Below are 72,089 nucleotides of genomic sequence, written 5' to 3'. Positions count from 1 at the left end.
ATTGTTACAAACGGGCTGAGCATCCGGTCGATCTGCCCCCCGGGGTGACCTTTTCTGTTCCTGTTTTGCCCCCTCGGTGGGTAGATATTGAGACTGCTGTGTTTTTTGTAGGTGCTGATTTATTAAAGATGTCCAGAGAGGATTTTGTCCAGGTGTGCGGCCCCGCGGACGGCATCCGGCTCTTTAATGCAGTGAAGGGAAGGTCCGTATAGCCCGTTGTCTGGTGGTCCTTCGCTCGCGACGTTGCCCCCCCCATCCGTTTCGTATACATTGTGCCGACCCCGATGGTTTTGTAAGCTCTGTGTTGATTTTGCCCCCGCAGGAACGTCAGACCCCGGCTCACCGTGTACGTGTGTCAGGAACCGGATCAGAACAGATCTCACCTCCAGCACAAACGGGACGTTGGCGATAACGCCATGTGCGGTAGGTGCTTTTGCCGCAGAGCCCCCTCCGAGCGCTCCGGCCGCGTGCCGTCTTCTGCCGGGAAGTGTCAGGCCGGTTCGTCTTAATGTTTCACCTGAGAGACTCTGCGCATGTCCTTTTTAGGATCCGTCTTTCCTGCCAAACAGGTTTTTGCTGAGTGGCGTTCGCTGGGGGTACGGAGCGGAGAGCCGGCAGCTGTTCTGTTATCTGCTCTCTGTTGGGAGCTGAAAGCGTTTTCAGTGCTGGCCCTTCCTGTACCGTTCGGTGGCTAGTAGAAAGAACCTTCGGCACGCTTCCTTATATGCCCTGCAACTCCCATCATGCTCAACCAATAATAGCAGGAAGAGCAACATAAAGTGCCCTGTGCGCTTATAATATTACACTGATGCGGTACAAGTGCCAGCGCCCTCCTTACCCTCCATGAACGCACGCAGCACATTTACAAGATAATGGCTAAAATTGGTCAATTTGGAAAGAAATATTTATTTTCTAATTTTTGACATTAAAATGATCTTAAGCATGAAGTATTTTATGCTGAAATATTAAATTCCCCCCGATGCGGAGGATTCTAAGCCCAGAACAGCGTGGCACAGTATGGGGGGATTTATGGGACCCCGCTTTCTGTTGCAGTTTATCACGCCATATATCTGGAGGAGCTGACGGCTCTGGAGCTGATGGAGAAGATCGCGAACCTGTACTCCATCTCGCCCCAGCAGATCAATCAGGTTTATAGACAAGGACCGACTGGGATCCACGTGGTGGTGAGCACTGAGGTGCGTACCGCCACCATTAACCCATTGTGTGAAGAGTTGTGTTTTGGAATATATTAATCCCCCATCGTTTCCATGTTTAGTGGAAAAGGGGTAAATTTGATTTGCTCTTAGAGGCTGTTTCTGCCACTCGACAGGAAGTGAAAGGTGCGGCAAGAAATGACTTCCCCCTGCGCGGTGTCTGCGGTGCATGCCAAGGAAATCCCTTTTTATTTTACCCCTTTGTAATAAAAGCCCAGGAATGAAAATGATTAACAGGGAAAGTAATTCCTAAACGCTCTGCATTTTTTCCTAATTAGAATTTTTCAGATAAATACCTCTTTACGGGATTCTTATGGCCGGACTCCATCTGGGATTTATTCCTTCACCTTGAGCCGTTACTGAAGGTCACCTGGGAGCTGCTTTAAAAGCCCAGTTAGCCATTAAAATGAGTTTCGTTCGCGGTTTGGAAGCCGTAACATAGTAACAACTTCGATGATTATTCCTGTTATTTATGCAGAATTCCGGCCTGAATTCTAAAAAAAAAATTACAAAACTGTCTATATTCTTCTCGGGAGGTTTTTTTGTTTTTTTTTGAGGGTGGGGTGGATTTACTAAAATCTGACGTTTTGGCAAATTGCAGCTTTATAAATGTACTTTTTATTTGTAATAATCGTTTGTCCGCTGAGCTCTTCTGTTCTCTTTTCAGATGGTTCAGAATTTTCAGGATGAATCCTGTTTTATAATAAACACTCTTAAAGGTAAATATCACCCCCCCTTTAATAATTTCAGTCATTTTATCTCTCGTTAGCCCGTTTTAATATTTTAATAAAATGGATTTATTTATTTATTTGTTTTTGCCCCTCAGTTCTTCAAAGTTAGAAATTAAATGAATTGAATGTAACTTTTTTCCCCTGTATGTTTTGCAGCTGAAGGTAATGGCGGATACCACATCATCTTAAAATGAAGACCCCCCCCCCGGACTTTGTGCAGCGGCGGACCACCACCTGCCTCCCCGCGACTAAATTTAGTATTAAAGGGGCTGTGAACAAATTGTAAAAAACGTTTGAATATCGCAGTTCCTGCCGAGAATCGCGTTCCGTCTTCTGCTTATCCGAAGAGGGACGACGATGAGCCCCATTTTTTTTATTTTAACCCCTGCTGCTCTGTGTAAATACCCCATTTTTTGTGTATCTGCTTATTCCACTTGTTGCGTTTCGTAACTGATTGGAAACTGCATGAAATGATCACATCTTGAATAATTACACATTTTCTGCACTAAAATCAAAACGGCCCATTTTCGAGTAGATTTCTTTAGAATTTGTGTGTTTATATAGGCGATGCGCCCCGGTGTTGTTGGGATCGTTTCTGTTCCATTTAATGTACTATGGTTTCTCCCATGAATTTTATTTTTAGAGGTAGCTATGCAATGATCGGCCACCCAGCAGACTAGACTTTCTCCTATTGCCTTCTTTCAGGGAACCCAATAAGAATGTCAACATTTTGGCCGTGAATGAAAAAGTTACATTTTATTTTTGTGCCAATGCACTTCACTTAAGGTCCTTTCGATCTCTGTATGTTGATGTTTATTTTTAGGATGCGGAGGGCATTAGGAGGCAGATTTGGGGGCAGATATTCTGTGGAATATGCATGATATTGCTTAAGGTGGGGGCTTTGTGCTTTTTTTTTTTTTTTTTACCAAAGACATTTTTTTGGGGTAGAGAATGTCTCAAAAAGTTAAAATACGTTCCTTCAGTAACTGTGGCATAATCTGTACGCCCGCCACGGCCAAACTCCGCTGGTTCCAGTCTTTCCGGGGTTAACCATTGTACATCTCTGCGGAGTATGAAGGCGCTATACCAATAAATAATAAAACGTTTCCTGCTTTTTGGAAATGGGATCCGTTCTCCTTTCCCCAGCTGGGGATTCTGTTAAAGGGGCTCCCGCGCATAAATAAAAGCTATATATTAATGGATAGTTTTGGAAGCAGCGACATAGTGGTAACGAGCGGTAGTCCATTGTACAGCGCTACAGAATTTGATGGCGCTTTATAAAACAATAAATAATAATAGTCGCTGGTAAAAGCGTAAAACGTTCCAGCGACTCGCGCGCGTCTCGGTTTTCTCATTGCCTCCTAGCGCCTCTTGGCCCTTGAAGGGTTAAGCCGGGGTAGATTGAGCGGTTGGCACTGAAGCTGTTCTCAGGGCCGTCTGATTATAAATAATATATAATCCTCCACTTATTGTTGGTTATTTTTTTCCTATTTCTAAACTTTTTTCTCTCTTTTATTATTTGAAATAATAATCAGAAGGGATTAAGAATGAAAACATGCGCGGGACACGGGCCGGGAGCCATTCGCTGCCGGATAAGGTAGCTCGAGCTGCGGTTCCACTAAAGCCACTAATATCTTAACGAGCTTTCCGATGAATGCAGAAAACAATAAGGTATCCCGGTCTGTGACGCTTTACTCACAGTGGGATGTCTGCCCCCCCGCGTGAACAATGCGTGCCTTTCCCTGAGATCTGTCTGATCTAATAGTGACATCATAACAAGAATAAAAGGTTTAGGAGCCTTTTGGATATTTTTTTTTCTACATAAACATAAATGTTGTAAATTAAGGTTTGCTACGGGTTGGAGATCTTTAAGCCGACGCAGAATGTTGTCCCAGCCGAGGGATGTGACTGGGGGGTCTCCACATTAGAGATAGGGACGCAAATCTTTTATATTGTAGAGACAGATAAATATATATATAACGTGAGACTGCGATCCGTCACTTTATGAAACACGCGTGTAACGGTTTCCGTGCCTCACCCTGAGGTCAGTGCTTTTCTGCGGATTCGGGGAGATTATTTTAATTTCCGTTGCACTAGAAAAGGATGCCAGGATTTATTGAACGATCTGGAACGTTCCGCCGAGGTGCGGAGGCTTTTACACCCAGAAAATATATATAGAATAAACGCTTTAACTCTTTCGGTGCCATTCCCACTAAGGCTAAAGGGTTGATTGTCTTGGAAAGGATGATAGGAGTTGTACTCCGTGACTGTATGGATGCCAAGGGTTGCTTATCCTAGCCCCCACACGCTTGCCTCAGGGTCTGCCGGGTCGGCTGTTTAGAAACGGACCCCTGTGACTTGTACACGCAGCCAGCGGCACATGCTCCAGAGACAGGCGTGTAACGTGTACGAGTCATCGATCTCCTTTTTTTAATTGGCTGATCTGGGGGTCGTGCACTTGCCGTGGCGCACGCGTTCTGCTCGGTACCGCTCTATCCTCGGGCCGTGCCAGCTGGGTTTTGGGTTGCTTATTCATCTCACGAGACGCAGGCTGCGCCGTGATGTGAATCGTGCCTTTTTCCTGGAATGGATGTTCTTAGTATCGCTGCTCTTTTACTGTCTTATCGGTGATTGGTGTCGTTTGCTGAATACGCTGCGCTCAGCTGGTCTGAGAATTTATTCCTCCCCCACACTTCTTGCCTCTTCCACCCGTGCCTTTGGGAATCGAGGAAAAAAAAACTGCACCTTGGGTGGCAGCCGGCAGGGTTGTCGGGGTATCTGGGTGCAATCAGATTGGGGGCTTTTTATTGATTGAATATGTTTTTGTGCTTTAAATAAAACTCGCTTTTTCTGTGGACGATAATCACCTCTTTACCGTCTTTTCTAATTAAATTCATGTACTTTTTTTGTATTTTTTGTTTCTTTCGTTGAGTTTCGGGGTTCGCCGCCGGTCGTCTCGCTGCGGATTTCTTGCTGGGACGTTACAGCTCGTTGTTAGTCTTTCTGTGCAGAGATTTGGGGTGAATTTATGGTGAATGGAGAATCTCAATCGTTTAGTTATTACTGCCACTTTTTTCTTTCTTTTTTTTTTGTACATTTAATGGGAGGGAAAAACGCATATTTTGCACTGGCTGTTTTACTGATATACAGAAAAATACATTCTGGAACTGGAAGCTGTAATTAATGCGAATAAACATGTTTGTACAAAAACAGATTCTATTGTATTGTTTATTTCAACGCTCTGGAGTTTCATCTTTTTGTATCTGTCCTGAACTGAGCGCATGCGCCAATCGTCCCAGTTTTTTATCTGTGCAGTCCCTGTGTCCATCTCTCCTCCTCCCCTCTGATGCCCCTCTCTACCCCCCTGATGCCCCTCTCTCCTCCCCTGATGCCCCTCTCTCCTCCCCTGATGCCCCCTCTCTACCCCCCTGTTGCCCCTCTTTTCTAGGAGGTCAGAATGTTTGCTGGGTATGAGGGGATCGCAGGGTTCTACAGCCCTAAAAGCCCCGATAATGTGTATAGAAACAGCAGGAAACGGCTTTATAAATTTAACGGGGTAAATAAACCCCATTATTCTTCTAATAAATGCCCCTCCCAGTTACACGAATACCCAGCAATGGGGGACAAATTCACATAAACAGTCCAGATCCAGACTAGCAAATCTCTGTCCAAGGTCATTGTGAAGGTCAGTATTGACTAAGCTGCTAAATTGGTTGGAACCCAGAAGCCGACAATTACTACCAACATCCACTGAACCCGGCGCATGCCCACGGACTGCCCCCACTACCAGCCAATCGCCCCCCCCCCCCGGGCCAGGTACCTCGGAGCCCACAATCCATGTCAGGATCCCATAAGAAGAGACCCTGCAATCTGTTTCGTTTCCAATCGTTCTGAATGTTTCTCGGAATCCTGCAGGTCGGATTTTGGTGAAAACGTTCCGAGGATTCCGGCTCCAGAAAAATCCTGACCGGGTAGAACTTGAACCCCACCCCCCACCCCCGCGCGGAGGGCAAATATAATTTTTCACAATGTTTTTCACCTTTTCTTAATGAAAACAAATGCGCTAAAATTCTTTATGAATTTACATTAAACGGCCCAGCAAGATTCCCAAAGATTCTTAAGATTCATTTTCCAAGAGAAAAGAGCAAAATGGAGAAAAATGACCTGACTTTCCTGCGCATGATGCAGGACTGAACCTTGAACCTGCCGGCATATCGGCCCCCGGCGGCCCCCGTCTCATCGCCCGTTTCTCTTGCTGTAAAGTTGCCGTATGTCTATCCCATGCATGTTTAATCCCCTCACTGTATTACCCTCTACCACTTCTGCTGGGAGGCTGTTCCACTTATCTACCCCTTGATGCACAGAATACATGTCTTGAAGCAGAGAGGTGATGTGTAATTAATTGGTCACTTAGAGTCCTAATCATTTCTAATAATAACGATGATCAGCGTGACAAGAGAACAAGTCAGAACATTTAATTATCCAGGTCCAGGTACAGGGTGTTCTCGTGGAGATTTCACTAATAGATCTCTCCATCAGCCTCCGAATCCGCCCTCTAAAGACCTGAAGGAAATATATAATTATCCCGGAGCGCGGCCGTCAGTCATGTTCCTCTTGGATGTCTTCCGAATTAAATTTGGGGAGCTCCTCCGTCAGGAATAGGGAAGGCAGATCCTCCGAGCGTGACCCCCCCCCCCCCCCCCGCCGTCTGTCACATTGAAACGTCAGAACGAGAGGGTCCGAGACTGTTATGGAAAGTAGGGAAGTTTCCCTTTACTGAGAGGGTGGTAGATAAGTGGAACAGCCTCCCAGTAGAAGCGGTAGAGGCTGATACAGTGAGGGGATTTATACGTGCATGGGATATTATTATTATTTGTATTATTTATTATTATTATTATTATTATTATTGTTTATAAGCCGGTAGCTAATTTTGTTGCTTATTTTGATCTGTAAACATTTGGGGTTTATTATAAAATGCAGCGTTTGGGGCAGCGAGGGGTTTAAATAAACGGCATTAATCGTTTTCCTCGGCTGTGAGGCGGAGACTGAGGAGATTTTGCTGACAGATATCTGCATTTTCTCTCTTTTTGTGCTGGAAATATGTTTTTCTTTCAACACCCCCCCCCCCCCCCCAGGCTTCTTAATGAAGACGTATCACAGAGAATCCGAGGCGTGCCGCGTGACAGCGTGTGATGGCGATACATACCTCTTCTCCACTACATGCCTCAGATTCATGGAACCCGCCAGCAGATCGGCCCCCGGCGGCCCCCGTCTAGTCGCCCGTGTCACTTCTAGTTTTGTCTGACCCTATGAATGATAGAAGCTCTGAGGGAATTGTCGTCGCTATATAAATAAAATATAAATAAATAATTTCATTTGGTAATAAATCCCAGAGAGACTTGCAAGACAGTTCCACAAAAATTCAGGACAGTTGGCTGCTATGCAATATTTTCCGCCGGTTGCAGCACTGAGCCCATGTCTGTATAAAGCCGCGCACGCTGAAGGATGGAGAAGAAAAGGCTATATGAACCATACGCTGGTTTTTATACGGGTTTAAAGAGCATCCCCCAATGGAAGTGTGACCCCCCCTGGGCGGCGGATCCGGTATTTTTACAAACTAAAGATGTGAAGCAGATAACGTGAGATTCTAATCCTGATGGGACTTCTGATGAGTTCTTCCCGAGAGGAATCCCGAGGGGTCTCCTTCTGTCTCTTTGCTAAACACGCGGGGGCCGGCAGGCCGGGTTCCTGTTCTGGAAGATCTAGAGATTCCCAGCAGGTTCCTGGATCCCGAAAACCTGGAAAAACTGGAAGGAGGAGCGCTTCAGGCCGAGGGGGGGTTTCTTCCGTAACGGACAGGATTTAAGGTTCCGATAAGAACCCAAAACAAAGCGTTATTAACCCCCAAAGTAAAGATACCGTCAGGGTGGATACTTTTTCAGTAGAGAGACATTTATTTTTTGTTCCGCTGAATACTTTGTTTCCTTTTGGCTTTTTTTACCCGGAACTTCTTGGGATCAGATAAAAAAAACCATAAAAAATTTCCCCGAATTTCACTTTACTCCTAAAAAAAAAAAGAGCTTCTGGGAAGATTGAACTCGAGCTCCTACTCCAGATCTTTGAAATAAACGTCATCTGTCGCTCGTCATTGTACAGCGCTACGGAATATGATGGCGCTATATAAAACAATAATAAAAATAAACATTAACCTAAAATATACATAAAGAAACAATATTAGCCCAACCTAAGGGAGCAATTTAATTGGTAGTCATGGCAACTTAACAACAAATACAGCGAGCTTTGCAAATGACGCCTTGCAAAATATGTCATTTTATTCCGAGCTCGACTGCATCCGACTCCAACTCTCATCATCCTCTGGCTTGCTGTAGACAGCAGGAAAACTCCTGGAAAGGGATGTAACAAATAATGAAAAAATATACAAAATTCTAGTTTTTGGTTTTTTTTTACGAGCAAAATGTAGTGAAAATTCTTCAAAATGTCCAAAGTTGGGCTCCTAAGCTACAGGCACAGAATTCTCAATTTCTATATCGATAGTGATGTTTTTTTACCGACGTTGGTTATATTGATACATTTTCTGGCATTTAAACAATTTAGCAAATTCCCCCTGAGGGCTTTTTCTACACCCCGTAGCTTCCTGAGGTTCCTCTATCTTATTGTTATTATTATAAATATTATTATTTATATTATTATTATAAATATTATTATTCATATTATTATCATAAATATTATAAATAGTATGTATATAATTGTTATAAATATTATTATTGTTATTATTCATATTATTGTTATAAATATTATTATTGTTATTTTTCATATTATTATTATAAATATTATTATTGTCATTATTCATGTTATTGTTATAAATATTATTTTTATAATTATTATTATTGTTATTTTTCATATTATTATTATAAATATTATTATTGTTATTATTCATATTATTTTTATAATTATTATTATTGTTATTTTTCATATTATTATTATAAATATTATTATTGTTATTATTCATATTATTTTTATAATTATTATTATTGTTATTTTTCATATTATTATTATAAATATTATTATTGTTAGTATTAATAGATCCCTCGCCTCCTCACAGATAAGCATTTTTAGATCACATTTAATGAAACAATTTTTCCTGTTAATATTTCCTGAGTCACTAGAATCGTTTATTATCATCTGTCAATCAAATTCATGACCCTGATAAAGGCTCAGAGTCGGGTCGTCGGGGGGGGGGGTCCTTTTTTGGTTATAATCCTTGGTTATGAATACGATAGAATATGATGCGCGATAATATTACGTATAATAACTTTTTATTTTTTGGGTCCCTGGTTTGCTCGGGGGGCACGCAGGGCTCGGTTGATGATGTTTGTGTACACGTGCGTGCCGGGGTGTGTGTGTGTATATATATATATATGAATGTATATGTATGTATATATGTATATAGTCCTCTCGGCTACGCGTGATGGGTGTCCCCGTCTCACCCTCGTCTCGCAGATACTCTGTATTTCTGTAAATGTAACGCCGAGCTTTCATTCCAAACCAGTTTCTGGTGGCTGATTCCAGCCGCTTCACTCATTTCAGGAATCCGAGGCAGTTTAAACAGAAGCCGGTTATTTCTGGTTCCCGGCGATCGCCACGTCTGTCGCACGCGGCTGCGCTCCGCTCATTCGCTGTTGCCCGTCATTGAAGTTAAAGGCGTCAGTAACTCCTTCAGCGCCGGAGAAGCCAAAGCTCTTAACTCAGAGCATCAGATCTCTGCAATACATAGAGGGGATTTAAACATGCATGGGATGGACATACGGCTCCTTAATATAGGGAGGGTGGTGGATAAGTGGAACAGCCTCCCAGCAGAGGTGGTAGAGGGTAATACAGTGCGGGGATTAAACATGCATGGGATAGACATACGGCTCCTGAATCTAAAACGACTGATTAAGGTTTGAGTCTCTCCAGCAGGAGAAACGGGCGACCAGACGGGGGGCCGCCGGGGGCCGATCTGCCGGCAGGTTCTATGTTTCTATAAATCTAAGATCACAAATAATAATAAGCACAGGATCTGGTGAGTGATCCCTCGCCCCGGAGTGCTCATACTTATCCGTATTTTTACACTCTTGTTGCAAACTGATGTATTTTATTTACATTTCTTGCAATTTGTAGAAAACAAAGAAAAAAAACACCCCCAAAATACCGTATTATACCAAAAAAAAGGGAACTCCAGGCAGCCAATAAACAATTAAAGCTGTAAATACAACTGGATTAAAGGGTCCGCAAACTGCATTTACATTAACCGGAAGATAAAGAGGAAGTCGGTGGTAATGAAGTCTGTCCCTCCATAGACTTTCATTAGTCAGAGAGTCCAGCTGGGTTATTAAGACTGAGCCATTCCATTGTTTCCCACAGGTAGTATGATAAGGAATCTGGGTATTTAGAAGATCAGATAACACAGCGAGAAATGGCTGAAAACATTATATTATGGGGCAAAAACTGCAACTGGGGTAAAAAAGTAAATAATCGGGTTATTTTTTTCGTTGGCTCCCAATAAACTAACTTTTTGTGGAACTTTATCCGAGGCTCCAATAAACTTATAAAGTTGTTGATCTCCTGCGGATCCAACAACCGGCAGATCAGTCCTTTTGATGGCCGATTTGGTGGAGTTTTATAGAGTTTTAACGTCAGAAACGTGCAAAAAACTCAACATCCCAACATTCTAAAAAGAGACCCATTCCTGCTGTTTCTATTCACATTATTGGGGCTTTTAGGGCCAAAAGTAATGTTTTATAAACAATAAATTGGGTAAAAATAAAGCACTTTAATATCAATGGGAGAGGATTTTGTGGAATTAGCTGCATTTTATTGCGAGGGCCGTGTCTGCCCGGAGACGCACGTGGCAACGCCGCCCTCAGCCTGGAACACGGAGTCCTGATCCCCGGGCCGCTCCCGGCAATTAACTCCACATGATAAAGGGAAAAGCCGCTAAATGGTGCGTCTCCTGCCAGCGGACGCTGAAACGAAGCGCCGAGCGGTCTGACAGCCGCAGCGTCCAACGACGGAATCCGGTATTTTCCTCTATTATCGGTGTCGTTTAAACAATGCGGGTTTTTGTTGGAGTTACTGGGAGTTCTTACTGGTGTTACTGGTTCACATCCCGAGTACCAGTGAGGAGCGTCTTATAGAGGACGCGGAAGGTCACAGAGATTACGCAAAATATGAGACCCCCATAAACTAAAAGAGACTCCAGTAAAGAATGATTAGAGTGATCTAATGATTTATCTATACATTATACAGGGGCCGGTCACTGATTTAACTATACATTATACGGGGGGGCCGGTCACTGATATAACTATACATAATATAGGGGGCTGGCTCGCTGATTTATCTATACATTATATGGGGCCCTGGCTCAGCCCTTCCTCCCCAGAGTCGGCCCGACTCTCCTCATTCTCTGACATGTAATAAACCGCTTGTTATCTTATAATTTGGGTCAAATTAAAACCAAACTCATTCGCAGCGTTTAAAGTGCTAAAAAAGCCATAAAGTGAGTTCTGCTGGGACCTTGAAGCTGCTGATCACAATTTTATTGCTTTTGTCTGTCGGTGGCCTTGGGGGGGTTTGCTTTATTTTTATTTGCCCTGCAGGAGCCTCTGCGAAAAAGGTGATGGAAACCCAGAACCTGCCGGCAAATCGGCCCCCGGCGGCCCCCGTCTAGTCGCCCGTTTCTCCTGCTGTAAAGACTCAAACCTTAACCAGCCACCAGTCCCGTCTGATCCAGAAATGGTTAAAAATCTTAAACTTAATGCACTTTAAACATTTTTTACATTCCCCGAACCCCCAACTCCTGATCCTTATCTTTTTTTCCTTAAAATAACTAAACGGTCTCTTTAATGACAGCCACGTTTCACGTGACAAAAAAATCTTCTTTTATAGGAAATCACGATGAAGGTCGGGTGCGCTGTATTCACTATTTATGGGTTAAAACTTTTCACGACTGCAGCTTAAAGATTTACTGAAGTCTTAAAAGTTTTGTAGCAACTTTCTGTCCCAGACGAAAAGATTCATAAACGGTTTCGGGGTTTCTGGTTTGTCTGTGGGGGGGGGGGGGTACATTTGGGGAGCCTCGGGGAAGCAGCGTGCACGTTACCGGCTCTTCTCACCGGCAGAGAACGATGTGGTCGCCGACCGCCGCTCACGGCTACTGTAGCAAGCGACGAGATTTCCACCAACATCAATAAAATGGATCTCAACTTTATTTGAAATCCTCTTTTTCCCTAAAAAGATACATTGTGCTAAAATAATAATGATATTGATACATATACACTGTTGTCATGGCAACCACGGATGATCCATTGATCATTAGTGAACCAAATGCAGATAAAGTTATCCAGCGTCCCGTAGCTGCGCCAGATTGCGGCGCCGCTGGTTAAATAGTAACTTTCTTATAAATTCTCTGCTTATTTAGAAGTATTTTTAGAAAAGCTACTTTGTAACACTTTATAGCGAGTCGTAAAGCTCAGATTTTTCGATTTATTTTCTGATTTTGCTTGCGTTACAGAACAACGAACCACAGCTTCTTTTTTTTTTCTTTTAATGGCCTTTATTTATGGAAAAGCTCTCAGGTGTTTTATTTGCCCCGCGAGGTTTATTTGAATTTCTTCAAGGTGCGCGTAAGATTTTTAAAGCTTTGTCAGTTGAGTTCAAAGTAATAAAATCAATCTGGTTTTGGATTTGTTGGGGACGAGGTTGGGCTCCATCGCGTGAACTTTGCCTCACCAGCCGCTTCTCCCAAAACTCGTTCCGCAACTTTCTCTTTTCTTTGTTTTTTTGCAAACAGATCTCTTCATTTAGAACGTAGAAGAGTAGAATTTGGTGGCGGGTCCGTTCCCTGTCACCCGCCCGACCCCGCGCAGGTATGAGCTCACCTTGGCTTAGGCTTAGGGTATAAAGCGGATCGGTCACCTTTTCCCCAAATCCTAAATATTACAAATCTATACATCACATAAACCTAGATGATGGCCGTTATGTCATTTCTCGCCGATGATCTCAGCTAATAAAGTCTGGAAAATAATTAAATATATATATATATGAATGTTGTAATTAATGAAATATTCAGATCTGTTTGTATTGGATGTAAAAATGTGTTCGCCGGGTCAATGAAAACATAGAGACTGCATTCACATCCCGGGAATCCGTATTACTGGGTGACTTTATTATTATTATCTTTTATTTATTATTATTATTATTATCTTTATTATTATTATTATTATTATCTTTTATTTATTATTATTATCTTTATTATTATTATCTTTTATTTATTTTGCGTATTTTAATACAATCCATATATTCAAGGGGTCCGACAAGACGAGAATTGACAGACTGAGACAAACCGATACGTTAGGTGGAAAGACTCGGCTTGCAAGCTTACAATCTAGAGGGAATGGGGTGACAAACATAAGGCACAGAGACAGGGTGAGAGGTAGTGGGGGGGTATCAGTGATGGGTGAGAGGTAGTGGGGGGGGTATCAGTGACGGGTGAGAGGTAGTGTGGGGGGTATCAGTGACGGGTGAGAGGTAGTGTGGGGGGTATCAGTGATGGGTGAGAGGTAGTGTGGGGGGTATCAGTGATGGGTGAGAGGTAGTGTGGGGGGTATCAGTGATGGGTGAGAGGTAGCGTGGGGGTATCAGTGATGGGTGAGAGGTAGTGTGGGGGGTATCAGTGATGGAGTGAGAGGTAGTGTGGGGATATCAGTGACGGGTGAGAGGTAGTGTGGGGGGTATCAGTGATGGGTGAGAGGTAGTGTAGGGGGTATCAGTGACGGGTGAGAGGTAGTGTGGGGGTATCAGAGATGGGGTGAGAGGTAGTGTGGAGGGTATCAGTGATGGGTGAGAGGTAGTGTGGGGGTATCAGTGACGGGTGAGAGGTAGTGTGGGGGTATCAGTGACGGGTGAGAGGTAGTGTGGGGGGTATCAGTGACGGGTGAGAGGTAGTGTGGGGGGGTATCAGTGACGGGTGAGAGGTAGTGTGGGGGGGTATCAGTGACGGGTGAGAGGTAGTGTGGGGGGGTATCAGTGACGGGTGAGAGGTAGTGTGGGGGGTATCAGTGATGGGTGAGAGGTAGTGTGGGGGTACCAGTGACGGGTGAGAGGTAGCGTGGGGGGTATCAGTGATGGGTGAGAGGTAGTGTGGGGGTATCAGTGACGGGTGAGAGGTAGTGTGGGGGGTATCAGTGATGGGTGAGAGGTAATGTGGGGGGTATCAGTGACGGGTGAGAGGTAGTGTGGGGGTATCAGTGATAGTTGAGAGGTAGTGCGGGGGGGGTATCAGTGATGGGTGAGAGGTAGTGTGGGGGGGTATCAGTGACGGGTGAGAGGTAGTGTGGGGGGTATCAGTGATGGGTGAGAGGTAGTGTGGGGGGTATCAGTGACGGGTGAGAGGTAGTGTGGGGGGTATCAGTGACGGGTGAGAGGTAGTGTGGGGGGGTATCAGTGACGGGTGAGAGGTAGTGTGGGGGGGTATCAGTGACGGGTGAGAGGTAGTGTGGGGGGGTATCAGTGACGGGTGAGAGGTAATGTGGGGGGTATCAGTGACGGGTGAGAGGTAGTGTGGGGGTATCAGTGATAGTTGAGAGGTAGTGCGGGGGGGGTATCAGTGATGGGTGAGAGGTAGTGTGGGGGGGTATCAGTGACGGGTGAGAGGTAGTGTGGGGGGTATCAGTGATGGGTGAGAGGTAGTGTGGGGGGTATCAGTGACGGGTGAGAGGTAGTGTGGGGGGTATCAGTGACGGGTGAGAGGTAGTGTGGGGGGTATCAGTGATGGGTGAGAGGTAGTGTGGGGGGTATCAGTGACGGGTGAGAGGTAGTGTGGGGGGTATCAGTGACGGGTGAGAGGTAGTGTGGGGGGTATCAGTGACGGGTGAGAGGTAGTGTGGGGGGTATCTCTGAAGAAGTGAGTTTTCAGAGGTTTCTTGAATGTTCTAAATTATTTTTTTCCCATTCCTCGCCGTTTGGTGCCGTTTAGCGCACGCGCCGAGAACCAGGAAAGCAGCCTAAAATAGTGAGTTTTTGCCCTTTCAGCATGAAACGTCGATTCCCACAACTAGAATTAACCAGATAAGTAAAGTTTTATCTGAAATTAGGTTGCTTTGGGCAGAATGACACCGAGATGAGCCGAGTCTTGACAGATATCATTGTCTCTTTATTTACCAGTGACACGCGTGATATTAACATGTCAAAGGGTTCTGCTACAGGTAATCATTAACCGCCGATCAGTGATTATTCGAAGGCTTCTTCAACTTATCTGATTCGCACGACAATGTGTGCATTAATATCAATATTTAACTTCAATATATGAAGGGTGCGCATGAGCGGCGCGTCTGTCAGGAAGCTACGGCGCGGAGTTACCTGCTCGGGCATAAAAAAATGGATCAAAGCGCAGAGAAAAATGCCATTAAAAAAAATGACATGAAATTCAACAGAGATAAATCCGAGGTTATGCAGTTAGCGGTCTCAGATTTATTTATTATGATTTGTTTGTTTTAAAATTGGCGACAAATATTATCTAGAAACGTCCTTAACGGCGATGAGAAATAACTCTCCGCTTGCGCTGCGAAGGACCGAGCAGGGGTTCCCAGAGCATCCTTGAGGCTTTTGGGAGGAAGGTTTCGGGGGTCTTGGTGCGACGCTTGATGCTGGACGCTAATAAATGAATTTAAAGGACCCCCGAGCGGGACGGTCGCAGCCGGTACTGATTTACCGGCTCTGTACTGTAGGAGGCTAACATGAGACAGCAAAACGGAAAGAATTTGGAGCGGCTCCAGCTGCGAACGTCTCAGAAATACCAAACGTGTCGTTTCCCTGAGTCAGGAGGTTCCAGGCTTTGATTTAAATTGCAGAATCGCTTCGGATTACTCAGCAGAGATCCACCAGCTGGGAGACAGATCCTCCGCCTGCGGGGGGCGCAACACCCCAGGGGGCTGTATTAGCATTTACCACTTCTGCTGGGAGGCTGTTCCACCAAACACTTTCTCACTAAAGTAAAACTTCCTTACACCACATTTGAACTTTCTAGACCATGGCCACCTATCCCGGGATTTATCCTTCTTTGACCCTGTTAGGAGCAGAGTGCGATCGTGGACCTTGTGAATGAAAGTAGACTCTTCCAAAGAGGCACCAGAGGCAGGAAACAGTTAAACTTGATCTCCGTCCCAGTTCTATGACGTAGCAGTGACTGCGGGTATGATGTCATACGTCAGACCCTTCAGCTTCTGATAGACTGGGGATCCTCTGCCTCTACTTGCAGGACCCTGGGGCAGGACTGATGAGTATGCTTCAGTGTGGCAGTTATGGGGTTAATGGATCCCTGATACATTTAACTCTCACGATCTTTTACTTCACAGGACAGGATCCGGACAGAGCGTCCGTCCGCGTTCCTCCTCATTCCTGCTGAATTCTCTTAAATAAAAGCAGCAGGGTTTCATTTATTCCGCATGTCGGGGGCGAGGAGGCTGCCAACAAGCTGACGGGGGGGGCCGCAGAAATCCCCGGAATACACAGGGATTAAAGAACATTCCAGAGAACCCATTACAGGAACGGCACAGGAGACATCGGTGACATCAGCTGTACAGCCAATCGAGCCTTCAAACCTACCTGCCCCAAGATACAAATATTAACCATTTAATATCCTATCGCACAGATCCTATCTCACCGACTCACTAATGGCTCAAATAACGGTCGTTCCGAAACCGTGACTTGTCAGGAGGTGAAGATATTCTGAATGGAGTCACCTGTGTTCAAGCAGGGATTCCAGCTTTGATATAGCAGGGAGAAAAGCACCAATCGGGATGCTCGGATATCATTAAAGCAGAGGAGAATATGAAGGAGTCAACTCCGGACTGGGTGACCCTGAGACTGGGGTAATAACCCTGAAAAACTGCCCAGAACCTTGAGATTGGGGTGAAAACCCTGAGACTCTGACAACGCCCGGTATGATAACAAGCGATGGTGGCGGATTTAGAGAGGCCGCGAGACAGCGTTTAGTTTGCTGACTTTATGCGGATAGACAGGGAAGGGTAAGAGCGAATGCGAGACGTTTTACAGTCGGGGATCGTCGGGTATTTTAGTTAAAAAGGTGGCCCGAAAACCATATCGGGGGGGGGGGGGGGGAACGCGGAGAGAGGTGAGAATGTAACAAAAACCAGACGTTCAACAAGTTTGAAAGCCAAGGGCGAGAGCGGTTAAGGGGTAACTGCGAGAATGCGGGAGGGGTTTGGTGCGAGAGCGGCGTGCTTGGAAAAGGAGGGGAGAAGGAACGCGGCTCACGTGGGCAGCTGCAGCCGGGTGGGCATGAAGAGTGACGATCGGGGGGGTGTTTGAGACAGAATGAGCATTAATGGAGTAGAGGGCAAAATATGATGGAGGTTCCAGAGCAAAGAGAGAGGTCGGGGCAGGTGACCTCCAGCCTGATGAGGACTTTCAGGCAGCAAAGCAGGGTCCCAACCGGCCCCCCGCAGTACAGTGGCCCCTTTTCATACAGAGGGTCCTCCCAGCCTAGTAGAACCTGCTGATTGCCGGGGAGAAATACAATGTATTCAGAAAACACTCAAAGAGCAAATACATCCGACCCCCCGCTTATAACACAGAAAAAAAGCCAAAACCCCAGTAATTGCGAAAAACAGTCTACCCATCAACGGTCACTGGAATGGAGCCGCCGTGACTCAATACCCAGGGAGAGACTATTGAGGCACCGGTGAAACGCGGGGGTTCAGGGAGGGGGTTTGGGGTCATTGGGGGTAGATAGGAAGAATATAAAGAAATTGAGTAGGCTGAGTTGTTACTCGAGTGCTGGAAACAATTGCGGTTGTTGGTCGACGTACAGCTTGTCATCCCGGAAGATGGGGTTAATTTGGGATATTCATAAAGTGGGATTTTGGAGAATTACACTTTCAGTGCGTTTTATCACTTCAGGTGTCCATGTTGGGGCCAGGGCATCGTCACCCACCTTGCCAGAAGAGCCACATTGTGGGTCAAAAGTGGGACAGCGGGGCAGCTATCCAGGACAGCAGGACAGTTCCTGCATATCAGGACTAGTCCATTAAAACCAGGACACTTGGGAGGTATGCATTATGACCCCAGGGTCTCCAGAGATGCCTCGCTTATGTTTTGTTGGCAAACGTGACGTTTTTTTTTTCCGGGAGCAAAAAAATGAATCCCGTGGATGAGGGTATGAAGGGATCCTCTGCCAGGGGAAGGTTCCATGCAGTGTTTTATAGAGCATATTTTGACAGATAAATATATTTTTTTTCATGCAAAATGTAAATTAATTAACAAATTAAAAAAATCAATAAAAATGGATTCAATGAGAATAAGAGTAGGGGAGATGCTGCCACCTGGTGGTTATCGTTCATATTGCAGCATTATATGCGGATGGGGGGGCAGGGGGGTCTCTGCAGGTAACTCAGAAAGTAAGACCCCCCTTTCCTACTAAGTAAGTACCAATCTGACACTGCGCCCCCCCCCCCGCGTACACTTCCCACCCGTCCCGAATATAGTGGCAAAGTCCCTGCTTTAGTTGGTCTGCATCTCGATACCCTGTAACACCCCCACACCCTGTAATACCCCATACCCTGTAATACCCCATACCTTCTAATACCCCATACCCTGTAATACCCCATACCCTCGAATACCCCATATCCTGTAATACCCCATATCCTGTAATACCCGATACCCTCTAATACCCCATAATACCCCATTACCCTGTAATATCCCTAATCCTGTAATACCCCATACCCTGTAATACCCCATTACCCTGTAATACCCCATATCCTGCAATACCCGATATACCCTCTAATACCCCATATCCTGTAATACCTGATAACCTCTAATACCCCATATCCTGTAATACCTAATACCCTCTAATACCCCATACCCTGTAATGCCTGATACCCTGTAATACCCCATACCCTGTAATGCCTGATACCCTGTAATACCCCATATCCTGTAATGCCCGATACCCTGTAATACACATACAGCCCCGTGTCAGACAAGTCAGTCAAGAGCAGCTGATCACAGAGCATCCTCTTAAAAAAACGTGAAGCAGCCAGGCAAGAGCAGCCAATCACAGAGCAGCTGGAAAAGTGCAGTGGGAAGGAGCCAGGCTTCCCCAGCAGCTTCACACATGTGCTGTGTGTAGTGCATGTATGTGTTTGTAATGCATGCATGTGTTTGTAGTGCATGTATATGTGTAGTGTATGTATATTTGTACGCACACACACACTATTCTCAAACACACACAACACATTCAGCTACTCAGATACAAACACCACTGTCAGCCATGCATATTATGTTTCATTTTTTCATTGTAGTCCAATACAGTTATTTATAAGATAATATAATACAAATACAGGCATTTATATATAAACCGGATCTCAGATCTCGTCCATACCCTCCACAGCATCTGGAAAAAGCATATTATGGAGGCTGCTCCGGCTACATATAGTCCTCCATAGCGTTAATGGCCAGGCTGGGAATGTCAGTGATCAACATTCATATAAATATATTTTTGAAAATATGAATTTTAAAAACAGCCTTAAAATACAAATTTTCATTGCTGATTCACAGTAGAAAACTCTGGATGTGGAAAAGAAGCAGAGATACACGTTCTGCATGGACAGAACTCCCTGTGATATCATTCTGCTGCCCATGTAATAGGTTATAGTATGACATCATACATCTAGTGGGGGGTATTGTGTGACCTCACATGCCTTGCCCTTGAGGTGCTGAAACCTTGTAATAAATTTATAGCCACAATAATCCCAGAACTAAAAGGTTCATGCTAAACAAACCAAGAACTTATTTATTATAAGGAAAGTGGCTATTTCGGTGAAGGGCAGTGGTGATAAATAAATGCCGAGGATATTACGAATCAAAGCCACATTTCCTGAGCCGAAGAGGAAGACGGTTATTATTTCTGAGAGCAAACAGCAGCCCTGGCCAGTTATTCCCTGAGTAGACAAATTAGCAGAGAGCGGTGGCCACTAATTACTGGACTGGCTGTGTAAATATTATCAGTAGCATTACATCAAGAGGCCACTAGATGGCAGCATCGACACAGGGGACTCCATTTACAAACCCATTCAATTTCTGTGAATTTCGGAGACTGATAGAAGTAAAATTCAGGGGATTTCAGGCAAAACCTGTAGCGTACGAGAACTATGCATTCTGTACATCTAAACTATATGCAGAAAAAGGGGTTTTTCTATCTTAATTGCCTTCCCTAGTATTATTATTATTGTTTTATATAGCGCCATCATATTCTGCAGTGTTGTACAATGAGGTTATGAGAATATTCTATAAATATACAGATGTAATTCAACAACATTCTATTTATTATATCTATACATATACATATATATTATTCCAATTGCCCCACAAATAAAAATGTGGCATTTATTTTTCTGCTTAGTAAGGGTTCTGAAAATATTTCTAGTAAAAAAATATTTTTATCTGGTGTGCCCTGCGACTATATACCCGGTCACCTTAATCCCAGGAACAGCGGAGCTTCTAGATAAACATATAAAAAAAGTTAAATAAAACAAAAGTATTTAATATGATCAGATCATTAAATATTATCAATTACTAATTTTGAAAGCGCTACAGAATCTGCTGGCGCTCTGTAGATATAATGTCATTTTTTTTACGGCTGAGTTTAAATGAGATAAGATGATTTGATTAAAAGATATTTTATGAGGTTTATGTGTAAAGATCATTTTCTGGTGACAGTTGTGGAATCGATGGGTAAGGTTCCGTTGGTTGCTATGGTGACTGCACCAAGTTCTCAACTTAGCATCAGAGCTGCTTAATACATATAAACATCATGCCTTGCAATAACTCCTAGCTGTAAGGTGAGTGCTCGAGGGCTATGACATCATACGTCAGCCCCGCTCCAGTAGACAGGTGGTTTATTTATGTATTTTTTGGGGCAAGGAGGGGTGAGCCAGGAGTATCCCAAACTCACAAAGGCTTCATGGCTGTGAGGATTCTGTAAAAACAAACCTCTCGCCTGCTTTTAAAGCCTAATCAGACATTATTCTCAAAAACATGAAAGGGCAGCTTTTATTCCACGCGCAGGCCTTTTACCGCGGTGAGCTGAACGCGTGACGCGCATCATTTCTCTTGCTTTGAAGTTACCACCGGTCCCCTTCCAATGTCCCGTGAAGAAATTCCGCAATGGTTGGCTTCCTTGTCTTACGTTTTCTTACCATGTGATTAATGAGGCTTCACGCCAGCCCAAGTCTGCAGGATCCTCAGCCCCAGGCGCTTAACCTTACAAGAGGCGCGAGGTCTTACCTGTCGCCAAAAACAAACTTTACACTAATCAATAGAACCGGGAATCCCGGCCGGCTGCGTGAAACCGGAGTCCGACTCTGAAGTCACTGATACTTTGTTTCCAATTATTCCCCAAAACATCGAAGCCTTCATATGATGCAGATTAATGGCGCTCGGGTTCGAGGAATTTATGGCAATTTCACCCGAAATGTAATTACTTCTCTTGCTTCGTAACTTTCTACTGTTTGACATAATAATTCTCAACAAAGTTTATTCTTATTATGAACAAATGTGGCGGCGCAGGAGTCAGAAATGTCTTCATAACCGGGGCGGGTGCGGGAAGTTAAGGTGATAAATGTCACCGATAATTCCATTTAAAAGAAAAGAATAATAGTGATTAATACACAATAGTTTATATATTTCAGAACTGAAAAACTGGGCGCAAGACATTAAAACTGGATTTCATTCCCCCCCCCAACCGGGGTCATCGCGCAGGTATTACAGGGAGGGGCGCACGACTCCGGCCCTCGAGGGTCACAAACGGGCCACGTTTATTTGGATATCCGGGCGAGCGCACCGGCTTTGCAATTAAAAGTTTATTAAACTACTTTGTTTTTTCACTCCGGGAAACACAGAAGCCCCGGCCGCTCTTCAGCCCTCCATGACCGGAGCTTGAGTATTCGGGCGCTTTGCTGCCCTCGCTGTAAATGAGGTCGTGGCAGCAATATGGCAGCTCCCGCACCACAAAGAATAAGAATATTGTGTTAAATCTCCCGTCGCCCTGAGATATCTGTGATAATAGCGTTACGGAGCGACCTGCGCGGCTGGAAACAATCTCTAGCGCTAGAGGCTCATGCGCCGTCCGCTAAAACAACGCGGAGAGAACAGGAAGCAGCTTCCAACTTCCTGCTCGGGCTGACGAAGGGAAAGAAAAGGAAGTGGCTTCCAACTTCCTGTTTGGGCTGATGGGAGAGAACAGGAAGCGGCTTCCAACTTCCTGCTCGGGCTGACCAATGGGATTCCAATACAGTCTGCACTGCGGGATCATGGGAAACGGGGGGGGGGGGATTTGCATGAAATGTTGCGGCTGTGGTTTTGGAGGATGTCGGAGATCAGAAATCTGAAAAACATAAAAACAAGACATTAAATAAAAATAATAATAACAGACGTGGCAGCCGATCTTCTACAGGATTGAGTTTTATCTCAGATGTGACGGTTCCCCTTTAAGAACGGCACAAGCCGGCGTTCGCGGATCATTCTAGAACACTGGTGTAGACACCCGCGGACCCGACGGAGGTGATTCGGGGGGTTCCTGAGTGTCCCCCGGACCTCCCCATCCTGTAATATATTCCTGCCTTGTGTCCCATGCCGGGGCTTCCCTCGTGGGGTAAATATAGATGATAAAGAAGTCCGCAGCAGGATCCGGAGCCTCCTTTGAAGACATAAAGAGCGGGCGCCGAGCACCTTGAGCGACTGATTTCCATTTCAAAGAGCCGGCGTTCTTGTTTTATGAGATAATGAGACGAGCCGCCCGCTATCCGCCGTTTATAATCCATCTTTTATAAATCCGGCCGTCTCTGCCGCAGAATCCTCTTCTCTCAAATTGGACCGGATATTAACGATAAGAATGACCGACTAACCAGTCAGTAAAAGAACGGCCGGACACGCGTGGCGCGGGTCCCCAAACACGGAGAGGTCACGGACCGAGGAGCTGAGAAGAACCCCTGGGGGGGGGGGGATGCTTTTTACCGAAATCTCCCCGTAGATCAAACCAGCAGATAATAATTCTGTGAGAATTTATGTCTCGGTAACGTGCAATTTTTCTTTATGGGATTAAAAGTAATTCTGGTGTTTGTTTATTTTCAATTATTTCCTGCCTGGAATTTATGGATCCGGATAAATTAGTCTTTCTGTCTTTTTCTTCATGTTTTTTTTTTTTTTGTACAGTTGTTGAAAAGTTTCGGGAAACAAAAATGACATCTTGTGATCCGCGGAGTTTAAGAGTTTCTTGCAAAGAATATAAACTAATAAAATGCATCGCGTGATAAGGAGATATTACAGGTGATACATTTCTGAATGTGTTTGTTATTCTTGATAAAATCAATAATAACCCAGCCAACGGTATCAGTTTTGGATTACTGGGTGATGAATCTTCCTGCTTTTGGGATGTGGAGAGACGCAGGAGGTCAGGATTCACGTGAATGAAAAACAAAAGGAAAGAAGAGAGGGGATGGGAGAGAAGGGAGGGGAGAGAAGAGAGAGAGAGACGGGGAGAGAAGAGAGAGGGGATGGGAGAGAAGAGAGAGAGAGAGAGAGGGGATGGGAGAGAAGAGAGAAGGGAGGGGAGAGAAGAGAGAGAGAGAGGATGGGAGAGAAGAAAGTGAGAGAAGGGATGGGAGAGAAGAGAGAGAGAGAGAGGATGGGAGAGAAGAGAGAGAGGGGATGGGAGAGAGAGATTTAACTATATAACCCCCTCTAGTTTGAGATTCTGGCCTCCTGTTACATTTTAAATGTTATTATGAGGTTTGGAGACAAATCAGTCTTTATACCCCAGAAAGCATGACAATGCTGCGCTGCGCTGAGCAGAGTGGAGATTTGGGGGTAGATTTTTGGGGTGAAACGAGAGGACTTTGGAACATTACACGCTAGATGCCACTAACTGGGAGCTATAGTAATAAAGCAGTTTCTGGCTCCGATATTCCGCTGAGTAACGATAAATCAGCTTTTCTGTTTAGTAAGAAACCCCCCCCCCATTTCATTAAAAAGCGTAAAACCCCCTTCGCGTCGGTTCCCCGGCCCCCCAGCAGGCGGCGCTCCCTCTCCTGGCCGCATTCCCAGGCGCTGCCTCTGCTGAGGGAGGTCATTCATTCTCTGAGACATTAAAATAGCTTCCTGTTTATTTGCTTTTTCACATTTGAAAAAAAGTTACCATAAAAGCTATAATTTTGTGTCTTCATTTACCGGCTTTTTATACTTTATTTTGCTGAAAATACTGACGGCTTTCTGGCCACAACTACTGGTGTGAGTGTGTGTTATATATGTGTTATATATGTGTTATATATGTGTTATATATGTGTTATATATGTGTTATATATGTGTGTGTTATATATGTGTTATATATGTGTATGTATATGTGTTATATATGTGTTATATATGTGTTATATATGTGTGTGTGTGTATATGTATGTGTGTGTATGTATATATATATGTGTGTAGTGTGTGTATGTGTGTTATGTATGTGTTAGTGTGTATATATATATATATGTGTGTGTGTGTGTATATATATATATGTGTATGTGTGTGTGTGTATATATATATATGTGTGTGTGTGTGTGTGTGTATGTATATATATATATATGTGTGTGTGAGTGTGTGTGTATATATATATATATATGTGTGTGTGAGTGTGAGTGTGTGTGTATATATATATGTGTATGTGTGTGTGTGTGTATGTATATATATATATGTGTGTGTGAGTGTGAGTGTGTGTGTATGTATATATATATATGTGTGTGTGTGTGAGTGTGCATGGGTACCGACTCCAGTGCTTACAGGTGAACTAAAATCCCCATCATTCTGTGTCATGGAATCTTGAGGATTGTAGTTTATGGACAGCAAGTTTGGGTGGGAAACCAGCAACTTTCTGTCTTTTGATAAAATACCATCACTACGAGCCGTGAGGCCCCCGGCGCTTCCCAAATGATGATTGGGATTCCATTGGATGGACGACAACTCCCATTAACCTTCACCAGCTTCTTGGCAATGCCTCGGGAAGGACCATCACCGGAACTGGTGGATCACTGGTATAGAGATCCCTGATGTGATCCGCTGGGATCTGTTTGGCTGCTGTGCTGGGTAAATCTTCTCTCTGGCTGTAGCGGGCGCTCGGTGATTAGGAAGGCATCGGGAAGCCGGGTATGAACTCCGCGCATGGATTCCGCCATAATACAAAGTAACAGAAAACACAACGTTCCAAACGTAGTAAAAATTCTATTATATATACGATATATATAGTTACAGACGCCAGCTGCGGAGCCGGCCCCACGGCCAAGGGCCCCTACATCTCCGTGATCCGCAGAGGCTGCCGGCCCCTCGCTGCGCTCTCGCTTTTATATCGGACAAAAGCAGCTTTATATTAAATCACCGCCCGGCTTTAAAAGGGAGGCTGGAAATTCTGGAATTTCATCTTTTTTCATTAGCATTTAGTAATTTTGTAAGCGCACCTTCCGTACAGGGGAGGCGAGTCCCGCCGAGGAGGTGAAAAACGAGCTTTTTTTTAAACTTTATTGCGTGTTTTTACTGCCTCTCCATGCAGCGCTATAAATCCTCCGCTGATTGCAGGCGGTAATCGGAGAGTTAAAGGGGGTAACGCGCCGATTCTCTGGGTTTAAATGCCCCGTAATGACGGTTTAGGGCTTGTAGCCGTCTGTGAGCCGCGGCGCGCATATCATTTTCGGCAGGTTTGTGTAAATTCACAGCGACGGGCGATTTGCATATTTATATATTTAACTTGGAAAGTTGCCGTTGTGAGTTCCTCCGGAGAGCGATCTGTTTGTGCGAGAGTTTGACAAACCGACTTCATAAAAAGCGAGCGACATAAACGGCCCGAAGTCACCGAAGTCAACGGCGGCAAAAACTTCAAACCATCCGGCGTCCAGCGGGGTTGGCAAAGACGGGGGAGTTTATTCTACAAATAAATAAAAAAAAACCTTCGAATAAATAAATGTAATTGTGACATCATAGACGGATCTCGGCACCAATCAGATCTCCTCATCTCCCCTGGGAATTAATGAAGAGAAAATGAAACTTTTAATTTTTTTTAAGAATTTTATTAGTTTTACAAAATTCTGAAATAAGTTTCACCAACTGTGAGGTTTCTTGGCGTTTCTGCCGGAGTTACTTTGTTTCCGGTTTCTCGAATGATTTGTAACAACAGATAATTCTTTTTTTTGTAACGTTGGTTTTTATATCACGATGTCTGCGCATGTCCATCGATAAAAAACGAAGGACGCGCTGAATGTTTATTCAGATTCAGCCTTCTGGTTGCCAACAAACTAACGACCATCTGCTAACGACTCCTCCGGGTTCAAGGGCGATCTGCGCGGGGGGGGGGGGGGGGGCAGAGATGATTCCAGAAAAAAAAAACACTGCAAAGTTTGGAAATCAGAGACGGGAATAAAGGGCACCGAAAAGCAAATGTTATTCCTGCGACGAAATCCGGCACCTGAGATCAATCCTCCTAAACTTTACGAAATCAGTCATTTTCACAAACTTTACAAACCGAGACTTGTACTCAAATATTAACCCTTTATTATCCTATCACTGCAGAGACTTGCTAATGACCAACTAATAACGGTTGTTATGCAAACCATTACTTGCCAGGAGGTAAAGATATTGTGAATTAAGTCACCTGCATTCAAGCAGGGATTCCAGCTGTGATAAAGCAGGGAGAAAAGCACCAATCAGGAGGCTCAGATATCATTAAATCAGAGGAGCCCGTGTGACGCTAAAAATTTGCCCCTTCACCCCGAGACTGGGGTAAAAAAACCAGAGAATCTGTCCTGGGACCCTGTTGCCCCACGCAGCAGGGGCAGTTTTTTTTAACGTCTGTAATTTGTATATTTGGCAGGCGGAGGAGCGTCTGGTTTCGGAGGTTTTTTTACCCGTATAATAAGTGCTGAACGCCGTCATTTTATCTCCGGGAACATCTTGGTTTTGGGATTATTTTCATTGCAGCTGCTGGTTTCGTGGGGTAATTAATTCTAACGCGTGGGGTGCCCAGGGTGCCCGGGGCCCACAGAACGCAGCCAAATACCGAAGGCTGCAAGTCACAAATTCCATTATTTATATATCGCCTGCAGATTCCGTAGCGCTGTTACACTCAGCGGGATCATTTAGAATCACAAACAATAACAAAGGAGGAGAGGGCCCAGGAGCTTTCAATCTAATCGGCGGGGGAGGGGGAAGTGAGACACTAGGAGAGGACAGGGGATGCGTTGATGGGGTCCTGATGGTCTGTAGAGGTTGTTGGTCGTTCAGATGGCTGGATTAGGATGCTGGCTGAGAGTGATGGGAGGAAAGGTTTTACGCTTCCCAAAAAAGGTGGGTTTGAGGGAGCTTTTGAAAGCCGGGTACGAGGGAGATGTCCCCGAGTGTCCTTCTTTAGGCATGCGAGTCCCTCTTACGTGACAGTCACCTAAAAACAGCCACACCCATAACCACACCCCTATGCATCTAACCACACCCCTTAAACAAAAGTGCCCCTCTTTTTGCTGCGTGTCAGACAGCTGAGAGAACTGAGGCGATACTGAGGGCTGCTGCTGGGGGCCGGTGCCGGTACTGGGGGCCGATGCTGAGGGCTCCTCGCTCTCACAATCAGTCAGCATTGAAATTCAATCCCCGGCTCGCGGCAGCAGAACTGCGATCAGACATTAATGTCACCGACTGCTAATCTCATCACCTCATTGAGCTGATCTGTCCCTTTTATTACAATTATTGTCAGTTCGGGCGTTTGACTCCATCACGGAAAATAAACCCCATTTATCATCGTTTCGGCGATTAGCTCCTGACAGCCTGTGCCCCGCTTTGCATAAATGTGTATTAACGGCGCGCGCCGGCAGCCCGCCGTCTCGGGGATGATTAGACCGCGTCACGGCCGCTTTATGGAGCGTCTTATCACCGACAATAACAAAAGACAGAAAAAGGCAATTTATTGTGCGGCGCGTAACGGATGAGGATTAAATCCGATCACAGAATAAATCACTGAAATTACACGGGAATACCGGGGCCCGGGGACCCCGCAGAGGGCGGACCGCGTGTGTGAAGCAGGACCTGGGAGGGGGATGACTGCCGCAAATCACCGAGTATCACAAAGCTGGACTCTCTACCATAAACACCCTCAAAGAGACTCAAAAATATCTAAAAATAATATATATTTTCTATTATTATTATTATTATTATTTTTTTAGAAATTCCTCGGAAAGAAACATGGAAATCTGCTATCAGCCAATGAAATCACGCAGAGTACATAGATTCATGAAGATAGTTATTATCTATTCAGTGTTCCGGGTGATTTGGAATCCCAGAAGCGGCCGGCAGATCGGCCCCCAGCGGCCCCCGTCTAGTCGCCCGTTTCTCCCGCTGTAAAGACTGCAACCTAAATCAGTCGTTGGTCTCGTCTTAGATTCAGGAGCCGTGTGTCTATCCCATGCATGTTTAATCCCCTCACTGTATTACCCTCTACCACCTCTGCTGGAAGGCTGTGTTCGTGTGATCTGGCAATAAAAATATTAAAATTAAATATTGAATTCCCTACTTGTTAGCGATGAACCGCGCTTGCAGCTTCCAGAAGAATACATTTGAATTGCGTATCTATCGGCGTATGGTCATGCGCACCGAGGTCTATTATCCAGAGCAGATTTGGCCAAAATTCCCCCTGAAAAAATTGGTATTGACCTTCGTGCGACAGGCGACTCGGAGACCTCTGCGCAAGGACCTCGGGCGCGACGGAATCCAACACGTAGCGGCCGCGTATAGATATCGTTATTAAATGATGAATATGTCGTTCAAAGCGGTTTGTCAATCGTTGGCGCCTCCTGCGCAGAAACCCGAGTCCTTCCTAATTGTCATCGCCCCTAACGAGCCGTTATTGAGTTCGTTCCACTTAATGGGCTGATATCGCGCCGACGCCGTCAGAACAGATTGGAGATGCTTGAAAACAGATGTTATATTTTTATACGTTAACAGGATCATGAATATTGATTTCACTTATTACCTCGATTAACTCGAGGAATACGGGTCTGTGGACGGGGGGGGCGAGGGATTTGGGTGACATTACGGAAAATTAATTTCACGAGCAAAACGAAGCCAAATTCCGCAGATGGGACAGGGCAAGGGTTAATGGCGCCCTGAAGAACGGGTAATTAGGCGTTAGAATGGGGTTCTTCCCACGCAATGCGATACTAATAAAATAAACGTGACAAAACTACTGCAAAAATTCATTTAATATACAAAAAAAGTGTATTTACAGATCAGACCAAACACTTCGGCTCTCGTAACATAAAAAAGCTACAAAGGTTTTTATGATATAAACTTCATTGAGTCTTCCGTGCGGCAGAGAACGTCCATCGATGGAACGGATCCACAGCACTCCGTACTCACACCCCGAACCTGAAGAGTTTTACCCCCCTCTTATTGCGTGAAACCTTTTTGAAAGGGTTAATCTCCTAGCGATGGCGGGGAGGCATTAGGGAGCGATCGGTGGCGTTGCGCGTCTCTCTGCTTTTGGAATCCTTGTACACAGCGCCGCGGACGGATGCCGAGAATTCTAGTGCAATAAAGCAAGAAGTTGCACCTTTTATACAACGTATCGGATATTTTGTATTTTTTTTGTATTACTTTGTTAAATAGAGACATGCAGCGGCGGAGAGAATTGGCCCCGATTCGCTAAAACGCTTTTTGTATTCTCGGGTGCGTTTGCGATTCTGAACTCTTTAGGTTGTAAACAGGCTCCACGGCTCTAAACGTTCATCAAGTCGACGAGGCTTTAATGAGTTCCCGTTAAATAAATGGAGGTAGGGCGTTCATAGAGTGTCCTCTGTACCAAATCACAGCATGAACGATGGGCGCAAAGTAATACGACCGTGAAACGCGCTGGGGTTCATACTTAACTACTTTTCTGGAATCCGCGGAGCAGCACCAGGTATCTGCGCATGCACGGCCATTAGGAGGAAGGGTTCCTGAGCGCACGTCATGGCTGGTTTGCGAACGTTAAATTGTTTCCTAGGAATTCATCTACATGAAGGATCGCTTTTCTTCTGTAGATACTGAATATTGTTTAATCTCCTGAGCGTAAATCCCGCACGTGGCAGGAGGCGAGTTACTGTGCCCACCATATAGAATCTATAACACCGGACTGACCGCCGGCAGGGCGCCTGCGATCTCCCCCATGTACCGCGCGGAAAGATGAAATAAACCCCCTGATCGTCTCACACGATCCCTGGAAGGTTTAAAGATTGGGATTAATACTGTTTTTTGGACACATTGTATCCACCCCCCCCACAACAAGAAATATGGCTTTGGAAACGCGTTTCACTAACATGCCACACGGTCCACACCAACCATTCAATATATATATTAAACACGATGTAGACAACCCGAAGGCTTTGTGCGCAGGTTCCTTGTGAAATCAGTGTGTGGACGAGGGGGGGGGGGGTGCATTCTCCTAAATTACATGCAAGAGCACTAACACTGACAAAGGGTTAATGGGGAGCAAGAAACCCCAGGACCAGCACCCTTCGTGGTAAAGTCATGGCTTTCTTTTCTGAGCGCCGAGGCTTCGTTTCGGCTGTTAGGGGGGGGGGGTCCTGTAACAATAATTCCCTTTAATGTGACGACGGCTCCTCCAATCGGTGCTAAAAGTCAGTTCTTGCGCATTCGCGGACCCCACTACGATGCTCCCCATGGGAGTTAAGCCATCATGTTGAGGAACTTGTTTTCCTCGGCCAGCGTGGTCAGCATGGAGCTCATGTCCCCTATGGCCATATTGCTGATGCCGGCTGGGATGGATGGAAGGGTCAGCGAGTTCCTCGGCGTGGTCAGGCGGGACGAGTTCTGAGAGAAGCTGTGAAGGAGGCCGGGGCTCAGGGTTCCTGACATGAGGCTCGAATGGTCTCCGTCATCCATTATCGCATCAAAGTCTATGACTGGAGGCTGTTCCAGGCCGTGCGAGTCCACCGTGCTGGTCACCTGATTGACCCCCGGGGATGGCATCGCTTGCACCGGCCGTCCTGAAGCGTTCAAGTCGGCTCCGAAACCCGCGTTCTGCTCATACATCTGTATTTGTCCCGTGTAATACAGCAAGCTGTTCTCTTTGGCGTTCATGCACGGCGGCGGCGGCGGCGGCTCAGACTCTGCACTGCTTCGCTTTGGAGTCGCCTCCGCCGTTTGCTGACCGGGACTCATCTCATTCGCGGAGTGCGGACTCCGCATGTAAGCGTCCTGAGGTCCGGCGTGGATACTTCTTGGTCTGGCAGGGGGACGAGGGGCAGCTGGGGGCCTTGGCTGAAACAGTCCGTGATTTAACCCTTGCCCAGAAACTGCCCCGTTATTTTGTTGCGGGGCGAACGCGTTCTGCTGGTTCTGGGCAGTGAAGGCGTTTGCTGGGTGGAGAGCCTCGCGGTTCAGGCAGAAGTTATTGGACAGATAGTTCTGAGGATTTATTCTGTGCGCCGTCTCCCGGTTCCCGTTCAGCGCCGCCTGGTGATGACTTAATGCGTTATTTTGTAAATGGTTCATTTGCAGACCGGACTTCTCCGCCATGTTATTGCAAGAGGGCGCGATCTGGCACTGCCCCTCGTTAACCCCCCTGGGGTTCTGCATGTGCGGAGGTGGATTATACCGCTGGTGGGCATTGAAATCCATGTTGGAGTTCTGGTACTGATTTATCTGCTGCTGTCTTTGCTGCGTATAATTAAACCTCTGCGCGCTCGTACCGGTATTCCTCTGAACAAACCCTGGCTGGGTCACCGACAGATTGTTCTGAGCCGCTTGGACCGGTTGCTGGTCAAAGCTTGAATACTGGCCAAAGTTCTGCTTTTGTTGCGTCACAGTTAAATTGCTTTGATTAAACGTCTGCTTTGGCATCTCCGCTGCATCCACCGTCCCTGAGCTGACCTCGTTCCACTGCACCGGCATGTTATTTTTCTGCCCTAAACATTCTCCAAAGTTTGAGAAGTCCCTGCTTGGGTCAGCCGCGGGAAGCCTGTTCTGGACGTGCGCGTTTTGACTAAACGGCTTTACGTTGCCCTGGAAATTCGGAGCGAGGTTATTATAATCCGAAGAGGGATTCTGCTCCGGTGCTCCTCGGTTTTGAGATCTGAGGTACTGAAGAACATCATCTGGAAGAACAAGGTCGTCATCTCCAACTGGAACGTCCACATCAGCTGACACGGCTTCCATGATGACGTTCTCGCTAATGCTGGGTGGCCGGGGAGAATAGACTTGTCTGTGAAGGTTTCCATCAGAACGGTTGTACTGCTGAAGTCCACCGTTCCTCCGTTCCATAGCTGGTGGTGGATGTAGGGTATTCATGCTGTGGAAGCGCTGAGCCCTTGGGAGAAGCTGGTTATCAAGTCCACCGGCCCTCCTGACCGGGTCGCTAGCACGTCGGGAGCTGTTCCCTGGAATTTCGTGAGGATACATGGGTAGTAGATGATTCCCACCTCCATCGCTGCATCTCCTCGGGCCTCCGGTCTGCCTGAATGGCGGTGGCACAAAGTCGGGTCCATCCAGCAGGGACACCTTGTTCCTCAAGCTCATTCTTTCCATGTTGGGAAGAGGCGTTGGCGGGGGGCCCCCGGTTGCAGCTGCATACTTTGCCTTTAGCCGGTACTGCTGGGCGGGCGTGAGGTTGAGCAGGGCCGGGAGGCCGCTGTGCTGGCTGGCATCACTTGATCTTCTGGACGCATCGGTGGAGATAGGGTCGTAAGAATCGGCAGAGCTGGCGTTGTTCGGTCGCCCGCCAAACTGCGAGGCTTCACTCGAGCGACGGCTAGAAAAATACGGGGAGATCCCGGAGGACCTGCGGCTGGCGTAGGCAGAGCTGATCGTGCTGGTCGTGCTATCGCGGCGCTCGTTCAGCTGGTTCAGGACGGTAATGTCGTTCATCGAAAAATCCGTGATTCGGTGGGTGGGAATCAGACTGCTCGGGACACCGGTGTTCTCAATGAAAGGGCCTGAAAAAGGTGACAAATGACCCAATTATTGTCTAGAACATATAACACATCCCATAATATTCTGCAAGGAGTTAATCGTTACACGGAACGCACGGGTCAAGTAAAAAGTCACGAAGCTCAAGAAAGAGTCGAATTTCTGGGTAAAGAGGAATGTGTGGGACCTCTAGCCGTAAAAGTACAGATAGGTAAATATGTATTTATGGGGGGTCTGATAGATGATGGAGGTTCTGTGAAGGTTCTAATACAGAATGTGGGTTCTGTGAAGGTTCTAAAGCAGAATGCATACTTTGTGTAGGCTCTAATGCAGAATGTGGGTTCTGTGAAGGTTCTAATATGGAATGTGGGTTCTGTGAAGGTTCTAATATGGAATGTGGGTTCTGTGAAGGTTCTAATATGGAATGTGGGTTCTGTGAAGGTTCTAATACAGAATGTACATCTGTTTGGGCTGCTCCCAATACATCATCCCAGCTCATCAACCAGCTACAGATTTTTGCATCTAAAACAGCATTCAATGGTTGAGGACACCTTGTCTAGAATGTCAGCTCTGTGGGATAGTGATAGGGACTGAATCTGCGATTGGCACCCCCCGGGTAGCCCGGCACATACCGTTTCCTGAGATAGCCGGCAGCTTGGTGTTCCTGGCAGGCGGGTTCATGAACGAGCAAGATTCCTTCACGGTCTTGAGTTTCTCTTTCTTGAGCTGCTCCAGCCTCTGCACCACGGTGCCGCCATGTTTCCTGAGCTGAAGGCCGACCCCGGCATTTCCACAGGAGACGGTGGAATCCACCACGGGGCTGGTGTCCTCCAGACCAAAGATGTCTTCCAAGCCTCCCTCTCCATGCAGTTCTATTCCGCTGTCAGGATTGTGGGAGCTGCCAAGCGGAGACGGCTCACTGCTGCAGGACGATTGGCCTCCAGGGCTGGACTGGTGGAGCTGGGAAGCAGAAAATATACGGTTAACTCCGAGCCAATTGACCGCACCGGCACATGCGCGGTAATCTGACGGCATGAGGGCCACAACAATAATGGAAACATCTGCCGAGCCTCTACATGGTGCGAAAATGTATGGGTGAAGAGCATCTCGGACGGACGGACGGACGGACGGTGCGCATGGAACCAAGCAATGACACGATGTGTGCCGAGAGACAAGGACCAGCAAAACAGGAGCAAATCTGAAGCAAGGGCTAACTGTGGAGTAATTCGCATTAACATTCCATCAGTATCCATGGCAACTGCTACCCAATGTAGCACCTCGATTCAGAATTGTTGTTCTGTTGCTTTGATCGATATGGACCTCAGACTGTGTTCGGCTCTGAATATTCGTCACAGGGAGAGATGTATAAAATGTTGCTGTTTTAGTATAAATTAACGTATTTAGCGTTTGTATTCCCCCCCCCCATTTTTTTTTATCAGTTGCTCCCAAATAGTGATCGGCAAGCAGTAAAATACCTGAGATCGCCTTGTTGCCCCATAATACCCCGAGGCCCTGTTGTTGGATATTAGAACCCACAGATGGTTTTATTTGGGTATAAAGGTATCAATATTTGCATTATTTGTACATCTCCCCGCTGTATGCATGCGATGTCCGTCTCACCTGGGAAAGCTCTGTCCTTAGGAGATTTCGTTACGGGGACAGAGAAAGCGATAGAAGAGGTTAGTGAAAGAAAGACTTTTGGACGTATCGTATATACCGTATCTATCTATATATATCCTTTTTGGATTTCGGCTGCGGGAATTTGACTCGTTTGGTTTTGAGTATGAGTGCGGAGTGTAGAGGAGTGCGGAGTGCGGAGTGCATTTAAAGCAAAATTATGGATCCCAGGCGGGTCGTTGAAGCAAGTCCAAGATTCCGTGTATTTCATTTCAGCTGCACCCAGCATCACAACGGTTAATGTTTAGGATGCCAACAGCATCAGCCGCGGCTGCTCGTTAAATCTCATCTGCACGACCCATAAAATTTCACATCCTCTCCTTTCAGACCCGATGGTTGTAAACACGCATTTCATCCCCGTTTAACGGCCGCGCCGGGTGACAGCTTAAAAAGCAGCCGTTTACATTTGGCGAAAACCAAGAGAGTTCGTATCTGCCCCGGACCCGGCGAGAGGGGGCATAATGAGGTTCCGGGGGGGGATAATGAGGTTCGGTGTGTGTGTGGGGGGGATAATGAGGTTCCGTGTGTGTGGGGGGGATAATAAGGTTCCGTGTGTGTGGGGGGGATAATAAGGTTCCGTGTGTGTGTGTGTGTGTGTGGGGGGGATAATGAGGTTCCGTGTGTGTGTGTGTGTGGGGGGATAATGAGGTTCCGTGTGTGTGTGTGTGTGTGTGGGGGGGGGATAATGAGGTTCCGGGGGGGGATAATGAGGTTCGGTGTGTGTGTGGGGGGGATAATGAGGTTCGGTGTGTGTGTGGGGGGGATAATGAGGTTCCGTGTGTGTGGGGGGGATAATAAGGTTCCGTGTGTGTGTGTGGGGGGGATAATGAGGTTCCGTGTGTGTGGGGGGATAATGAGGTTCCGTGTGTGTGTGTGTGTGGGGGGGGGGGATAATGAGGTTCCGGGGGGGGATAATGAGGTTCGGTGTGTGTGTGGGGGGGATAATGAGGTTCCGTGTGTGTGGGGGGGGATAATGAGGTTAAGTGTGTGTGTGGGGGGGGGATAATGAGGTTCCGTGTGTGTGTGTGTGTGTGTGTGTGTGGGGGGGGGGGATAATGAGGTTCCGTGGAGGGGGATAATGAGGTTCCGTGGGGGGCACTCACCATGCTGTCCTCGGTCTTTATGGTTCTGCCGTGGAACGCATCCCCCTGGGCTCTGGAGCCGCTGTTTGCGTCCGATTGATCTCCATGGATTCTGTGGTTGGTGCCGGCTTCGTTGTCCCCGTTTTCCTTGGGGCCGGGTCTGGATACGATGTCATTGCGCTGCTTCTTCGTGACATGCGCTTCCGGGCCGTGTACGGTTTTAACGTGTTTCCTGAGAGAGCTGGGGTCCGTGTACCGCTTCGTGCAGCCGGGGATTTTACAGATATATGGCTTCTGCAATAGCGAGAGAAATGGACTGTATTTGTAAATGTATTAGAGAGTCAGAGTGAGTGAGTGTTAGTGCATGGTGTTAGTGTGAGTGAGTGTTACTTTATGGTGTTAGCATGAGTGTGTGTTAGTGCATGGTGTTAGCGTGAGTGTTAGTGTATGGTGTTAGCATGAGTGTGTTAGTATATGGTGTTAGTGTGAGTGTGTGTTAGTGCATGGTGTTAGTGTGAGTTCATGTTACTGTATGGTGTTAGTGTGAGTGTGTGTTAGCTGATGGTGTTAGCATGAGTGAGTGTTAGCGCATGGTGTTTGAGTGTGCGAGAGGATGCTGTTAGTTTACAATCTAGAAGGAATGAAAGCCGAGACGGATTCTCACCTCGTTGGAATGGGTCCGGTTCTGGTGCTTGGCGCGGTCCGAAGCGTTGGAGAACGCCTTATTGCACCCCTCGTGCTCGCAGACGTAGGGCTTCTCCCCCGTGTGGGAGCGTAAGTGCGTTTTTAGGTTCTCCAGCCGGGAATAAGCTTTAAAGCAGCCCTCAAACTACAAAAAAACCCGAAAAAGTAGAATTAACGGAAATGTCTGCGTCTTTAAACTTAACAACACGACGCGTTCGGGAGCTTTAAAGACGCAAAACCCCTTCTCCGGGTAGTGGCTACTTGAACCTACTACCCTAGGTCCCTTCATGTTACCTATGGCCTACTTTTTGATACGCCGCTGTGAGACGAGCTCACATTTAATACAGCATCGAAGGTGTCATAATTACGCTTCATGGACATCCATGTCTCTAGTGTTTAGACCACAGACCCAGACCTGGTAAGGGTTGCATCCGAAGTACACTGATACCCCTTTAACCCCCAACATCAAAACTTAGTGCGCATGGAACATCAGTGAGCAAACAGTTAAACTGAGACCCCAAATGAGGAGAAGTGGGATGAATAGTTCCTGACACCCCCGAGCCTCCCACAGCGACACAGCGGTCTCCTAAGCTGCTGGAATTGCATCCTACTTAGTGGCTGATTGATTCCCGGCATTACCGCACCCCCCGGGAGACGGTTCTTATTACTAACACCCCCACGGTGGAGACTAAGTACCCCTTCCTGGGATCCCTGCTCGAGAGGCAGTTAATAAAGGCGTTATTGCCCCCCTGGGCGCTGTCACCCTGGGATATATTCGCAGCTGCTGAGCGGGGCAGTTTGGCTCGTGGAGTAGCTTACGGTGCATTTATGAGGCTTCTCCCCCGTGTGTCTTCTCATGTGAACCACGAGCATGTACTGCGCTTTGAACGGCTTCTGCTCCCGCGTGCAGTCCTGCCAGCGACACACAAACTCCTTCTTCTCCCCGTGGATGTGCTCGTTATTGATGTGCTGCGCATGGAGAACAGACGAGAAAAATGACGCCCGAGAAAAAAACGCATAGAAATCCACTCATCTCCGGCACTAAATCGCACGTTTTTTACTCCACGTTCCTGCAGAGGAATTAGGAACGGAGTGCGCGGTAAATCAGCGCCGGCTCTCCCGTAAAACCCTCTTTTATGTCACAATGTTTCATTTTTAAGGATAAAATGTATCCAGAATAACCCGGCAGCCGTTACAATTCTACCGATGGGCTTAAATTCATACAAGTTTATTAGAATCGGGATTTCACCAAATTTCACCTCTGTCCTCAGGCAGAGAGGTATTAAATACATTTGTTTTGGTGTAGAGATAAATGGAACAGCCTCCCAGCAGAGGTGGTAGAGGGTAGTACAGTGAGGGTATTAAACATGCATGGGATAGACATACGGCTCCTGAATCTAAGACGAGACCAACGACTGGTTAAGGTTTGAGTCTTTACAGCAGGAGAAACGGGCGACTAGACGGGGGCCGGATGGGGCCGATCTGCTGGCGAGGTTCTCCGTTTCTATGACACGGATGCATTAAAATCACCCCTGAGGGCTCTGATTTGGGGCCCTTCGCTGACAGACGCCCCGGAGATGTTCTGTATATATGGGGGGGCATACATTGCATTAACCATTTAAACCCCGGAGTCCTCACATGTACAAGCTGCTCCTGCGTGTCGTACTCCTTCCTGCACGAATCCCAATGGCAGTTTGTCTCGTAAATGACCTCCGGCTCCTGCCTGCATTCATCCTTATCCAGGTCTTCCTTCAGCTCCGTCAGAGGATCCTACGGTGCGTAACAGACGCGGTCAGGAGACCCCGAGGAGGGTACGGACCCCCCCCCCCCCGATTTACCCCAAACACAAAACCAGAACTCAACTAAACTAAAACTAAACTAAATCAACTAAAAATAAGTCTCCTTTTGGGAGATTTTGCTTGAAAATGTTTGGTGCGGCGGAATAAAAGACCCCAGAGTGTATTAGTGGTTTTATAAATATATGTTTTTGATATAATGTTTCTGCATCCCCCCCCCCGGACCACCCCGTCTCCGGTTACCGGAGGGCTCGGCGAGTCTCTCCTCTCCGCTTCCTCCTCCGTCTTCACTTTATGGCGCTTCTGGATCACTTGGTTGACGGTGCTGCTCACGGCCGACTCGCTGCTCGGTTTGTTCTGGAAGATCGCAGGTTAAATCCGTTACCCCACGTCCCCGGAATTTCCTCCCAGATCAGAGGGTGAAGCCCATGACTGGATCCGTTGCCCACATCCTTGCCCATACCCTGTTTAATTGCCCCGGCATACCCTGCTGGCACCTTGTCTGATGAGTGATAAACGGTAACTGCCCGGCACTTGGGGGGTTAATTACAAAGCGCCTGTGCCCTTTACGTTGTTTCATTGATTCGATGATGTCATACAAGCTTTTTTTTTTAAATAACTTTGTTTTTGACTTGTTATTTTTAGATAAGCGGGACGGTGACTTACCGGCACGGATTCGGCAGCAGAACGACCGTTCCCGTTGGCTGCGGGAGCCGGATTGGCCGTCGGGAGCGCCCCCTGCTGGCGCGATGCGAAGGTGGGCGATGGGTGAATCAGGGGCGCGTGTCCAAAGGAAGAGCTCAGGCTACGCTGCTGGGTCAGGAGCTGCTGGTACGCCGCGGGGTTAATGGGGTGAGTGAAGCCGAAGGCCGGGCTGGAAAACGGAAAGAGAGATTAGAAACGCGGCGGCCCACGGCGGCAACAGAACGACACCGGGGGGCTTCACAGCGATGCGGCCCCCGCGGCATCGGTTCTCGGGCTCCTCACCTTATAGCCCCGGCTGATAAGTGCCCGTAGGAGCCGCTGGCCGCCGAGCTGCTCCTGGAGTTGTTGATATACGCCACCAGGGAGTTGGGAGAGGTCCGGATCATGGTCTGCAGGTCGATGCTGGCGTCGGAGAGCGGGGAGATGGAGAGGGCGCGCTTCCGGCTCAGTCTGGGGGTCAAACGCGGACTCGAAAACCGCGACACTGCGGAAAAAAACAGCGAAGGGTGAAGATTTTATTAATAATAACCGTGACGAGCCCCAAAATAAAGCCGACGGATGCCTCCTCGCATATATAATCTATATAATGCTGCAGGATGAGGGTGCTGAGAGTGGGAGGTCCGCAGATCACTCTTTTACATTAGTGAGCAATCTACGATCAGGAAGCGTAAGCTTATATCGTTGGGGTTGAGAGCCGCGCTGGCCGCGCGGATGAATGCCATCTTCCCGTTTACGCGACGGAATTAGCGCAGCGGCGCTCTCTATTGAGATAAAAGATCTAGAATTACAGAAATGCAGCCGCTGAAGTAACCCGTCGGGGATCGGGGCCCGCAGCCCCCTGCAACGAGGGCGATGACAGCGATCAGGGAAACATTGTAACCGCGATGACAGAAGAGTTACACGCATCGCCCCTCATTCTTACGCAGGAGAGACCGCCGAGTATCAGCGAGGGAATGAACATTATCTACAAATGGAACGATAACAAGAAACATACAAAAGGGGCAGCTGTCCCCCCACCATTTACCGGGAAACATGCTTTTTGATGTGCCACGTTAGATCACGCGTGTGCATATATACATGTAAACACGGCTCCCGCTCAGATTTACACGGATCGGGAAGCAAAGTATTTCCATGCGGTTTCCTGCATTTGCGTCTCCCCCGATCTTTCGCTCCATTAGCCGGATTCCTCTCCGTTACCCCCCCCCGGGGGGCGCCGTTTATTAATGTGCCGCTTCCCTGACAAATTATTAAACACAAAGAAAAACCTGGAACCATTTTTTTCTCCGCTCTTTTGCGGTGATTTATTCCTCCCCGCGCCGCGTTTAGTCACCGGCTCTATTAATACGGACCCTTCCCAGACGCTGCAGATCCGCCAAGACTAATTACTGTACGTATCGCAAAGACAAAGCCCCCGCAGGACCACCGTACATAATTTATTTCACGTATCATACTGTAAGACCACCGTAAATCGGCTTTAAATCACTTTATTTGGCTGATTCAAAGTCTAAAGCTCGCGAGAGACGTTTTACTATACTGAGACTGTGGTAGATACATGGAGCAGCCTCCCAGCAGAAGTGGTAGAGGCTAATACAGTGAGGGAAGGTTTGAGTCTTTACGGCAGGGACAATGGTCTGACTAAACGGGCCAAATGGGGGCGAGGGCGCTTTGGAAGCCAGGACTGTCCGGGGCTCTAAGCGATGATTTTGGTAAACGGGGGTTCTGGAAGTTCGGACGGATGCGCCGACCAGCAGAGGCCATCAGTCTCGTCTCTTACAGATGGGGAGGAAGGAGAGGATCCCGCGCTGTCTGTTGGTGGAACAGTCGCTGTATTTACTGCAAATTGTGGAGGAAATCCTGAAACCGCATCGGGGAGACGCGAAAGCAAAAAATAATAAAAATTCAGCTCCCCGGCCTGTCTGACCCAGAAAGGGCTAGTGAGTGAGCGCCAAGCTCTGTGTGCCTGAGTGCCAGTGCCTTTGTGAGTGCGTGCCTCTGTCTGAGTGTCTCTGTGAGTGAGTGTCTCTGTGAGCGAGTGTGTGTGAGTTAGTGTCTCTGCGAGTGAGTGTCTTTGTGAGTGTGTGTCTCTGTGAGTGAGTGTGTGTGTGTCTCTGTGAGTGTGTGTGAGTGAGTGTCTCTGCGAGTGAGTGTCCCATTCGGTGCTCATATTGAAGCTGCAGTCCCACTGGCAGATGCTTCCGTTTGCTCCGACGTCTCAGGCCCTCCACAAACATTACCACGGGGGTCTCACAGGACACAGCTCTGCCTTCTTACCCCTTGGGGATGATGAGGACGGTCAGGGCGTTGCTTTCTTAACCCTCTGCGTTCCGGACAGATGGCGATGACCGTAAAGAACTTTACGGGAAAAAAATAGCTGTCCAGTTGTGAAAAGCTCATTTTTTAATGACTGTGAATAAAAGCCTCCGCTGCCCCCACAAAGAAGAGCAGTGTCATCGGCCCGTGCCGGCAGCCAAGGGGTTAATGCCGCTCACACAGCCGCCTTGTCCTGCTGGAGATTTAAACTGCGGCTCCAACCCAAACAGCAGCCGAATTTGATTTGGCGGAAACCCCGCGGAGGGCCGCGCTCGAGATGCCCAAAAGAAAAAAAAGAAAAAATAATAAAAAGTCCTAAGGAGAACACGGAACACGGAACACGGAACACGGAACACACGCAGAGCCTTTCCATGTTATTTCTGCTCCTTTTTTAAAAAAAAAATAAAAGCGAGCGGAGAATTTTATGGGGGCGAAACCCGCTCTGGGCCCCTGGGCCATTCTATAGAATAACTTTAGGCAAAGTGTAAACCCCCCCCCCCACCGAGAGGTGGCATTTCATACCGGGGAGAGATATTTCTGTGCATGCGCAGCGTGGCCGGGATGTAAACACCGAGTGATTTATGTGACAATACGGGAGAATTTTTTTCTTGGCAGCGGCTCGAGGCGCATGGAGCCTGAGGTCACGCGAGGCCTTCCTTCAGCATTAATACGGAGCAAACCCCCCGACGTGCAAAGACAAGAAGGACCCATGGGGAGACCCGCGGGACCGGTGGGCAGGAAGCGGTACGCACTATGACCCTTCCACGCCATGCCAGTCCATGGCAACGTTGGGCCAGGTCGAAGGTTACAGCGGATCACTAGATCCCATACCGATCCCAAAACGATATGAAATGAATAAAAGTGTTTAATAAAACCTATTCTCTCCCAAATACGGATCCGCTAAAGATTTTGTACGCTTTGTGACCCTCGGAGGTTTGACGCCTCGTTACCCAGCGGAACGCGCCGGGTTACACTGTTACCGGGTAAGCCCAGCGATTTTAGGGTAAGTTTAAGGATAATAAGTAAAAGAACTCCAAAAAAACGTAAGAATTCCTGGTGGGTGAAGTCCTGGAATCTGGCTTAGTTTTGGGTAATTATCGGTCGTTATTATTGCCGGGAATCGGGATCTTTTTAGGCTTTTTTGTATATTTTAAGTTCCAGAAGCTGCCGGAGTCTTTTAGTTTCAGAATGAGTGACGCTGAACAAAGTTTCATCCGGAGCCGGCGGCCGAGCTGCTCTGACTGAGAGAAACGCCAATTAAAATAAAAAAATATAGTTAAATGTAAAAAAACCCAAAATGTGACGGTTTTGTGGCGCAGGCCGATGTCCCGGCTCCGGTTCGCAGGGGGGGGGGCGGGGGTTGCATGTCTGTCATTCCGCTCCTTGCTGCAGATAATTAACCCCGAAGAGTTCCTTGTTTGCTTTTGGTTTTAAGGAACACGCGGCGGCCGGCGAGATTGATTGGAGCCGTCAGATGAAGGCTGACGAGCCGGCAGCGTAATGTGAGAGGTCCTTGTGAAAACAAGGGTCTCTGTCCCGGTCACGGGGTAACCCTATACACGCCGAACACCAGGAAGCAATCGGCAGCATTTCTGAACAATACGAAACATTGTGCGGACGCGGGGGGGGGTGTGTGCGGGGGGGGGGGGGACGGCTATTTGTCGCGATGAAAATTCCACCTTTCTATGGGGGGGGGGGGGGGGCTGTGGACGAGGTCAACCTCCGTAAAAATACATCCATGTTTTGCTAAATCAAAGCAACGTCTCTCCTTCCACTTCCCAAATATTGTGAAAGGGTTCGCCGGATCCCTCCTCTTCCTGTTCGCTCGCTCGTTTGGAAAACTGGTGCAGGACTCGAGATAGATTTCTCTATTTGTATAATTTACACGCGTGATGTACGGACGGCGGGGAAAGCATCTGGCATGCTAAACGGAGGCTGTCGAGCTCCAGTATGTTCGGGGGGGGGAGGGTTCTGGGTGCAGACCAGCGGACGCACGATACGGCACAAGCGCGCAGCCCACCCTAACACTTACCGTCCATGGGGCTGAGGTAATCGTGCAAGTGGGTGGCAGCGCCCGCTGCTCCGCTCTGCATCAGGAGTTCTCCGTAGGGACTGGGGTGGCCAGCCAAGAGGGTCATCTGGTGGTAGTAGTCGGCGGGGTTGGTGCCAGGTGGCGGAGGAGCCAAGCCAAAGATCCCCCGTTCCTTTAAGTGCTCGTGAGCCGCTGCAAGAAGAGAGAAAGAGGCGACGTTACTGCCTCCTCGGCCATTTGGAAGCGTTTTGGGGGGGGGTAATGAGGTTCTGTTTATCCAGCAGGATACGGGGTCAATTCACTATTTTCACCATCAGTGAAATGTTAATGGGGGTCTATTTTTAGCTCTCGGCAGACCCCTCTCCCCAGGAAGCGGCTCGTCTCCCCCTCTCATTGCAAATCAAACCATGAACAGCTCGAGATTTTATACGAAACGGCCCAACCCCTCCAACAAAAAGCGCAGAATCTGCCCTATATGTAACGGTCGGTTATATTTGTAGCTTTTTTTTTTTTTACACATCTTTATCCAGCGAGAAAGATATCGGGCGCTGCGCCTATAATCCCCCGGGACGTATCTGTACGTCGTCCCCAACTCGTTACACGGAGTATTCGACAAACTGGGAATATTTGGATAGAGACAAATTAACCATTTGCAGCGAAGACACATCCGGGTATATATATATATATATATATATATATATATATATATATATATATAATGTCCTATACGTAATTACACGTTATATAAATATATATAGAATGTCCTATATGTTATGACGCATTAGGAATACTTGTATAAGAAAGGCAATCATTCTTTGGGCCCCCTTCCCTCCAGCTGTTTTCAGGTCACAACTCACATCATCCTCAGCCAACCAGCGGAGCGCAGTAAGTCAGTGAGACACCCAACAGTTCCAACATGGACAAGAGAAGGATGGGGAGAAAACCCCGCTCTCGGTCTCTTGGACGACTGCAAACGCGCATGTACCCTGGGCATGGCTCGGGCCGCTGAGAGTTGCAGTCCAACAACAGCTGGAGGGCCGCCCGCTCCCCGGGTGTGATGTCAGGCAAGCGCTTGTCGGCAGCGATGTGAAGGGAGACGCATGGAGCTGGGATCTGCTGAAAGGAAAGCACCTCGGGCTCCGGCTCCCTGAAAGCTTTTCCGCTGCCAGACACAACAGCTTTCGCACAGCTGCAACCCTTCAGACCTACGGCAGGGGCCGAGAGGGGCCGCCGCCGCCAAAATAAACCGCTGTCCACATCCATTCAGGGCAAAAAACTCATCCGATCGGGGCGGGAGTCAGAAGCCGGCGGGAGACACGAACCATTTGCTCTACCGAATACTCGATTAACCCCGCGCCGCCCGCGGCTGTCACACAAAAGCATTATTAACTAAGTGAGGTTTAGGTCGCGGAGATTCTGCTTTTGTAGCAGACGCCGGGTAATTGTCCTCCGAGACCCGCCGTAACCTGACGGAGAATCCGACGCCGGAGGTCCGGCTGGCAAACGTTCCCGATCTATACATCCGCGAAGAACGTATAGAGAGAGGGAGTAAAGTCACATGATCCGACCGGCACGCGTTAGTCGACGCAGCGATCCGCTTACCTTCTGCCGGGCTCAGCCCTCGAGCCGCCGAGATCACCGACAGGGTGGGACTGTTGTGCACCGAGCGCAGGTAATGCTCCATGTGGGGGCTCATGAAGTGGTGGCTATGGCCGAATTCCGAGGTTCCCATGGAGTGCGGAGACAGGCGGATTAAGGAAATGTCCGAAATAACAGGGCTGCCGCTGAGATTCGGAGGACTGTGGAGAGAGAATTTTATTAGCCTTTTTACAACACTCTATTTTTACTTTACTCAGAGGGTGGTAGATAAGCGGAACCGCTCACCGGGAGAGGTGGTAGAGGGTAATACAGTGAGGGAATGTAAACATGCATGGGATAGACATACAGCTCCTGAATCTAAGACGAGACCAACGACTTCTATTTCTCTGCCGGCATCACCCGACGGGAGATACGGTCAAAGCCGCTCCAGATCCCCTGCTTTGGCCATTTAACCTCCACTTGGGAGCAGCCAAGAACGCACACGGAACCGGAGAGCTTCCAGGGCAAACTGGGAACATTATGGAGGGTAACTGGGAACATTATGGAGGGTAACTGGGAACATTATGGAGGGTAACTGGGAACATTATGGAGGGTAACTGGGAACATTATGGAGGGTAACTGGGAACATTATGGAGGGTAACTGGGAATATTATGGAGGGTAACTGGGAACATTATGGAGGGTAACTGGGAATATTATGGAGGGTAACTGGGAACATTATGGAGGGTAACTGGGAACATTATGGAGGGTAACTGGGATAAAAGTAACCAGCTGGAACAGAAGTTCCATTTTCTGGCTCAAGAAGGAGCCTGGTGGGATCCAGTAAAGGCAGAGTTATAGTGACCGGGGGGGGGGGTAGGGGGTACAGCGGAATATCCCGGGGACACCGAAAAACCCTCCAAAACATGTTTAGGGCGACGTGCGCAGAACCAGCACTGATCATTCCCACATGTGACCCTGTCCCCGCTGCCCGGCCCGTACGCCCGGAGGAGGCGTTAATTACCCGCACCCCCTGCCTGTTACACGAATTACCGCGCAGGTGCAGCCCGGGGGGGGATTACGCCGCTCCGCTGGTGAAAAGTCACATTGTTGTGTTTTTAGCCCCTTCGTGTCTCCGGCACCTCATTCCGGCCCCGACTCGGCTCAGAGGGGCTCAGCCTGACGCTTTAACCCCTCCTCTGCCAAACTGTGCTTTTTGGTGAAATTTCTTCTTTTACTAAATCTTTAGATATATTTTTTGATTCACATTCCTGCCCAGCGCCTCGTTAGGTTTTGATTGAGAGCTCTTGGAACAAGGAAGCCATTTCTCCGGAGCGCGGAGCGGGGATGCGGCTGCGATTCACGGAGCGAGCGAGTAATCTCGGCTCTCTTGTACTTACACGGCTTAACATGCAAGCAAACATTAATTACTGGCGGCTCGTAATTTATTACCGTCGCCGGCCTTACAGGATGTGATTAAACACTTTGTCCAAACTCACGCTTTGTGTAATTATTTGCCCCGCGTTCCGAGAGACGGGAATCTCCGCTCAGCAAACAGATCAGAGAGAAAGAGAGACAGAAATATATATAGAGAGAGAGAGACAGAAATATATAGAGAGAGAAAGAGAGACAGACATAAATATATAGAGAGAGAGATAGCAAAAGAGAGAGAGAAATATATATAGAGAGGGAGATAGAGAAATAGAGAAAAAGAGAGAGAGAGAGAGAGAGAGAGAGAGAGAGAAGGAAAAAGAGAGAAAAAAAGAGAGACAGAAAGATATATATATAGAGGGGGAGAGAGGGAGAAAGAGAGAGAGAGAGACAGACAAAAGGAGACAGAAAGAGATATATATATACAAAAGAGAGAGAGAGCGAGACCCACGTACCCCACGGACATTTATTAGTTAATGTCGTTTGTTCTCCAGTTCTTACCCAATTCCGCTACATAGTAACAGATTTCTGGTGAAGCTGCGAGTACACCTTTATTTATTATTATTATTGTTATTATTATTATTGTTATTATTGTTATTATTATTGTTATTATTATTATGATTATTATGGTTATTATTGTTATTATTATTGTTATTATTGTTATTATTATTATTATTGTTATTATTATTATGATTATTATGGTTATTATTATTATTATTGTTATTATTGTTATTATTATTATTGTTATTATTATTGTTACAATCTCTATATATCTGAAATTCTACAATGAAGACAACACAGAAATGCTTTGATAGAAACCCAGAAACCGCCAACAGATCGGCCCCCGGCGGCCCCCGTCTAGTCGCCGGTTTCTTGTTGGTCTCGTCTTAGATTCAGGAGCCGTATGTCTATCCCATGCATGTTTAATCCCCTCACTGTATTACCCTCTACCACTTCTGCTGGGAGGCTGTTCCACTTATCCACCACCCTCTCAGTAAAGTAGATAAAAGTAGTAAATGTGTAACTCCCAATACTTTGTTTTAGGTGGGAAAGGTGTTTCCAGTCTTTCCAGCCCGCAGCGAGTCGGGGTCCTTGGTACGCAGCCTGACGTGTAGCGGCAGGCAGATCTCCCACCCCCATGACGCACACCTCATGTGATTAGGTGTATATGGGGGCCGGCGTGACGCGGACAGCTGGGACGGGGGTTGATGTATGAGGGTCCCGCGTCCCCCTCGCATCACATTAATCACCAGAGCGAAAGAGCAGACAAGTTATTTTTCTTAACAAACATTCCCTCTGACTGACGCGTTGATAAATCGCATCCGCTCCGCGGGGGGGGGGGGGGGGTTCAGCGCCAAAAAAGTTACCCCAAAAACACAGAAATAAGAAACATGAATAACGGATTCTATAACGAGATCAGGAATGTTAGATTTATATGGAGTGAATGGTGCCGAGTCGCCAAAAGGGGGGCTTTCATTGTGGGGGGGTCAGAGGTTGGGGGGCTATTTGGGTAACTAAGTGGGGCATTTAGAAGAAGAATAATGGGGGTTATTGGACACGCATGATCCTCACCCGTGGATGGCGTGTATCCCGTGCGCCTCGTAACGATAACGGCCTTCCTGGTGCCTCACATCGATCGGGAATGGAGCGTGAAACGCGGGGAAGACGTGAGCTGGAGCTGCGGAGACAGCAAAACACAAACATTAATCCGCGCGATCAGATTCAGGAGCCGGATGCCACGCATGTCTAACCCCCCCACTGTATTACCCTCTACCACTTCTGCTGGGAGGCTGCTCAACTTATCTCCCACCCTCTCAGTAAAGTAAAACTCCCTTCCATCTCAGCCTCCGACGCCCTAGTGTTGGATCCGGGTCTCTCGAGTATAAATACGTTCGGCTCTCAGTCTGGGGACAGCGTAGTTATTTCGGGTCAGATAAATTTCTGACGGGGCGTGGAATGGAATTTTTACCCATTTCGGGTTTTATTTCCTCGTATTGCGCATGAGCTCCGCACCGGCCCCCAGCAGACATGCGCCGCGCGGGGATAAACGCTCAGCGGGAACCGGCTCCGGCACAACACGTTCTAGAGTGAGGGCCACAGCTGGACAGGCTGGGTTTAAAGCCTCTCCCCATCCAGGAGCCCCAAACCCTCCGCCAGTTCCGGCACTGAAGGGGTTACACGGATCGGGGTGGAATCTGGCGTTCCCATGAATTCGGGGCCGGATCGCGGATTTATCGCCCGGATACGCTTGGATTCGGCCACCTGTCCGGCATTCTTCCCACACTGAGGAATGCGGCGGAAAAGTGAAATCGCGGCTTCGCCCGGCGCATGTCCAGCCCCCGAGCAGCTGCCACGGAGCGAGGGGTTACTCCGGGCAACATGCGCCACCCGGCTGCACAATACAGTGCATTAACCCTCAAAATCACCCTGCTGCGCTACAATCTCACCACGTTGCACTCAGCCGCACACTCAGCCGTGCACTCACAATATCACACACTCACAGTATCACACTCAGCCGCCCACTCGTCGCGTCACACACCCACATTGTCGCACACTCACCCGCGCCGCACACTCACATTGTCACACACTCAGCCGCGCACTCGCCGCGTCGCACATAATTACCAATAACGTTCAGTAAAAATGTTTGCCCTCTGATTAACCTCTGAATTGCCAGGAGGACCTCATTGCTGCACTAATCCCGTCTCCGAGGGCCGACCCCGGCCCCTGTAATTAAAAAAAGGTTTTCTGGTTTGGAGGAATCCGAGAGAAAGTGACAGGAAATGAGAGTCCGGCAGGAAATTCCCGCTAAAGAAGCTGGAAGCGGCCCCAATAACAGAGCCATTAACCCCCGCACTGCCACGATAACACAGCGGGGCCAAAGCCTGGCGCATGCATTAACCCCTGCACTGCCACGATAACACAGCGGGGCCAAAGCCTGCGCATGCATTAACCCCTGCACTGCCACGATAACACAGCGGGGCCAAAGCCTGCGCATGCATTAACCCCTGCACTGCCACCATAACACAGCGGGGCCAAAGCCCTGCGCATGCATTAACCCCTGCACTGCTGCAATTACAGAGCGGGTGCCAATGCCTGCCCATGCATTAACCCCCTCACTGCCACGATAACAGACTCAAGCCCTGCAGTTGCCCTTACTATTTAACCCTTCACAGGGGAGATACAGGGGAGAACGAAGCCATTTCTGTTTCTTATTGAAGCCTCTTCTTCGGGGGGGAACCAAACGGGGCGCACTTTATTTTTACAGCTGAAAAAAGGACGCTCGATATTCTGCCCCATGGGTGATTCAGTTTAACCCATTGTGCATTTTCAGCATCTTGCACTTTAATTGCCTCCGGGGGGGGGGGGATTCAGCAGCCAGAGACCCAAATACCCCCCGGGATCGGGTAAAAATAGCGCAAAACGTGTGTTTCAGAAATAAAATGTTAGGAGCCGTGGTTGCGGGGTACCCGGGAGGTGCCGGCACCCCTTTTACCTTCAGAACCAGCCGCGGGGCAAATTCCAGCTCTAAAAACAGGGGCAACTTCAAGGCAGCCCCCAAGCGTTTGGCTCGCGGGAAGCGGCTGTATTTCACGCTAAGTGGGTCACGGCGTGGAATTTTGCACCTGTGGAGAACGCGCGGCGGAGGCGAGGAAACGGGACGCGGGTCGTTTATCTCCGGAAAACACATTTTGGTGACAAATCATCTAATATTCAAAAAGCCTCTTTTTTTACGTTTCCCGCAGACGGCGCGTCCTCGGCGAGGGATGTTTAGCGTCTCCCCCGCGATCCGTGCAATTAGTTATCTGCCGTGCGAGGCGCGGCTACCGGCAGATTTACGGCACGATCGCCGCCGCCGCCATTTATCAACAGTAATAGCTTTATTGTACTCAGAACGATTAGAAGCGGCAGGAACAGAAATCCCCAGGCGCGCGCGGGGGGGGGGGGGGGGTGTTATTCTATCTACAGATACGGGGTAGAACAAACCCAGAACCTGCCGGCAGATCGGCCCCCGGCGGCCCCCGTCTAGTCGCCCATCTCTCCTGCTGTAAAGACTCAAACCTTAATCAGTCGTTGGTCTCGTCTTAGATTCAGGAGCCGTATGTCTATCCCATGCGTGTTTAATACCCTCACTGTATTACCCTCTACCACTTCTGCTGGGAGGCTGTTCCACTTATCTACCACCCTCTCAGTAAAGTAAAACTTCCTTCCGTTCCATCTCAGCCTCTGACCCTCTAGTGTTAGATTCCGGTCTCTTGTTGGAACTTTTCTCCTCCTTTGGAAAAAAATTCCCTCCTGTCCTTTATTAACCCCTTCATGTAATTAAATGCCCCCCCTCTTCTCTCCCCCCCCAAGCCGGACATTGAGGGGGTTATCACAGTGTTACATGGAATTAACCCTTTGTAGAGGGGCTCGCAGAGTATCAGCCATTATCAGGCCGCCCCTGCAGCTCGTTACTCTGATTATTTTATTTTGAGGAAAAGAAAAACAAAGTAACCGTCGCCGGGGGGTTGCCGAGGAACACATTTGGCTTTAATTTCAGGCCGGAAACACGAGCCAAACGCAGAAACAGACATTCCCAGCGCGATGGGGTAACCAGGACGGGGTAACTCTTTCCGCGAGAGCACTGGGGGGGTTCTCACGGCGACCGTAACGGGGGGCCATGGAGACCCCGATTCCGCAGATCACCAAATGCAACATCTGGGGCCGAGACCCTAAAGAAGACCGAATTCGCAGAAATATTTGGGAGAAATTGGCCCTAAAAATAAATCTTTTTGGGGACTTTCATCTCATTTCGGGTCACGTAATATAACTATACTCGGTACCATCGTACAGAATACGCCAAATATAACCCTTTATGTACCAGGGGAGGCTTCACCTTCCGTAACCTATGGAGTCCGGACCACACATTTTAACCCTCGGGGGAACATAAGGAAGACCGTGTATTGGCTCAGGGCCATTGGCTTTGTACAGCGCTGCAGTATATGATTGCGCTATGTAAATCAATAAATAATAATCATACATAACGAAGCAAGCGTGTTACCTGCTCTTACGGTACGTTAAAACACTTAACCCCCGAACTGCCAGAAAGAAAACATTTCCCCGCGTTGGTGCAAAACATGGTGGAACCGGTCCCTGTTTATCCCGCCAGGTAAGTAACACCGACCCAAAGTGACCCAAACAACCAATGAATTCAGGGCGATAATGAGACATCCATCACTAAATCATACCGGCCAAGTGTCCCCAAACCCCTGACACCCCTCTCCCCCCCCCAAAGCCCCTCTCTCCTCCCCCGAAGCCCCTCTCTCCTCCCCTATTGTGCTTCTCTCCCCCTGATGCCCCCTTGACGATCTGCCCGCTTTCCGCTCCGATCCCAGACAGAAATATCCAGAGCCGGACTTTTCACACTTTTTTGGGGGGGGTTCTGCCAAAATCTATGGAATTGGGCAGATTTTTTGCCCCTGTTTTTTTTGCCCGGGTCCCCCCTCTGTGCTTTGTGCCCCCGCGGCCGCCCTCCACACACGGGCTACTCGGCCAGAATACTAAAATCCCGCTTTCTTTCTGAAGTTTTCATCCACCTCCTCGTAAGACTTCTGTCCGGCACAAAGCGCGGCCCCTCGGGATTAAGGAGCCCAGCGGGGGGCGCAGTAATTGGAGCCGAACTTCCCAAAAGCTTTCCCTAAATCCGGGGCGAAAATACAGGCGCGGTTCACGCAAAACATTCCGAGCCGGCGACGCGTTCCCCCCTATTATATAATATTTATAACAGGAGGCAAAGTCCCCCCCCCCCCCGTGCAACACGTAAGGATTATATATATATATATACTGTATACATACACCGGGTGTGTATATATCATAAACATGGTATAGATATATATGGTAGAAGGAAGGGTTAAACCAGAACAAAACAAAAAATGTACTTTTGATTTGGGTCACCCTCCCTGCATCGAATTCATGTCGACCATTCCGGGAGCTGAAGGGTTAACCAAATCCCCCCCCCCCCAGGGGGCATTCCTGGGCAGAATAGATTTCCCACGGCTCACTTACCCCATTGAAAGCTCCCTCACAGAACTGAGACGAGGCAGAGAGGGGCTAAAATCCCCCCCCAAACCCCCCCCGGGAGGGCGCAGGGGCATTAACCTGCTGGGGAAGGATTTTCATTGGCTGACGGAGCGACGCTTTGCGCCTGATTGCGCCCGGCGGACGCCGCGGAACCGACCAGTAACGGCGCAGTCGGGTTTAACTATTTCCATGCTGGGATCGCAACTCCTCAACGCATCTCCTGCGCAGGAAGCACAGATACGGGGCAAATATGGGGGCCGTTCAGCAAAACTGACAGCACAAACCTTTAACGCGGCTGCCGTTAGCATAAAGCGCGAGCGGCGGCCGGAGGGTCCTTCAGGAGTCGCAAAGAACACAAAGTCGCATAAAATGTTGCTAAATTCAGATATTTTCTCTTTTTATTGTATGAAAAGGAGCCTTACGAGGGTCTGCCGAAAAAAATCCAGTGTTTTATGGTGGATCGTCCTGCTAGGAGCCGACGGGGTTTTGGTTTTTTTTTTGAGCTCCAGATAAAAAAAAATATTATAAAAATCCCCCCCCCCCGCGCGCCGTCTGCTTTCGTTCCGGGACACATGCACCGGTTCATGTTAAAAACAGCTTTTGCACATATATGACCAGGTGATTTTTTTTCTGGGTGACATCAGACTCGGCACAAGTGTGTCCCCCGCAGCCCCCCGGGCATCCCGCACCCCCCCCCGTCCCGCACACAGGCCGTCTGTATTTAGAGCGCAGCGTCTCGCTCGCCGGCCCCGCTAACGTCATTCCCGGCACAGAGGGCATAATGGGTGCATTTATCAGCTAAAGAAAAGAGCTTTATTCGAATTAATAAAAAAGGTGGTATGATTAATGCCCCGTCCGCCCCGGCCCTTCAGATAAGTACAGCTGATCTGTGTTATTGGCCCCAGGGGGGGGGGCCACATCAGATTGGGGCGAACAAACAGCCCAAGATGTCTTGGGTACGTCTACCGCATGCGTGTTTAAATTACCCTCCACCACTTCTGCTGGGAGGCTGTTCCATTTATCTACCACTCTCAGTAGAGTAAAATTTCAGTAACATAAAACACAAGCACCATCTTAATAAAACGTAATTTTCACGCCGTCCCGGCCGTAACCGGGGCTGTTTGCTCATAAAATCTGCGGCTCGGATTCATTTCCATTTGTAAATAATAATGAATTCCCGGCCTGGCTTCCCCGCGGCTCTTAAAGGGGTGGAGCTTCCTCCATCGGGCCCCCGAGAGCCACAACTGCAGGGAACTTGGGAAGAAAAGGAGTCCGTGGTCCGAATCCGACGCACGAAATGTGGAGCAGTCGCCATGGAAACCAATGGAATGTTTTGCTGACTGCTTATTTTTGGGAGAATATGTCCTTTAAATCGATGAGGTCATTAAAATCTTTGTGGATGATTATTATTTATTGAAATGGCGCCATCACATTCTGGAGCGCTGTACACAATACGCACAATGCTCGTAATATCGCTGCAAATGATAGATTTCTCTTCCTTTAACCCCAATAATCGGATCTCAGACGTGAGAAGATTTTATACAAAAAAATACCCCCCCAATTTTTTTTTTATTATTATTATTTAAAAAAAAATTTATGGTCACAGAAAATGAAAACATTTAACTAAAAAACCCCAAATATTTCTATTATATGATATTATTTGTGGTAAAAAGTTCCTTTTTTCTTTTTCCTCTGGTTTGTTGGCTTTGTTAAGGAAAAACACACCCCGGACGGCCGGCCCTCTGGACAGCTACTTCAGCAGATACGTGTGAAGGGGCTGTGAAGTGGCTTTTAACGGCTCGTCCGGGGCTTCTGAGCAAACTGTCAGAGCGATCCGGCAACGTGGGGGGGGGCCGGGGGGGGGCCGGGGCGGCCACCTCTGTTAGCGTTTCCTCCCTTTAAAGGGTTTGCTGAGGCTGCACTCCAGTGTTTTCCGAGCCGCACACCTCCGACCCCCGGCGATCCATCAAGAGAATGCAAATGAAGAGCGAGACAAAGTCAGGCAAACAGCAGAGCCGCTCCACAATAACGCGCGGGCGACACACGCTTCCTCCGAACGAGCGCAGAGCACACAGTCACACAAAACAGCCCCGTCCTAATCATGTGTACTCTGCGGCCCCCGGCGAGGGGGTCTCGTCGGCAGTCAATTCGTCCTCCTTATGGCGGCATTCCGGGGAACGCGGAGTCACATCGTGGAAACGGCTCCGGAATATGTTGGCGATATATAAATAATATAAATAAATAACGCAATCAATAATAACAGAAAGGAAGCAAAATGTGCGTCGGGGATGCCGGGGGCTCAGCGGGAATTGGCTTAATATTCAAAAACACTCAGCAAAGATACAAAGTAACAGGGAGGCTTCATGAAAGTGGGGAGACCCCTCTATCCCCCCGCTAACCTCAGAGTCTCCGCGGGGTCCGGACTCCCGACAGATTCTCTCTAACGCAGAGTTCACTTCAGTAAAGAGAAATAATAGAACGCGAGGCCGGAATCTCAGTCCGAGGCTGATATGGAACGGAAGGGAGTTTTACTTTACTGAGAGGGTGGTAGATAAGTGGAACAGCCTCCCAGCAGAGGTGGTAGAGGCTAATACAGTGAGGGTATTAAACATGCATGGGATAGACATACGGCCCCTGAATCTAAGACGAGACCAACGACTGATTAAGGTTTTTACAGCAGGAGAAACGGGCGACTAAGCGGGGGCCGCCTGGGAGGGTCTGGGTTTGATGAACAGAGTATGAAAAAAAGGGATTTATTATTAAAAATGGAAAGGCGGTATTTACAAAGAAAACAAAGCGCCCCCCCCAATGCTGAATCCCCTCCATGCTTTTTTTCCCGATATGAGGATTGCAGATTCCGGGGTTTTACGTTATTTTTGCATTAATCACCCCAAATACGCGGGCAGCGGTTGGAGCCTCGAACGAACCTCGTTAACGCACTTTGTGGAAGTTTCTCGGTTATCAGCGCAGAGTTACGATTTTTTTTTAATCCCCGTTCCGGTCGTTTTTCTGTATTTTTTTTAGGTTACGGTTTAAGGATTTTGTTTAACTTTGTGTAGAAATCTTTAAATAAACATAACAGAGAGTCTGGTATTTTTGGAATCATCCGGAACGCGAGCCATCTGCGGGAAGCAGCCGCTTCGGGTTACGATATTATATAAAAGACCCCCCCCCCCCCGTCTTTGTTCTTCCCAATTACCCCTCTCTAAATCCAGAGTGGCAATTCTCAATGGCTTCCTTTTGTTGGCAATGAAGAGGTTAATGTCTGGGAAAGCGGGGGGGCCCCCGGGTTATTGACTCCCCATTGTTTATAAGCTGGGTGATATCACAGAGCCCTGAACAATGTATTCATTATAAGGACGGCATTGTCGTATTTGCAGGGGTCACTAATTCCCGAAATCCGACCCCGAGGACGGCCCTCGGGGACTCCATGCGCGAGAAACTAATGAGGGGGCTGCTGAGTGCGCGGGGGTGGAAGACGGGGGCCCCCAAAGGGCCAACTTTACCCGACCTTTTAGAGAAAGATAACCCCCTTCTGGTGACGGACGGAGGATCTGAACCAAATCCCACAACTCCGAACCGACGTCATGACAACGAGCAAATGCCGGCTTATCTAGAAAAAGTACAGAGACCTTTAACGATCACTTTGTATATTTTTTTGTCATTCCGATGGTTGTGATGTCATTGCTGATGTCACGCTCGCTGTATTTAGCGTCTTTGAAAGAAAGTGTTGGAAACGCAGCTGGGCGCGAGAGAGAAGAACCCCCGAAGTTAGAGGGTCCTCATGTTTATGGAGCCCCCCACACGAGGAGCTTCTTAGGGTTAGTAAATTGGGGGCGATGCGGTTAGAGGGTGCGGTGAATGATGGTAGAAGTCTTCCAGGTTTCGGGGCTTGTAGGGTCGTGAAGGGGTTAACGCGTCCTGCGGTCGAGGTGTCCGGCTGAAGACCCCTCCGCACCGGTCTAGGTGATTCTGCGTCTCAGGGGTGGGTGGTCTCGCGGGTATTTAGAGGTTTTTGTGGGTCTCAGAAGGGTTAGGAGATACTTTGTATCTGAGGACCGTCCGGCGACTCCAAGCTTAGGCTGAAGAGCGCGTTCTGTACCACGTTCCGTACCGCGTTCCGTACCGCGTTCCGTACTGCGTTCCGATCCTCACCTGGCAAAGAATCCCAGGGAAATGGGCAAAAAGCTGCGTCTCAGAAAGTGCCAAACGGGACAAACGGACCGCGGACGGAAAGAAACGTCGGCCGGGCGCCGGGGGGAGAGCGGGGCCAGAGGTCCTCGGAGCCGCAGCCAGGATTAGAACGCTCGATCCACACGATAATAATCTATAATTATATAGAACGAGCGAGCGGGCGACCTCTCCCTGCTATCCCCCCCGCAGGACGCACCTGCAAAAACACGACGAGCCCCCGACCCGGGCGCAGAATCCCCCAACACCGCGTAACCGGGGGATGGACGAGACTAAAACCAGACACCCCGACGCGCCGGACCCCTTCACACGGACCCCGACGCGCCGGACCCCTTCACACGGACCCCGACACGCCGGACCCCTTCACACGGCTTCCAGGTCATGGATGATGAATAAGATGCAACATTGAAATGATGACGGAGGGTTTTAAACCCTTTATAGTTTTACAGAAAATAATAATACAATAAACCACAGTAGATGACGTTATACACCATGCATTACATATAGGATGAGCGACGAAGACGGACCGCCCTTCTCTCCGCAAACACCCAGTTTAGTGAATAAGACCCTTATTGCAGCGCATCGCGCAGGGAGTAGTGAGCTGGACCAGATCTAATTTACAATAATATGAAATATTCCAACAATAACTCATTTTTCTCACAATATAAAGGGAGACAGATTGCGGCGGCAAGCAGAAGCCCCCCCCCCAAGACGTCATATTCCCCCCCCCCCGGCAGATTCAGCGTCAGAGTCCCTAAAACGCAGCGGGAGACGCCTCGGATATTTTCGGGAATTCGCCGCAGCTGCTCCAGCGGTTATTATTCCGGGATTTATACTCTATATCCAGAACTATTCCCGGTCACCTGACTCTGGGGGTTACTCAGGGGCCGCGGGGGCTCAGGGGCCACACTTTAGGTCTGATGCCGGTGTCCTCTCGCCCTTATAGGAACCTGGGGTGACCCTGCCGACAGTAAAGCTCCCAGCCCCAGACTGTGCAGGTGTGCGTCGGGTGTGTTCGCGGCAGAAGTATCGCTTACACGGGCTCTCCGCCAACCGCAGAGAAAGTGGGAATTATCCTTCAGCGAAACCAAAACACTTCGCTATTGTAAAGTCTGTTCTTACCACAAATTTAGCATATTTTGGGTGTACTTGTTAACCTTTTGATTACCAGACGGAAGCGCTTCTGAAAACCCCTGATATAGAAGATCGACTTATTGACCCTCTCATCAGGACCGGCGGTTAAATGCCCCGGGGTAACATTGGGGTGAAGGGAATGCGCAGACAGAGAGCGGTTATTTTTAGTATAAATCTTTTCATACAATTTTTGGGCCAAATTACCAGTTTTTTTTGTCTGGAATGTTTAGAGCGCTAATTAACCCAAATGACGTATCCAGATCCGTAAAGAATTAGACGGCCGCAAGAGACTGACGTCCGCGCCGGGGGTGGGGGGGGTAATTAAGAATGATTTGCCAAAAACACAAACATTAAACCCGAGACTCCGGGAAGCGGTTCTGACGCAATCGGGTCTGAAGCCGCCGCCGGCCGAACCATTTCCCGCACTAACGGCCGTCGCCTTCCGCTCTCAGCGTAATAAATCGGCTCTCGGCGTAATAAATCGGCTCTCGGCGTAATAAATCGGCTCTCGGTGTAATAAATCGGCTCTCGGTATAATAAATCGGCTCTCGGCGTAATAAATCGGCTCTCGGTGTAATAAATCGGCTCTCGGTATAATAAATCGGCTCTCGGTGTAATAAATCGGCTCCAACGGCTCCTCTGAAGGTAAAAAAAAGGAAAAGTCTTCTTAAAAAGCACAGAATGGGGAATCAAGACGTTCGGGACGCGCAGAAAGCGAATGAATTAGTAAAAAGTGATCCAAAAAAGGACAGATCCGGGGAGTGCGAGATAAGAATGTTTACAAACAAGGAATCCGACAGCAACAAAGTAACCGCTTTACAACCGACGGAACCTATATCCGAAGCCGCGCAGGAACAGCGCTGGGGTAGTTTGTTGCGGGGGCAGTTTGTTGCGGGGGCAGTTTGTTGCGGGGGTAGTTTGTTGCGGGGCAGTTTGTTGCGGGGCAGTTTGTTGTGGGGGTAGTTTGTTGCAGGGGTAGTTTGTTGCGGGGTAGTTTGTTGCGGGGGCAGTTTGTTGCGGGGGCAGTTTGTTGCGGGGGTAGTTTGATGCGGGGGCAGTTTGTTGCGGGGGTAGTTTGTTGCGGGGTAGTTTTTTGCGGGGCAGTTTGTTGCAGGGGTAGTTTGTTGCGGGGCAGTTTGTTGCGGGGGCAGTTTGTTGCGGGGGCAGTTTGTTGCAGGGGTAGTTTGTTGCGGGGCAGTTTGTTGCGGGGGCAGTTTGTTGCAGGGGTAGTTTTTTCCGTTACTTTATTTATGGGAAGGATTAAGGCTTCTGCTCCATGATGGGATTAACCTTTCCCTCTCCGGTGGGGGCGCCTGGCGCTGGGCTCAGTACCGCTATATGTTTCCTGAGCCCCCCAGCTCCGTGAAGCGTACACAGTGCTGAGTGTGAGTGACAGCCCATTATCTGGAGTGCGAGACATAGCTGCGGGTAATTCCTCTCCCGCTCAGCCTCGCCCTGCGCTCGAGACTCTCTGGCGTCTGCTTTACCTTCTCGGCTCAGACCTGGAGCTGCCGGGATTAAAAGAGCAAACCCCTGAAAAACACTTTAATGCAGGAGACTAAAGACGGGGATTACCGGCAGATCCCTTCCCACCGGGGTCACAGCCCCCCGGGGGTCTAACCTGAGCGGGATCTCCTGGGATCATCCGCACAGCCGGAATCGGCGACCCCCCCTCGTTCTATGGCTAACCTACCGGAGCCACAACTCCCATCATCCTCTTTCAGATCTACAGGAAGGCGACTTCTTTCCCATAAATTGTAAGAGATTCTCTTAGAGAGACGTTTTAATTCTTCCACAATCACAATTAGTTTAGGATCCCCTTTGGCTTTCCTTTAAAAGTCCTGTCTTGTACGTTACTGAGAGGGTGGTAGATCAGGGGAACAGCCTCCTGGCGGAAGTGGTAGAGGGTAATACAGTGAGGGGATTTAAACATGGAGACCAAGGAGCCTTTAAGACTGATGGTGATTTCCACCTGAAAACCTGAACACGTTACACGCCTTCCCTAATACACAGAAGCGGTTACATGTATCCATGCGGCTCTAACCCTGCGTTACCTGCGGAGCAGGGCGTGATCTGTAAACGGCACCCAACACGCAAAACGTGCGAGTGAAAACATGTCAGAAAAGGTAAAACCGACAGGATCGTGACCTTCAGTGACCTCTGCGGATTGCGAGTGATCTTCGGGGTTAAATGTCATTAAATGACTTTAAAGGATTCTGAGTAGCGGGCGGTGTAAGGGAACGGGGCTTTTTTCCGGAACGTTCCGCGTCTTCCGCCGGCGCCTTTAATAAACTCTTTTCTCCGTGGTTTTAAAAGATTTTTGTGACCATCAGGGCTTAGGAAGGAGGATGCCGGCTGCTTACGTGGTGACTTCTGTGTGGGCTGACAGCGGTTTCCGACGCTCGGCCAAAACCAAGTAATCTCTGCTTTAGGAAATGTGAAAAGTATGCGCCTGCATAAAAAAAAAAAAGAGAGACAAAATGCCTTTTTCCTCCCCGACATGTTATCTCATGCACCATCCAAATGGCTGCGCTGGCCGGCGGCCCCGCAGATCCCGCATGCCTGCGGCATTAGCCGTTCCCACAAGTTCTCTTAAGGACTTAGACCTGTCAGGGGCCGAGCGGACAGCCTTCAACGGGGAAATAAATAATTTGGACATCAGGAAGTGGAGCGAGATTTAAAAAAAAAGAACCTGATTCTACCCCAGAAATTTAACTCCGTGGGTGCCGGCGTGGGGGGTGTTTGTGGGGGCGATGTCTTTAGAGAAGAAGAGCCTCGGCACACGGGGGGGGGGGGGGGGGGCGCAGCTCTGAAAAACCTTCTAATCAGAACCAGATTCTAACAAAACATAGCATTTTTTTTTATTAAATATTCCCAAATTTAAATGTTTTTGGGTTTTTTTTTTAAACGTTTAGGTGCAACGGGCAGAAAAATTCATTGAGAGGTTACAGGACCGGAAACTGGCGAGTATTTGCTTCCCAATGAATCATAATCAGTCCCGCCTGGCATCGCAGGAGTTAACAGCGCCTGGCATGTTTTGGGCCGCGTCACCCACAAGTGGCTATTTCTGCAGAAATCCAAATTAGAAGCATCCCCGGCGAACATCTGCGGCTCCCGTTCCAAACCTGCAACCAATTAGCCGACTCCTCGGGGGCCCCCAGAGAAATGCCTCCTGCCCCCCCCCCCCATCTGTTCTTGATCTTTCTGCCCTAAATCTGCAGAAACCGCGAGGTCAGGAACCGCTTTCTGCCTTTTATGTCATTCCGGGGGCCGAGGAGAGACGGAAGGCAGGAATTTACAGAATTCCACTAAAAGCGAGAAAAAGACTCAATATTAAAAATCAGAAGGAACCCCGAGCGTTCTTCTCACGGAATCTCCTTCCTTCCAGATAAATAATCGCCGGGGGACGCGGAACGCGTTGGTTCTACTTTTATAATAAAAACGTTTATTTTGTTGCAGATCAGAAAGTAACAAACGGCAGCGAAAGAGGAGCCGACTGTTACCTTCTATCCGTGAAATTAACCCTGTAATGGTTACAGATTAAAAGACGCAATATATATAGGTATGAGAACCCCCCCCGTAGGTGAATCCAGTGGGAGAGGCCATATTAACTTCCTGTTCCCAGGATCTGCAGGGTTATTCCTCCCCGTTAAGTTAACTCTGACCTATTATTACGTTCCTTTTCCAGGTCTTTCAAAAAGCAGCCACTGACCCCCCCCCCCGGGGGAATTTCTCTTGAACGGATTGTTTTAGATCGTTTTATGCCGTTTCTTTACCCGTTTTGGGGCGCCGGGGGGTTTATTCGCCGTAAATAATGAAAGCAAACGTTTCTCCTCGTAAATCCGCACAACGCGGCAAAAAGCCAGAGGGAACGACACGGAGACGCCGGCCATTAAGATGCAGAAATCGCGCCCCGCGTGGACCGCTCCGTGCGGAGATTGATGTCCGAGCCCCGCGGCTACCGGCGCAGAGACCCCAAACAGCCTCTTCTCACCGGCAGACGTCCTCCGGGGTCTCAGCTCTGCCCATCCATCAAACGGCCGACTCTTCCCCCCAAAACACTCAGAAAATCCGCTCCGTGTGCATTTTTGGCAAATAAATAAAGACACCGGGCGACAACGGATTCACTTAACCCTTCATGCAAATCCCCCCCGTTTCCCAGGATCCCTCAGGGCAGACTGTATCAGAATCCTCCCGTCAGCCCGAGCAGGAAGTTGGAAGCCGCTTCCTGTTCTCTCCCCGCGTTGTTTTAGCGGACGGCGCATGAGCCTCTAGCGCTAGAGATTGTTTCCAGCGTTCTGACCGTTGGCCGCGGAACTTACGCTCCAAATAATCCCCCCCGATACATTTATTTTCCGTATTCCAAAAAAGTTTCCTGAGAAGGAGGGCGGCCGTCACAGCGCATTCACGTAAAGTTATGGAGTGTAAGCTCTCCGGACCAACATCGGGTCAAATACAGAGAAAAACGCAAAAAAATGTAATAAAAAAAATGTCTGAATCACTTGTTTTTTTATATTTTCTCTCCTTCCTGTTATAATACGGAGTCCGCCGGCTCTCTATAGACACAAAGTCATCCCAAAAGCCTCAAACCTAACAGAATTAAATATTTATCTCAACCTTAATATTAAAACATTTAAATTAGGTTAAAATACCGCGTTCCGGACATCAGATCCGCCGCCCAACCTCCTCCGCGACTTCTGTTACTTGCTACAAAGTTACTCGTTAAGTATTTCCGATAAACAGCGGCACCGACGCGCTTCGCATAAAACAAATCCCCGGCTCCGTGATGAATGCTTCTATTAAAACACCCAGATAGTTGGCCCCGATAGCGCGGCGGCCCCCGGGGGAAGCTCCCCCCGCCGCTGCATCTGCATAGCCGTAAATAGGTTATTTTGGGTGTAAATAACGCATTAGAGCCGCACTTTATCCGCCTTCTCCGGCAGAAAAGCAAATCGCGGGAATAAACAACCGAGACAGGCTTGTAAAAGGAGAAGAAATATATAAAAAGCATAAAAAAGGTGACTTTAATGACGCGCGGAGCGACGTCCGGGGCGGGGAGAAATAAAATGCGACGGAATCCGGGCAGCCAATGAAACGCGTCCGTCCGCTGAATATCATTTATATATATTATAGTGAGGGGGGAGGGGAGCAGCCGGTAAAGGTGCTGTTCCACTTAAACATTCATTTTGCTCTCTAATACTCCGAGCCAATAAACCGTCCCCAATCTGTTATTTTTATTTGCCCCCCGGGGGGGTAGGAGGCTGCTTTCCCTGCCCCTGGTGTTCGCTTGCTATCCGCCCAGCATCAAGTCACAAATGGTCTTCATTTCTTGCATGTTACAAGCAAATCCGTGTTATTTACACGCCGCCGCCGCCGGGGGGAGGGTGTGTGTGTGATGCCTTTACAACCCCATGCGGAGCGAGCGGCCCCCCGGCCCCCAGGGCTCTGGAAGAGGCAGGTGACACAAAGGACTTTATCCCTGGAAACCATTAATTAGCGTCTCCCGCCACCGTCCCGCAGTAAAGTTTCAGAGCCGCAGATCACACCTCGGCATCTGTCTGAGAGGTAATTAAACTCCTACTGGTCGCAGGAAAGGAGCCCCTACTGCTTTCAAAGGCTTTTTCCTCCCCGGCCGCCTGAAACACCCCAGCTGCGGGAATTCGGGAAATAATTGGCCATCAATGGACCCTCAGTGAAAAAAATGGTTAAATTATTACAACTTCCTGATCTGCCCAAAGGAGGCAAAATAAAATCCTCTAACGCCAAAAACACAAAGTATGTCACCTTTTCCCACGATTCCACGCTCCTAATTTGCATGCGCCCGCAGTTTTAGACGCAGCGCAGGGCTGGGATGCATGCGCCGGCGCGTTCCACCCACAGACAGGTCACTCGATTTCTTATCTCATTGGGACAGGAATGGAACTGACAAAGATTCAAATTGGAAACTATTTAGGTGGTTGCCATGGTGATAAGACTGCTTTCTAAACTTTGCACCATAATAAGTTTTCAAACAAACCCTCCCACGGCGTAGATTATTATTATTTATATATCGCCGTCATACTCCGCAGCGCTGTACAATGTGTGTTATTATTATTATTTATATATCGCCGTCATACTCCGCAGCGCTGTACAATGTGTGTTATTATTATTTATATATCGCCGTCATACTCCGCAGCGCTGTACAATGTGTGTTATTATTATTATTTATATATCGCCGTCATACTCCGCAGCGCTGTACAACGTGTGTTATTATTATTATTTATATATCGCCGTCATACTCCGCAGCGCTGTACAATGTGTGTTATTATTATTTATATATCGCCGTCATACTCCGCAGCGCTGTACAATGTGTGTTATTATTATTTATATATCGCCGTCATACTCCGCAGCGCTGTACAATGTGTGTTATTATTATTTATATATCGCCGTCATACTCCGCAGCGCTGTACAATGTGTGTTATTATTTATATATCGCCGTCATACTCCGCAGCGCTGTACAATGTGTTATTATTATTTATATATCGCCGTCATACTCCGCAGCGCTGTACAATGTGTGTTATTATTTATATATCGCCGTCATACTCCATAGCACAGTACAATGTGTGTTATTATTATTATTGATATATCGCCATCATACTCTGCAGCACTGTACAATGTGTGTTATTATTATTAATTATATATCGCTGTCATACTCCGCAGCGCTGTACAATGTGTGTTATTATTATTTCTATATCGCCGTCATACTCCGCAGCGCTGTACAATGTGTTGTTATTATTATTTATATATCGCCGTCATACTCCGCAGCGCTGTACAATGTGTGTTATTATTTATATATCGCCGTCATACTCCGCAGTGTATAAAAAGTAGTATTATTGCCATAGCAACCAATAAAATGTTCTTTCTGCGAATCACTAAATATTGATAATCCCGATCAGTTATGTTCCCCCATTGATTGCCACCAAAGCTTTGTAAATCCCTCACCACAAAAGCCATGTACCATCTCAGCTTGGAAGTTGTTCCATGAAACTAATACCCCATGTCTTAAGATGATTGGTACCTCCTTGTGATGATCCCCCGGGTTTCTTTATCACTTCAGAGAATCCATTTCCTTCCAGAATAGAGCTTTTTGCCTCTTTTTTCAGTGCCGCGGTCACCGGTCCAGAATTCTCCATAATCAGTAATTCATGATCCGGAGGCAGGCGCTAGAAAAAAAAAGTGAGAAAAACGCGGATTAACGCAGCACTCCAGCAATCCAAGAGTTAAACGCCCATTTTATGGGGTATTTCCTAAGAAACAATACTGCGCGTTTTTAACTGGTATTCTGTGCAAAATTATTTTTAAAATGGAAAAAATATATTTCAGATCAGAAGTGAAAATATAACAAGTTTCAAAAGTTTAATAACAGTTTGAATGTCGGTGAAAAGCGAGTTTATTGTTTATCGGTTGGTAGAGGGGAAGTGAAAAATGTTGTATTTAACCCTTTTCAAACCCAAATATAATGTGTTATTCACCCCTCTGGCACTCAAGTGGTTAAACATACCCCCCCCCCCCCCCCCCCGCATGCTTTCTGCAAGGACGGCACAGAGATAGCGAAGGCATCTCGAGGGGTAACTGGCAATCACGGGGTTAACTTACAATGCGCATTATCATCAGATCTGTAATAATCATTTCATTGTAATTTTAACCCCTCTGTCTATTCCTGCAGTGAGTGTCTCTCAGTGACTGTTCTGGGCTGTCAATAAATTCCTCTGCAGTCATACCTTACAATGCAGAAACTCCACGAGGAGCAGGCAGCAGAAGGCGGCCGCCCTGCACCTAATGCGCTCTAATACACAAAACCCCACGGAAGGGTTCAATCGAGCCAGGGATGCCACAGAGGAACACTGCGCTGACCTTACAGGAGGAAGACGCGCTCTCCCCTCCGCTCTCCCCTCCACGGTCCCCTCTGCTCTCCCCTCCACGGTCCCCTCTGCTCTCCCCTCCACGGTCCCCTCTCCTCTCCCCTCCACGGTCCCCTCTGCTCTCCCCTCCACGGTCCCCTCTGCTCTCCCCTCCACGGTCCCCTCTCCTCTCCCCTCCACGGTCCCCTCTGCTCTCCCCTCCACGGTCCCCTCTCCTCTCCCCTCCACGGTCCCCTCTGCTCTCCCCTCCGCGGTCCCCTCTGCTCTCCCCTCTGCTCTCCCCTCCGCTCTCCCCTCTGCGGGCTCTCCCCTCTGCGGTCCTGTCTGTCTCTACATCCAGAACATTCTCTGCCCAAACTCTCTCCTTATCTTTTCACACTCAGGACTAAAAGAGACCCTCAGACCCCCATCCTATGTTTATTTACACCTCTCCAAACAGCTGGAGGCCATTAACCCTCAAATGGCCAGGAATCCTGAGAGAGGAAAGAGAGAGAGAGAGAGAGAGAGGGGATGGAAACATTTAAATAGATAAAGGACAGGAGGGAATTTGTGTCAAAGGAGGAGAAACAGAGACCAGAATCTCACACTAGAGGGTCAGAGGCTGAGATGGAATGGAAGGAAGGGGTGGTAGATAAGTGGAACAGCCTCCCAGCAGAGGTGGTAGAGGGTAATACAGTGAGGGTATTAAACATGCACGGGATAGAAATACGGCTCCTGAATCTAAGACGAGACCAACGACTGAACAACAGTCATTACAGCACGAGAAATGGGTGACTAGACGGGGGCCGAATGGGGCCGATCTGCCGCCAGGATTTGGGTCTCGAGCTCCTCAGCTCTTTTCTCACGATAAGCGATGCTCTGTTTATCCAAGTAATAATAATAATAATAATAATAATGTTAATAATGTCTGTTTGTAAACAAAGACACATTTGTTAAACTCCTCGATACAATTTGGCTGATTTTCTATGAATCCTCTTTTCCCGATGAGTCAGACATACGCCGCGGCGCAGTACACAGATTCCGGAAACCTCCTTATTCTAGAGAGAAACGTGACTTCAAAGTAATGGCTGAGACCCCTGAGTCCTGGTGTGTGGGGGGGTGAAACTAAAGGGTTAAAGGCAACACAGACACCCCAGGGTGACACGTGGGGCAGCAGCTGGCCCTTCACACTGGGGAGTTTGTTCCTAAGGAAGTGGCAGATACTCACATCCAGCTCCCAGCAGGGTAGGAGATGCAAGACAAGGATATTCAAGGCGTCAAATGCTATCTCCCAGTTCAGAGGCCACAAGCAATTAGAGCGCAGCTGTCTCTGGCAGGCAACACATGGCTGGCCCCGGGTCCCCCCCATACGGGGCGGCGGGGGGCACGGCTTCCCAAACCGACCGGTGCCACCACTACAACACGGCGCCAAAAAATAAACATTAATCGGCAGTGAAAGCGGACAGATCGGGGCGATAATCACCAATATCCGTCCGTCCGTCCAGCTGCCCCCTGGGGAAATTTTTCCCTAAATTTTCCAACATTTCTGGCCGAATATTAGCGAATAATAATAAATATTACGAAGATTTAACTGAACGTGAAAGGTGTCCTTGCGCATTATCAGCCCCCCCACATCCTTGGAACTCTATAATCATTTTGGACGCCTGTCGGCCCAGCTGTCAGCCGGAAGGTGCCAAGAACTTTTTAATAAGAAATATATGAAAAAACACAATTAATTCTAAAATTCCGTTTTACTAATCGAGCAGATCGGTATTGGTGCGTTTGGTTGATTTAATAAACCCCCCCCCCATGGGAGGCTGCAAATGAAGGGGGAAAATGGCTTTCTATCATCAAAAAGTCAGCCCAGCAAATTTACCATCATTTAGCAACCCCCCCCCAAAAAAGAGTGCAATTTATTTTATTAATATTGTACAATTTAGACAAGTTTATTAGAATTATTTTGTATTTTGTGTAACGATGTATAAAATAAGATATTGAATGATGTGTTTTAAGTAAATGTATCGCTTTTCCCCAAACTTTCTTGTTACAGACCAAACACGGAATAAACCCAAGTAAAAAAAAAATAGCCCTGTTCAAAGAGCTTACAATCTAGAACAGAATTAGTGAAAATTATAAAATATCAGTGATATTGGGTGCAATAAAAATTGCTATTTTTTATGTCTCAGGTCCATTTCTTTTACATTGTTTCGTTTTGGCTTCTTTGCCCAAATCGTTCTGGAATCGGAGGAATAAAGCATTGAAGTCGTCCCGAAAGGTTGGAAATGTTAACGATGGAGGAATCCTCATTACAGGGAAGGAGATAGCGAGAAATCTCATTAATCAGCCCAATTATTTTATTACCATTTGTCCTCAACGAAGGGACGGCTTCAATTATTCCGAACAATTCACTTTATCTCGTATTAACGAAAAATAAATAAACAAAATTTCCGGGGCGTTTAATCGCATATTTTTTGGCCCTTTGTGATTTGATTTTGTTTTTTTTCGGCTAATTCCGGTTATTTATTCGCGTTCCCGATTACTTTACAAACAAAGAAAAAAACCCAGATATTTCCGCATTTTCTCACCCGACGTTATCTCCTGACACTTTACTATAAAACGAGTCATAACTATTTTTTTTGTTTATTTTTGTTTGTTTGTTTGTTTATATAAATCACATTTTATTTATTTATTTATTTTTATTCCAGATTTTTTTTTCTCTGTATCTGTAAATAAATATATCTGTAAATCCAGAATTTGAATTTTCCCCTTTAATTGATTTTGCCGGAATTCCTGTAAATGTTGGGTAATTTTATTTCACTTTGCCGGAGTTGTAAAATGAATCGAAATTTGAATCCTGGTTGAAAAAAAAGCATTTTTTGGCAAGAGGGAGTTCTAAGTGGGAGTCGTTTTTAAATCCAAAACAGGAAAGTCAGGGTTCTCATCGCTTTATTTTGTCGATAACGCCCCGTGTCACCCCGCTTAGGTCATACTCACAAATTGGTTGGGTTTAGGATAATGGGAATTGCAGTCCGCAGCGACTGAGTTTGAATCCTGTGAGTGTCGGGTGGATTTTCGTCATTCTTTTTATTTGTTTCCCCGTCTTTCGGAGAGCAGATTAGAGACGCAGCTCTGGGGCAGAGTCACGCGGCAGGCTGGGGCAGGTAGAGATCCGTAAGGGGGCCGGAAACGAGCCCAGTTCACCGAGACGCGCTCTGCACTTGGAGGCTCTTGGCAGCGAAAATTAACTATTCGCTTAACCTAAATTCCGCTGTTAAAGGTGCCGCTTCTAATTATACATCATACAGGGCCGGCTCACTGAGTTATTATTATTAAGGTATATAACACCACCATATTCTGTGGCGCTGTACAACGGGTAACAGGATATGACAAGTAGTATTTATAACACAACAATCTGACTTAGAGAAACAAGAGGGAAGCAGGGCCCTGCTCCAAAGAGCTTACAATCTAGAAATATAACTATACATTATACAGGGCCGGCTTATCGATTTAACTATACATTATACAGGGCCGGCTTATCGATTTAACTATACATTATACAGGGTCGGTTTATCGATTTAACTATACATTATACAGGGCCAGCTTATCGACTTAACTATACATTATACAGGGCAGGTTCAGCTCTTTCTGCAGGAGAAGCTCCCGGGGTTCGGATCATCTTCATGTTTAATGAAGTCGGGGAGATGATACATTTCAGCTCATTGCAACCCCCAAAAACTCACAGATGAGACCCCATTCAGTAAATTGTGTAGAATAAGCCCCCTCACGCTGGGACCCGGTGTATCCTGTATATTAGAAGATTATTACTTTATTAATATTATTATTATGTGATTATCTCATATATTTATTATTATTAGATCACTATGACATATATTAATAATATCCGATCACATATATTAATTAATATTATTATTACATCATTATCTCATTTACTAATATTATTATCAGGTCATTATCTCATATAGTAATTATTATTATTATTATTCGGACGTTATCTCATACATTAATCAATATTATGATTGGGTCGTTATATTATATACTTATTATTATTATTAGGTTGTTTTATATATATATATTAATAATATTATTAGTTAAGTGTCTGACAAGGTATTAAAGCGACACGACCATGAACACTTTAACTCACGGCCTAAATAGTAGAATATTTATCAGTTCAGACTGATGGGAGTTTCCTTTAAAAGTTTTCGCTTTTTTCTTCTTATCTCCTTCATTCTGATAAGAAAGTCTATTAAAATCTTATCAGATTCTGCTTCTAATCAGTAACATTTCGCGGGATGATAAATGGTTCGTGAATCTCCTCCCAACTCACTGACCTCCGGCTAAAACCTCGGCAAAAGCTAATCCATAAAAACAAGATCAATCAGCGATGAAGCAGAACGTCGCAAGTCATTCCAAAGCAAGTAGAACAGAGGAGTTTTAAAGTATATAATATGAGGAATATACAGGATATAACGGGTTATAAGGACGGGATTAGTTATACGGCCGGAGAGTATATAATATGAGGAATATACAGGGATATAACGGGTTATAAGGACGGGATTAGTTATACGGCCGGAGAGTATATAATATATAATATGAGGATATAACGGGTTTTGTACAAAGATTCCTCCCCTTCAGACAATGAAAAAAGAGTGAAAAGAAATATTTCCTGCAGACGAAGCCCCGGCTGACACGGACCGTCCCAGGTAACATGCGCTGCGTGGGATATAATTCACACCGGATGAATCACAAGGAACCGAGGAGGTCTGGCAAAGATCTGGAATTATCTGCACTTCATTCTTTACGCGACTATTTGAACTTGGAAACCGCAGAACATTCTGAAGGTGATGACATCACAAACTATCTGGGGGTGAAAAAACCATCCGCTATTATCTATATCGATACAGAAATTATTATATTGCTACAAACACAAGCAAAGTGTGGGGAATAAAAGAACGTTTTCTAATTTAAATGAATTTAGTAATATATATAAAAGGCAAAGAATTGTGTGAAAAGCGCGAGGTGATGAATGAAAATGTTTGATTTCACTTTTTTTGCTTAGTTTTTGATACATTTGTCTTCTCCTTGTAACTAAACATGAAATGACCCCGGGAATGAACCACGGATTGTAACTCATTGAGAGCCTTAAAAATGTGTTTATTTGAAGACCAAAAATGATGAATAACGTTCATTCCCCTCAAAGGATTTCTGCATCCGGAACGGACATCAGAAGGCGGGCGGCTGAATGGCTTTGTGTTTTCTGAGTTTGAAAATGAATCGCGGGGTCTGCATCTCGTCTGCACATTTAGAAACTGTATGATGTCATAAACATTAACCTCTGACCCCGAAACGCCCACGGCTCGGATGGTCTTCCCTTTTACTGGGAGACTCTGAAATCCCTTAAATTTAGCTCTAAAGAGGGACATTAATGAAAGAAGCCCATTGAGCATCGCAGGGTTCGACTTAATCGCTCGCTCTAAAGACAATTTCAAAAGGGCTTATTTTCATGTCAATGGCCGAGGCTCTGAACCGCCCCGAATCGGGATTAACCCCTCGCCGGGCACAAAAACAACCATTTCTGAGCCTTAAGTTTCCCCGTCCGGGTGAGGCTGGCAAAGGCTGATCGCTCGGAGAATAAGTTACCTCCAACAAATAAACCCATCGATAATCGCTGTACATAACAAAGATACATTTACAACAGGAGCCGCGGAGCCCGGGCCCGCCAGCTTACAATCTAATCTTACGGCACTTTCATACAAAGTTCCTGGCAGGAATAGCGGGCTGTCGGTGGCCTTGCACATGAGCTTACAATCTAAAAGGTTAAAATTCAGAGAACCTGAGTAGGTAATAAACGGAATCAGAAGGATGAAAGAGACAGAAAGTGCAACAAAAAGGGGTAAATAACCCAGAAAAAATGTCTTTGCAGCTGCAAGCACTCTGCCGGTCGGCGGCTGGGAATGCCAGAGACACTCCATAAAATCACTTCCATTCATCGCCTCTAATAGCCATTAAAGTTCAATCAATTCAGCTCGGCACAAGAGTCCTCCAGGCGTCTTCGCGAGCTCCTCGACGTGCGCTTTCCGTGCTCCCGTGTGACTTATGGCATTGTCTGCTCCGCAAAGAGCCACTACAGCCATCATGTATACCGGGGGGTCCTCCTCGAGTGTCGGAACTGATCCCGGTGCGGGGGGCCCGACGCTCTTACGGCAACATCGTGATTTCGGCTCTTCACCGGCAAACACGTGGCACTGCGCCGCCAGGCCCCCTGGCACTGAAAGAGTTAAACAAACTCTCAACAACCCCCCCCCCGACAGTGTCCTATAGTCAAATCTCTGCGGTAGCAAAGTGGTTCAAGTAGTGCAATCGCCATAGCAACCCTTTTATTAACCCTCAAAAAGCAGACGATTTAAAAATCACCCAAAAATGTAAATAATTGATTTTTTAAAAGAATTTGGTTTTCGGGTTATGAATTCAGAAGCTGGCGTTACCCCCGCCGCGCCCATAAGCCGGGTCATTAATGT

At 47.5% G+C, this 72,089-nt stretch overlaps 2 protein-coding genes across 2 annotated transcripts in view; one reads left to right on the top strand and one right to left on the bottom strand.

Annotated features, from left to right (window-relative positions):
• LOC149281318 (transcription factor CP2-like protein 1) overlaps positions 1-2,139 on the top strand; it is a 16,875-nt gene extending 14,736 nt beyond the window's left edge. Inside the window, exons 11-15 of the mRNA XM_089499447.1 lie at positions 112-202; positions 323-423; positions 1,054-1,196; positions 1,882-1,933; positions 2,102-2,139. Coding sequence (XP_089355573.1) covers positions 112-202; positions 323-423; positions 1,054-1,196; positions 1,882-1,933; positions 2,102-2,139 — 425 coding nt within the window. The remainder of the gene's footprint in view (positions 1-111; positions 203-322; positions 424-1,053; positions 1,197-1,881; positions 1,934-2,101) is intronic.
• Positions 2,140-30,754: 28,615 nt separating this feature from the next.
• On the bottom strand, positions 30,755-47,952 carry LOC149281317 (transcription activator GLI2.L-like). Its single transcript, XM_089499445.1, has 12 exons — positions 47,861-47,952; positions 44,884-45,080; positions 43,282-43,473; positions 39,222-39,423; positions 38,901-39,108; positions 38,478-38,591; positions 38,077-38,208; positions 37,258-37,407; positions 36,419-36,583; positions 35,776-36,048; positions 33,628-33,955; positions 30,755-33,021 (listed from the first exon to the last, which is right to left on the bottom strand). Exons 2-12 carry the CDS (start codon positions 45,011-45,013, stop codon positions 30,755-30,757), a joined length of 4,161 nt encoding a protein of 1,386 aa, XP_089355571.1. The 5' UTR covers positions 45,014-45,080; positions 47,861-47,952.
• Between the last annotated feature and the right edge of the window lie 24,137 nt (positions 47,953-72,089).

This window comes from Sceloporus occidentalis, unplaced genomic scaffold (assembly GCF_023333645.1).
Source record: "Sceloporus occidentalis isolate IW3139 unplaced genomic scaffold, rSceOcc1.0.p SCAF_136, whole genome shotgun sequence".
NCBI classification, from domain to species: domain Eukaryota; kingdom Metazoa; phylum Chordata; class Lepidosauria; order Squamata; family Phrynosomatidae; genus Sceloporus; species Sceloporus occidentalis.
Note: the sequence above shows the minus strand (reverse complement) of the source record. Positions and strands in the feature narration are given on the sequence as shown.

Bases quoted from the DNA above. Each gene is read 5' to 3' on its own strand.
- LOC149281317 (XM_089499445.1), bottom strand. From the start codon at position 45,013: ATGGGAACCTCGGAATTCGGCCATAGCCACCACTTCATGAGCCCCCAC. The intron at 36,584-37,257 runs GTAAGCTACTCC...GTTTTTTTGTAG, and splicing joins AGAAGCCTCATAAATGCACC to TTTGAGGGCTGCTTTAAAGC. The intron at 33,022-33,627 runs GTATGTGCCGGG...CACCTTTTTCAG, and splicing joins GCCGGCTATCTCAGGAAACG to GCCCTTTCATTGAGAACACC.